The sequence below is a fragment of the Carassius carassius genome, chromosome 46, assembly GCF_963082965.1.
Source record: "Carassius carassius chromosome 46, fCarCar2.1, whole genome shotgun sequence".
Taxonomy (NCBI): Eukaryota; Metazoa; Chordata; class Actinopteri; order Cypriniformes; family Cyprinidae; genus Carassius; species Carassius carassius.
The window spans coordinates 22,950,533-23,022,621 of record NC_081800.1 but is presented as its reverse complement, the minus strand read 5'-3'; the positions used below and the strand labels follow the sequence as shown (position 1 = coordinate 23,022,621).

Sequence of the window (72,089 nt, the reverse complement as noted above, 5' to 3'; positions counted from 1 at the left end):
TAATCCTTTAACCTGTTAGTCAGCACCCCCCATTATGGGACTCACAGCTGAAAGTGCTCTAACTAACTTATAATTGTAATAGTTTCCTACTTCAGTGTGTTACAAACATAATTGTGGTGTCTTTAGAAAGAAGACCCTTTGGGCTTCACTTTATATCAACCAGATTTGATAATGCTCAAAAATATTAAAAGTTATAGACACTGAAGTGCCTATGAAGTGAATTTTTTTTACCACTCTTAAATATTTTTTTATTTGATATAAAAATACATGAAATAAGTCCTGGAGCAATCTAGAAAATTAATGGGTTGAAAGCCACATGTCTCATGAGTTTCTTTTTCAAATCTGAATAAAATATCATGAAAAATGAGACTCCTGCAAATATTTTTCTGAGACTATGTCTACACCCCCCACCCCCCCAAATATAAGAAAATATATTTCCCAATAGTATTGAAGGCTTCTACAAACTATTTAGTCAGTAAACATACCACTGCATAGTTTTTTTCAATTATAAAACACTAGACATAAACTTAGACATCATATAAATGATTTATAAGAGCACTAGAAAAATACAATAAGAATAATTTGAGTAAGAAAAATAAGAATAATAAGAAAAATAAAAAAATATTTAACATTGTTTGCCAATATAGAACATCCTGAGATTGCTAGAGATGCATATTTTACAATGAATTACGATGTAAATAAGTGCTGATGTGCTGATGGCCACTTATACAGATGGTAATTACACAAATGTGCCAAAGTAAATAATCCACTCTCTCTATTCATATAGACGCGTTCACTTTGATAGCCGTGACCATTCAGTAATAGCGAGCTGATTCGGGCTGATCTGCACTCAAACAGATGGTAATCATGCAGATACATTCACATTCAACATAAAACACACTCTCACATATATAAAAACTCTCTAAAATAAAAAGAAAGTCAGGAATTTGCGATCGCTGTAAGTTCCGCCTCCATCAGCTGACAGGTGCGTCAGAGCGCGTCACCAGCTCTGAGGAGAGAGCGCCAAATTCAAATAAACTATTTTCCGCCTATTTTTCATTCATTCTTTTTTCCGGTGGATCGCCTCATTCTGTTTGTGACACTGTACGCTGCAAAACCGTGCTGTGTTTTTACTACCAAGACGCAGTTTTCGACCGTGAGTTATTCCATAACGGACGCAAACAATTTTGTCGCTGAAGTAATGAAATGTAAACAAAGGAATTATGATCCATATTACAACGTTATTGCTTCGTTGGACTAAACGCGCTTCATGAGATGTCGTTCAGTGGACCCTTACCTTTCTAACTAAACCGGGATTTACAGCTGTGGATGTGTTTATGACTCCTTATTACGACGGATCTGGTATGTACAGCGTTTACATTTCATTTCAGCGTTTTTTTATGTGTACTGCTTACTGTTTCATTTAATCTATTCATAATCACTGGCATGTGCGTGTGGGAGAGGCTTTGAGGACGAGGGCGTTCTGGTGCAGGTTAACAGTTAATGCTATAAAATGTGACAATAAAAACAGCGATGCCATGTTACACTATTTATTTGAAGACAAATAGCTTGTTAATGCAGTGGTAAATCCAAACAGCAGCTAGAAACACAATAATGACAGGCATCTAGAAATAAAATAAAGACAAAAAGTATGTTCACAACTCAGCTGTAATTTAATATCATTACAATACAGCTGCCATTAAACTTCATTAGCTTCTTGGGGAAATTAAAAAATCATGAAAATATTAAATAACTGGCAGTATCTTGCAGCTAGAAATCTAGTTTATGAGAAAATAAAAAAAGAGCACTAGTGAATATAATGACTCTATAATGGCACTTTAATGACAATCAATACTATTGCCCAACATGACCGATTCATCACAGAAGAGCGTGATGAGTCTGAGGAGACTTTTTCATTAGTTACTCACAGCTAAAATACATTACAACACTTACCTGTTCTTAATTAAAAATCCAAGTTTCAAGCATTGTGCCATAATGTATCATATAAGTTAAAAGATATCGCAATGTGAGAATACATTATAATATGTATCGTAAGAAATTAATAAAATAACTGCGTTCTATTTTATTGTATTTTAAAATGTAATTTATTCCCGTGACGCAAAGCTGAATTTTCAACATCATTACTCCAGTCTTCAGAGTCACATGATTGCATGGTAGTGTATCACAGTTGCATTGATAAGCACAACAGTTTTCAGCATTGATAATAATAAAAAGAAATGTTTTTGAGGCAGCAAATCAGCATATTAAAATGATTTCTGAAAGATCATGTGACACTGAAGAGTGGAGTAATGATGCTGAAAATTCATCTTAGCATCACAGGATTAAAAATCATTTTAAAATATATTCAAATAGAAAAAGTTATTTTAAATTGTAAAAAATATTTTACAATATTACTGATATTCCCAATCTCATTTGCATTGTAATGACTGCAAAACTGTGTCCCCTGCTGTTCTCGAGGTAAAAACCATTGTGCACACGTGCTGTGACTGGCATAAACTGATTATAGCCATGTTTTCAAATATCTTCTTTTTCAATGTAATTAATTCTAGAGTTGACTGTTTCCATGGAGATATTCAAATGACTTGACATCAATTTTCCTAACTTTTCTTTGATGCTACATCATTAAAATCTTATGGTAACCTCTGTTACCTTTGAAATCTTACTGTGACTGTTGTTGTTTCATAAAAAAAAAAGATTTAACAGCAGGTTTATTCTTAACCAAGTTTAGTTCTCATCCCCGTGGAACTAACATGTGCATGCCATCATTTCTCACCTCAATCAAAACAAAACAAAAAAGGTTGTGACACTTTTTTTTTTTAAGTAGATAGGAAAACTTTCGTATTGGTTTAATACAGAGGTGGAAAGTAACGAATTACATTTACTCGCGTTACTGTAATTGAGTAGCTTTTTTGTGTACTAATACTTTTTAAAGTAATTTTTTAAATTTGTAATTTTACTTTTACTTAAGTATATTTTGTTTGAAGTATTGTACTTCGCTACATTTTAAAACACATTAATTACTGAGTAAAAAAAATAAAAATAAAAATAATAAATCGCTCCCTGGAAACTACGGCAGTAAATAATGAGCAGGAGGGCAAACTGGCGCTAAAATCAAAAGAAAGATGCAGACGGACAAAACAGGCGTTAGTGGTGCAGACACCGCTGAAAACGAAACCCCGTCATATTCTGAAGTTGAACTCGAAGGAAATGAAGTGAACCCCTGGCCATATGTATGCTCTATTATGCAGTGTAAGCTGTACTTGCCTAAAACCAAACTAGCAGCTTATAAAATCTCGACAAGACATCAACCCTTCGCAAGAATGTAGAGGTAAGCTAAATAATTGCATCGTTGCATTGGTGGTTAAAATGAAGCTTTGACATTTTAGCAAGAGGTTTTGCACAAATTAGCCAAAAAGACAGTGGTGAGGAGTGTGCTATTTTTGTTTTAATGATGTGCGCGCGCATTTATAGTGCGTTCTTTCACTGTGTGATTCAGTCTCCTAAAATGCATTTAGAATGATCGCAAAATTGAAGATATAGGGGCAGAAAATTCACATATTTATATAATTTCATATATTAAATCAAAATCACACAAAGAATGCCATCTTTTCCATGAATATATACATACATATATATAACAGTTCAGTAAACAAGTTAATTAAGAGACTTGCGTTTTAGACACCATATTGCCTTTTTTAGCTCTATTTCTACAACAGAAAATAATTCCAAACACAGCCACCAAAGCACAGTTTTGCGTCTCTGAGCAACGTGACAGTGTTTCGTTTCTGAATGAATCAAACGTTTAAATGATTCGGTTCAATCGCAATGACTCACTTATTAACAGTGACTTGCTGACACATACTGGCCATTTTAATTTCACATTTAAAGTAGGCTATCTTTAGATTTTTTTAAATAATTAATTTCTTATCATTTCAAATGAGTATTCAACATGTTATGTCTTGTATATCAAAACATTATTCATGCATTTGTAACTGCAGGTTAAATGCATTCTTGTCCAGCACTACACAGTGTGATACATCTAAATGCCACTTCCAATGAATATTCTGCATTTCCTCTGCATTAAAAGATGAGTTTGTTGATACTGATTTCCTTGGCAACAGCCCAAATGTATTATTATTCTAAATAACTGATTCCTTTAATTAAAAACAACTACAACCCGAATTCCGGAAAAGTTGGGACGTTTTTTAAATTTTAATAAAATGGAAACTAAAAGACTTTCAAATCACATGAGCCAATATTTTATTCACAATAGAACATAGATAACATAGCAAATGTTTAAACTGAGAAAGTTTACAATTTTATGCACAAAATGAGCTCATTTCAATTTTGATTTCTGCTACAGGTCTCAAAATAGTTGGGACGGGGCATGTTTACCATGGTGTAGCATCTCCTTTTCTTTTCAAAACAGTTTGAAGACGTCTGGGCATTGAGGCTATGAGTTGCTGGAGTTTTGCTGTTGGAATTTGGTCCCATTCTTGCCTTATATAGATTTCCAGCTGCTGAAGAGTTCGTGGTCATCTTTGACGTATTTTTCGTTTAATGATGCGCCAAATGTTCTCTATAGGTGAAAGATCTGGACTGCAGGCAGGCCAGGTTAGCACCCGGACTCTTCTACGACGAAGCCATGCTGTTGTTATAGCTGCAGTATGTGGTTTTGCATTGTCCTGCTGAAATAAACAAGGCCTTCCCTGAAATAGACGTTGTTTGGAGGGAAGCATATGTTGCTCTAAAACCTTTATATGCCTTTCAGCATTCACAGAGCCTTCCAAAACATGCAAGCTGCCCATACCGTATGCACTTATGCACCCCCATACCATCAGAGATGCTGGCTTTTGAACTGAACGCTGATAACATGCTGGAAGGTCACCCTCCTCTTTAGCCCGGAGGACACGGCGTCCGTGATTTCCAAGAAGAATGTCAAATTTGGACTCGTCTGACCATAAAACACTATTCCACTTTGAAATAGTCCATTTTAAATGAGCCTTGGCCCACAGGACACGACGGCGCTTCTGGACCATGTTCACATATGGCTTCCTTTTTGCATGATAGAGCTTTAGTTGGCATCTGCTGATGGCACGGCGGATTGTGTTTACCGACAGTGGTTTCTGAAAGTATTCCTGGGCCCATTTAGTAATGTCATTGACACAATCATGCCGATGAGTGATGCAGTGTCGTCTGAGAGCCCGAAGACCACGGGCATCCAATAAAGGTCTCCGGCCTTGTCCCTTACGCACAGAGATTTCTCCAGTTTCTCTGAATCTTTTGATGATGTTATGCACTGTAGATGATGAGATTTGCAAAGCCTTTGCAATTTGACGTTGAGGAACATTGTTTTTAAAGTTTTCCACAATTTTTTTACGTAGTCTTTCACAGATTGGAGAGCCTCTGCCCATCTTTACTTCTGAGAGACTCTGCTTCTCTAAGACAAAGCTTTTATAGCTAATCATGTTACAGACCTGATATCAATTAACTTAATTAATCACTAGATGTTCTCCCAGCTGAATCTTTTCAAAAATGCTTGCTTTTTTAGCCATTTGTTGCCCCCGTGCCAACTTTTTTGAGACCTGTAGCAGGCATTAAATTTTAAATGAGCTAATTAAGTGGATAAAAGTGTAAAATTTCTCAGTTTAAACATTTGCTATGTTATCTATGTTCTATTGTGAATAAAATATTGGCTCATGTGATTTGAAATTCCTTTATTTTTCATTTTATTAAAATTTAAAAAACGTCCCAACTTTTCCGGAATTCGGGTTGTAGTTTGAGATTAATAGACCTATCCCAGGGGTGTCAAACTCAGTTCCTGGAGGGCCGTAGCCCTGCAGAGTTTAGTTCTAACCCTGCTCCAGCACACATATCATGTAGTTTTCAAATAAACCTAAATGATTAGATTAGCTGGATCAGGTGTGTTTAATTAGGGTTATATCTAAACTGTGCAGGACTGTGGCCCTCCAGGAACTGAGTTTGACAACCTTGGCCTGTCCCATTTTTGACTCCCTCCCACTGTTAAAATGTAACTAAGTAATTTTTACTCTGAGTAAATTTTAAATGAGCTACTTTTTACTTTTACTTGAGTAGATTTTTAGACTGGTACTTTTACTTGTACTTAAGTAAAATTTCATTAATGTAATGGTACTTTTACTTGAGTAGAATATTTTTGTACTCTTTCCACCTCTGGTTTAATATAAACACAATCATCATGCAAACTTATTTTGATTCATTTTCTCATTTTAATATGCTGTTTGATGCAGTAAATTACACCAAATGAGTTTAGCCAAAATAATTTGCCTGATAAAATAGAGAAGTAAATGGCAATTTTACAGGTTATTGTTCTTATCATAAAAGCAGAGGTGGAAAAGTCAAACACTTGCAGCTTTAGGCAGAGATATGCTTCATAAAGAAGATTAGGCATTAAGATTAGACACAGTCATTTAAATGTGCTTTAAATGCTATTAATAATGCAAATGCACAATCCTTCTGTCAGACGCACAATGTGAAGAATGCATTAAATATGGCTGTATCATTCATTAGGATGCCAGAAAATTCAGTTTGAATGTTTTTCAGTGTTTTCAGCCTTAAACATACGTAAGACTTGACAAGTCATTTCAGCTATATGTATGTATATATATATATATATAAAGGCATTGTGATACAAATACATGGAAGGTGAATCGCATAAATGTAAAACTGAAAGGAATAGTTCAACCCAAAATCAAATTTTGTCATTCAAGATGTAGATGAGTTTGAGCAATTTAGCATTACATCACTTGCTCACCGGTGGATCCTCTGGAGTGAATGGGTGCCGTCAGAATGAGAGTCCAAACAGCTGATAAAAACATCTCAATAATCCACAATACACTCAAAATCCAGTGAAAAAGTCAATCTCTTGCTGTGCTCTCATATCAAAATCCATCCACATATTTGTTTAGAACTGTTTTGGCTTGTAAACGGTATTTGATCTGAACATATTTCTCTCTTGATTCAGATGAGAAGACTTTTTCAATGAAGAAAACAATATTATGGATACAGGACTCGTTTTAACCAGAAGCAATGGTTTGAATGTTAAAAAAATATCTTGATGCGTTTGTTTCTTACAAACTAAATACATTAACTGATGAACTGGAGTAGTGTGGATTATTTGAGGATTATTGAGATGTTTTTATAAGATGTTCGACTCTCATTCTGATGGCACCCATTCACTGCAGAGCATCCATTGGTGAGCAACTGATGTAATGCATAATTTCTCAAAATCTTTTCTGATGAAGAAATAAACTGCTTAACATCTTGGATGGTTTGAGGGTGAGTACATTTTCAACAAATCATTTTCATATTTGGGTGAACTACTCCTTTAAGTTCCAGCGATGAATCTCTAGAAACAACAGATGTTGTGCTTGCCAGTCATTTGCTCTAATGGGAGTTTATATTTTTTTCTGTGCAGTTTTTTTTTATCTCCTTCGCATTTGCTAGATTTGGAATGAGTTGAACGTTAACTGCATTTTTCGAAACTTTGGGAAAATGAACATCAGGGTACTGACGCATTCTAAAATGTAAACGTTTTGATATGAACAAACTTAGAGATGTACAAATGTTTACACTCAAATGAGCTACTAGCAACCCCAAGGCTCAATTTCCAGGGAATGCAAGAGCTGATAAAAATGTATACTTTAAATGCATTGTAAAAAACTTTGGATGAAAGCATCTGCTTAAATGCATAAAAATCAAAAGACTGGTGGGAATTGCTGAAGCCTTTAACCTGCAAAAGCATCGCCGCAATACAGAGACATAGTTAGATTCTCATTTATCCATACGTGATGGAGAGGTTTAGTCAGAGGGGGATCTTTTTATTTTTTGTTGATGTTACCTCTGAATCTTCTCCTTCTGAACTTGAGACATTAATTCATTATATTTGTATTATAATTAATCTGTATCAAAGTTCCACAACTACCTATTTCTACAAGACATCAATACAATAATAAGTTTTCTTGAGATATTGGTCTATTATCGCTCTGTGACTGTGGCCCTGTGTGTGGCTCCTGAAGATGAAGGATCCAATTAGCAGAAGAGCGTGCAGGAAATCTCATGATAGGAACGTTCTCAGAAGTTCACCATTTAATGTTCTTCAGGGAGATCTTCTCTTAATATTTTTCAATCTTCTTTCCCTTTCAGTGCAGGATCCAATCAATTAAGGCACTTGAAGTGTGATGGATGCACAAACCCACATCTCATAATGGGTAACAAACTGCTTGTTTTTGACATTAGAAAATTGCCTAATCTGTTACTGCATATAGAAGCACCTCATCTTTTCATAAATTATTGATTGCATCTAATAATTCATTAAACATTGTTGCTGAATAAACAGGCACCTGAGAACATAATTCAGATGTCAGCATATGCTGCCTACAGATTAAAAATTCATGAAATGTTTGACAAGCACAGTTTTCTTTCCCGAGTTGACACATTTCCCATTTAAACAGGAAGTTGGGGGCGGGACATATTGAAGGGCTTTATGAAATAGCTAAACATTAAATACAGAATTACTTCTAACACTTCTAATTGCTTCTAACTATTTTGGTCAGCTTTAACTACTACACTGGTATATTGATGTTACGAAAATATGTCACAATAAAAAAAAAAAAAATCTCCAGCCAATCAGAGGAGTGTGTGGGCAGGTCTCTCTTTCTCTGAGAGTGAAATGGATAAGTTAAGTTTATTTCTGTCACAAAATCTAATATTAAAAAGTTGCATCATGTAAATTTTCTGACTTTTCTTCTTCTTCTTCTTTTCCTGACAATTGTGAGTTTTTATCTCACGAATTCAGACTATTTTGCCAACAACTGCAAGTATATATCTTGTAATCGCAAGTTGTGAACTCATAATTATATATATATATATATATATATACACACTTAGAAAACTTTGAAGTTGCTGCTTATATAGTCAGTATTCAAGCAAGGCAGTTGGAGGATTTGAAACAGCCATAACTTTTTGCAGTATTGTCATGTTATTGACCATGTGCTGTGTACCGTCTAGTAAGCCATCAGCACATAAAGTCTAAACCTATAAACCTTCAGCACAGAGCGTTGAGTCACCTCACTGCTTGTTCTACTTGTTCTTTGGGGATCAGTTGGGTTGGATCATCTGGTGGTGTCACCACGAAATACGAACTACACTCTTTTTGTATCATTGCACACAGATTGTTTAAATTAGAAATATTAGGCTTTTTCAGGCTGATGAATTTTGGTTGCAGTACTTTTTTTAAGAGGGCATCATAGAAAAATAAAATATTTTTATTTTATTTAATTTTTTTTGGTTCATGGTTATATACTGGATGCAGCCAGTGAGAATCAAGCATAAACAGCATCTCATCAATGTAACATGATGCTGCAAAAGAAGCACATGCTCCCTTTCCAGCAAACCTGCATCAATCAATACTGCGGTTCTCTCACAAACAAGCCTGAAGCATCTCTGCAACACTTCGGTTATGAGATTTCACAATCGTTAGGGGCCGATATCTGGCTGGGAAAGGTTAACCACATTGATTTCCCTGGACCCATTAGCATCTATATCGGCCCATAATTACACTGGTTAAATTAATCAGTCGCGCTTTCTCTACAACCGAGAGAGGCTCAATTGCATGAATATAATTGAGGGGGAAAACACTGATTAAAAAAATACATATTTAATCCACTAAAAATGGTCCTAAGATGACCCTTTTCAGTAGATGATCACTGTTATTATTGAATGTGTAAAATTACTGGCAGATCATAGGACTTTAATAATTTAGATGCAGCAGTTACCTGATAGTATTTTGTCTCTGCCATTTCCTATTAAACACACAGATTTTCATATGGACATTTCTTTAAATTATCCATCAAATGAATAATATGTGATATGTATAACTCCATTAAATGTATCATGCTGTGAACATAACACTTCATTTCATTAAACACTAAGCTTTGTGAAGCTTTATGAAAATATATATTTTTTTAAGCAGTGTGAGCAGTACTTGCTTGTACAAATGTGGTTGTTTTTTGGAGTTTTGAAGGTGAAAATCATTAGTTTGAGCACTTAGAAAAGTAATAGCACACCTCATTGATATATTATCCTTATGGCAAATGGAGCTGAAATAAGATGCATGCCAAAAGTTTGCTACTTAGGGTTATGAGTTTGTTCAAATGACTAACTCTGAGTAAGAAAAAGGAAAGAAACCGAGAAAAAAAAAAACTACAAAAAAGTCAAGAAGATAAGAAAGGCTGTGAAAACACTGATCTGGCCTGGGAGCTGATATAGATTTGTGTGTCAGCAGCGTAGCAATGGAATCTGAGAATGTGCCATCAAATTATTTGCCGAGGGGGAGGCATATAAATTGGAAAGAGGAAAGGGCTGTGATTAGAGCCTTGGGGGACACACCGCGTTAGACTGGAACAGTACATGATCTATGTTCTTCAATAGAAATGACTGACTTGCACTGAGAAATTACGTTAGCCAGAGGAAGACTCTAACGTGATGCCAAAGGCTGATAAGCGGTGAGTAGAATATTATGGGAGACAGTTCCAAAAACTGCTGGATATTAAGATTTAACGCATAAAATTGCAAACCCATCTGTTATTTTTAAGGTAATGTAAAACTGTGTAATGCAACACAAACTATTGCAACACATGACAATGCAATTTACAACAACGCAATGCAAGGCAGAGCAAAATAATGTAACAATCTCAGTTTATCTTAAACTGCAAATATAGCTCAAAGGAATGCTGCAACAACACAACGTATGCAAAGCAAAGCAATGGAAGTAACAAACACAATACAATGCAGTGCAGAGCAATATAACATAATCTTGTATTATCTGAAATGATCATCTCTGTAATGTTATGTGATGTAACGCAAAGTAGTGCAACACAAAACAATGCAATGCAAAAAAAAAACATAGCGTAGTAGAATCTTGTTCTCTCTGAAATTGTTAATTTCTCTGTCATGTAACATAACATAATGTAAAGCAATGTAATTACACTCACCTAAAGGATTATAAGGAACATCTGTTCAATTTCTCATTAATGCAATTATCTAATCAACCAATCACATGGCAGTTGCTTCAATGCATTTAGGGGTGTAGTCCTGGTCAAGACAATCTCCTGAACTCCAAACTGAATGTCAGAATGGGAAAGAAAGGTGATTAAAGCAATTTTGAGCATTTCATGGTTGTTGGTGCCAGACGGGCCGGTCAGTTTCTGGGATTTTCACACACAACCATTTCTAAGGTTTACAAAGAATGGTGTGAAAAGGGAAAAACATCTGGTATGCGGCAGCCCTGTGGGCAAAAATGCCTTATTGATGCTAGAGGTCAGAGGAGAATGGGCCGACTGATTCAAGCTGATAGAAGACCAACTTTGACTGAAATAACCACTCGTTACAACCGAGGTATGCAGCAAAGCATTTGTGAAGCCACAACACGCACAGCCTTGAGGCGGATGGGCTACAACAGCAGAAGACCCCACCGGGTACCACTCATCTCCACTACAAATAGGTAAAAGAGGCTACAATTTGCACAAGCTCACCAAAATTGGACAGTTGAAGACTGGAAAAATGTTGCCTGGTCTGATGAGTCTCTATTTCTGTTGAGACATTCAGATGGTAGAGTCAGAATTTGGCGTAAAAAGAATGAGAACATGGATCCATCATGCCTTGTTACCACTATGCAGGCTGGTGGTGGTGGTGTAATGGTGTGGGGGATATTTTCTTGGCACACTGTAAGCCCCTTAGTGCCAATTGGGTATCGTTTAAATGCCACGGCCTACCATTAGCATTGTGTCTGACCATGACCATCCCTTTATGACCACCATGTACCCATCCTCTGATGGGTATTCCAGCAGGATAATGCACCATGTCACAAAGCTCGAATCATTTCAAATTGGTTTCTTGAACATGACAATGAGTTCACTGTACTAAAATGGCCTCCACAGTCACCAGATCTCAACCCAATTGAGCATCTTTGGGATGTGGTGGAACGGGAGCTTTGTGCCCTGGATGTGCATCCCACAAATCTCCATCAACTGCAAGATGCTATCCTATCAATATGGGCCAACCCCAACATTTCTAAAGAATGCTTTCAGCACCTTGTTGAATCAATGCCATGTAGAAGACGAAAGGGGTCACAAACACAGTATTAGTATGGGGTTCCTAATAATCCTTTAGGTGAGTGTATAATGTAATGCAATGTAAATTAACACAAAGCTGCTGCAACATAAAACAATAGAAAGAAACACAAATGTAAACCAAAACAGTGCTACACATAACAATATAACAAAATAATCTTGAACAATGAAACAACAATGGCAAAGCATCCAATGCAAATGATATAACTTAATATAACCTTGCTCTGAAATTATTAACACCTCTGTCATGGAATGGAATGCAAAACAATATAATTTAATAATCTTGGTTTTATTTGTTCTTTTCTTCTGAAATGTTTTAGGCGATCATTCGTTTTTAATGTTTCTACTTGTTTTAGAATGTTAAGATAAAATTCAAAAGTAACAATATGTTTCAAAATTATGAAGTGAATAAAAAACTTTTTTAAACATTTTAAAAACTGTATGTCTTGAACATTCAGAGAACATTAAGAAATAGTGTTTGCATAACTTAACGTTAGCAAAATGTTCTTTAGAATATTTTGTTTGTTGGGTAAGTTAATATAAGGAATGATAATGTAACCCAAAGCAAAGCCGCAACAAAGCAATGCAAAGCAGAGCAATGCAACATTTGAATACAGCATTCAACAAGCAGGCCAGTTTTAAATAATGTCTCGGTTACGTATGGTAACCCTCGTTCCCTGAAGGAGGGAACGGAGATGCCACGTCGGTGACCAACGAATATGGGATATCGCTTCGATAGACCAATCTACTTCGAGTGTAAACTAAACGAGCCAATGCACATTGGCATGCAATTATTGCATCCAGCTGCTGCTGATCACTGCGTGAGTATAAGAAGGCAGCAGGTGCAATGCATTCCAGTTTTTCGCTGAGGAGCCGAGCCGGAGACCCAGCAGCTCAGCGGCGGTACAGCAACCATGGCGACGGGACGTGTCTTCTCCGTTCCCTCCTTCAGGGAACGAGGGGTTACCATACGTAACCGAGACGTTCCCTTTCAGTCCGTCACTCTCGACGCCACGTCGGTGACCGACGAATATGGGATCCCTATCAAAGCGCCATGGGTGCTGCCCCTTCCAGTGCCCTGTGCAAGCCGCCTGCGCCCCTATTAGGTGTAGGCCTGGGCTCAGAACAAGTAGCTCCACTCACCTTTGTCAAAGCACTACCTCACTGGGTGAGATTGGATAACACTGGGAAAACGTACCCGGTCCGCTTGGAACCGGGACGCTGCGGAAGCCCCATCCTTCCGGAAGGAGGTCTCGGAGGCAAATACACATATAGTATCCGTTTAGGAGTATACAGAGAAATTTGACGTGATTAAAAACCCTCTTGGGAAGGCAGAAGTCTGCCGGGGAAACACGGGCTCTAAGGCTATACCATGGACTATACACATACAAGTACCGCTTAGGTCTCAATATGGAACCCACCCTTCCATGGTTCTCACGGATACATCATGAAGGCCTGGCGCCGGATGTTCCGCCGCGTCCAGCTGCTTAGGGTGATGGAGGATCTCAGGGGTCTACAGTATGGACACTCTGGAGCAGTTTAAGCAAGCCGACACTAACCGGGGCCTCTCAGTGCCACTACCCGTTTGAGGTGAGAACACAGGAGGATACCGGCTATACACGAAGGCTATAGAACCTAGTGAACGTGTTAGGGGTCGCCCAGCCCACAGCTCTACAAATATCTGTCAGTGAGGCGCCACGAGCCAGCGCCCAGGTTCACCACTTGGCCTTTGAAGGGTGTAGTGGGAACCTTGGGCACGTAGCCAGGCCGGGGCCTCAGGATTATCTGGGAGTCAGCCGGCCCGAACTCTAGGCACGAATCGTCGACCGAAAATGCATGCAGGTCCCCTACCCTCTTGATGGAGGCCAGTGCAAGCAGGAGCAGAGTTATCAATGAAAGAAACTTTAGCTCAACTGAATGCAAAGGCTCGAATGGGCCCTGCTGTAGTGATTTAAGCACTAGAGACAGGTCCCAAGAGGGTACAGGGGGGCCGGGATGGATTTAACCTCCTGGCCCCTCTCACTTCAAGGCTTAAGCACGTCTCGTAGACGGTGCTCTTGCCGAAGTGATGGTGTTCGCTACCTCTTGGGGTAGGTCACCTAGAACCTCCGCGTCCCGTCCAGGGACCAGACATGGAGTTTCCAAAGGTATGGACGCGGGTGCCAAATGGTGCCCCATCTCTCTAGAGTCAGTAGATCCTTTGTCAGAGGAATTGGCCAAGGAGGGGCTGTCGCAAGGAGCACTAGGTCGGGGAACCAGGTCCGCGTGGGCCAATACGGCGCTACTAGCAAGACTTGCTCCTCGTCCTCCCGGACTTTGCACAGTGTCTGTGCGAGAAGGCTCACTGGGGGAAACGCATACCTGCGTAGGTCCCGCGGCCAGCTGTGTGCCAGTACGTCCGTGCCGAGAGTTCCCTCGGTCAGGGAGTAGAACAACTGGCAGTGAGAGGTCTCTGGAGAAGCAAACAGGTCTACCTGAGCGGCTCTGAACCGCCTCCAAATCAGCTGGCCCGTCAGGGGATGGAGTCGCCATTCTCCCAGGAGCATTGCTCGAGACAGCTCGTCGGCTGTACGACTGAGCAGGCCTGGAATGTGAACGGCACGAAGTGTCCTCAGAACCTTCTGACTCCAAAGGAGGAGGTGGCGGGCGAGTTGCGACATGCGACGAGAGCGCAGACCACCTTGTCGGTTGATGTACGCAACAGTCGCAGTGTTGTCCTTTCGGACCAGCACATGCTTGCCTCGTAAGAGACCTTTGAGACGGTTCAAGGCAAGGTGCGCTGCTAACAACTCTAGGCAATTGATGTGCCAATGCAGCTGCTGGCCTGTCCAAACCCCTGAGACTGCATGCCCGTTGTACGTGGCCCCCCAGCCCGTGGTGGAGGCATCCGTGTAAACCACAGCATGCCTGGAGATCTGCTCAAGGGGCACCCCTGCCCAGAGAAATGCAAGATCTGACCACGGAGTGAGGGTTTGGCGACAGGCCCGTAACTTTGGTAACTTGGACCCGGTGAGTGCCGCGCTTCCACGCCCACCTCGGGACTCGGCCATAAAGCCAGTGCTGGAGCGGTCTCATTTGTAATAGGCCGAGCTGAGGATTGAAAAGTGCCGTCGCGGCCACCATATGCCCCAGGAGCCTCTGAAAGAGTTTCAGTGGGACTGCTGTCCTGCTCTTGAACATATTCAAGCAGGCTAGCACTGACCGCGCACGTTCCTCTGTGAGGCGTGCTGTCTGTTCGACTGAATCCAACTCCATACCGAGAAAAGAGATCCTCTGCTACGGCGAGAGTTTGCTCTTTTCCCAGCTGACCTGAAGGCCCAACAGGCTCAGGTGCCGGAGCACCACCTCCCTGTGCTCGCACAACTGATCTCGAAACTGTGCTAGTATCAGCCAATCGTCTAAGTAGTTGAGAATGCGAACACCCTGCTCTCTGAGAGGAACGAGAGCTGCCTCCGTGACAGCCCGAAGGGCAGGACCTTGTACTGATATACCGCTTGTACGGTTTTTAAGCGCCTGGTCAACGCTACCCAGCCCATCTCGCTGGCTTTTGTGAACCATCAGCCTCGGCTATGCGATTCAGATCGCCCGGCATCCCCCCAAGCTCTGCGGTGACCAATCATCCTGCCACGAGGTTTCAGGACGCGGTGGGGGATTCCACTCGAGCCCTACCCTCTAGGCGGCCCAGGAAAGCATAGCTGCCACTTCGGGATCCGACTCAGGCTTTGCCACCGTCCCAGAGGGCGGTAGCACAGCCGAATCGTCATCCGACAGCTCTCCCTCTGATGCTGAGAGCGACAATCAGGTTGACAATCTGGTACGCTCCTTGAAGAGGGCCCAGCGCGTTCCGTGGGTTGCTCCACTGGATCGGAGGTGCAAGAGGAGTGGTGGTCCCCAGAGGGTTGGTTCCCTGCGGGGTTTGCCACCACTGTGACCCTCAAACCACCCATGCTACTGCCGGAAGTGGTTCTCGTCTGTCGGCTGCCAGAACAAGCCCCAGATCGCGGCAACGGGACTCCGCCCACCCATTGTCAGGTAACGACCGCACCCAGAAACGCACGGTTGAAACGGCATCCTTATAAGGATGATCCGTCGTCTTTACAAAGATGCACCCATGAAGCTCTTTTAGAGAAATTAGCTGAGGCGCACAGGGGAATTGGCTGCTTGCAACAAAACAGGGGTAGTGCAGCCTGAAGTGTGCAATCCACTCGACACAGGAATGACCGCCGCTGAAGCGCCGTCTCGCCAACACACAAAGCTTCCGAGAGCGTGCTGAACTCGTAGTTCACAGCAGACACAGTTGAGCAGAGTGATACTAATGCTCGGCTCCGAAGCGAAAAGCTGGAATGCATTGCACCTGCTGCCTTCTTATACTCACGCAGTGATCAGCGGCAGCTGGATGCAATAATTGCATGCCAATGTGCATTGGCTCGTTTAGTTTACACTCGAAGTAGATTGGTCTATCGAAGCGATATCCCATATTCATCGGTCACTGACGTGGCGTCGAGAGTGACCGACTGAAAGGGAACTGCATTTCCATCTAAAAAAGTTGCCAAATAATTAACTTTACTTGTCTGAAGGCATCTGAAACATACCACCTGTTTCCCTCAGTTACTAAAACTGAGAAACTAAACCCAGCACTTGAAAGTATCTATGACCGTAGAAGCACATTGATATTTAATGAAGCAATCATTGAGGAAGCATATGAATGGCTGTCTGTTGCTAAAAAAAAACTTTGTTACACATTCTGTTGCAACCATTGCTTGGTTTACTAGACTTGTGAGGACATTTTGTCCTGACATCGGTGGCAAAACCTGACCCACGAATGAACAAACAGATTTGACTCTGAAAGCCATCAGCTCTTACTCAACTGCTGTGGTCAAATCATTCTGCTCACGTTTTCAATCACAATCAATGTGGTCATCACAAAAACAGCCTTGGACAGAACAGATTGGCTGTTGATTATCTTTTGTTAAGTGTGGCACCTGCTTGCATTGGTCTACTCACTTATAGGTGTCTTGATTAGTTTGTTTCCTCATTGCAATGCCGGAGTAGATTTGAAGAGGAACATCTTGCTCTCATTCCACTCATAGTGAGATACAGTGAAAAAAGGTTTAATTAAGTTGCACAATATGGCTGAATAAAATTATGAATATGGACATCAAACCAAATGAAAAGAAGTTAACCAAAACCTATGGCATCATCTCCGAGGGCTGTTTCAATGCTGAGTCTGACTTTAAATCCATCTTTACTTTCTACAGAGAGAAAGAGAGTTAATTTATTCACAGAAATCATTGCTTGCTGTTGTTGTGTAGATCTGGGACTTCCTGTTCTTTGTGGGCTGATAAGACTTTTGCTGAGTGTGTCCTTTACCATCCTAGTAAAAAGATTCTCGTTAGGGAATTGATGTCACTTTATTTCTCAGTGATTTCTCAAGATACTGAACAGAATGAGAGAAGGTAAGATGCCAAACAAGAAACTGAACCTGTCTCTTTTTGGTCAGACAATAAAGTGGCAGAATCCAGTTTAGAATGTTTAGATGCTTTAACAATGATTTTGTCTTTCAAGCTTCAAGAGGTAGTCACCTGAAATGGTCTTCCAACAGTCTTGAAGGAGTTCCCTGAGAGATGCTTAGCACTTGTTGGCTCTTTTGCCTTCAGTCTGCGGTCCAGCTCACCCCTGAACCATCTCGATTGGGTTCAGGTCCGGTGACTGTGGAGGCCAGGTCATCTGGCGCAGCACCCCATCACTCTCCTTCTTGGTCAAATAGCCCTTGATGCCTTCAGTGTGACTTTACAATTTTCATAGTCATGAAAATAAAGAAAACTCTTTGAATTCAATAAGTGTGTCCAAACTTTTGGTCTGTACTGTATATATACAGTATATATGGAATACAATAGTAAGGATGAAATTATTTTCCAATAAAGTAATGATAAACTGATTTTTAAAATGATAATTGGGAGATTTGTGCTCATAATTGTCATAAAAAATATTTTTTTTCATATTTTCTGTATTTTCTTATTCATTTTAGTAATTTTAAAATGAAATATGACCTAGAATCTGTCCTGAAAGTCAAATGCTTTGTGAAATCCTAATTTTATTAACTGAAGTGAAAGAGAAAGAACATTAATACCTGCAAATGCCCAATTCTAGCTGATTTTGATCAAATGCCCAATTCTAGCTCTAGTTTGATTTCACAAACCCTGCAACCAACCCTGAATGCCTCTCCAAACAACCGTTCACACCATTAACAGCTCCTGCAACCCACCCTGAACACCTCTCCAATCAAGCGCTCTCACCATTCACAACTCCTGCAACCAACCCTGAATGCCTCTCCACACAACCGTTCACACCATTAACAGCTCCTGCAACCCATCCTGATCACCTCTCCAATCAACCGCTCTCACCATTCACAACTCCTGCAACCAACCCTGAATGCCTCTCCAAACAACTGTTCACACCACTCACAACTCCTGCAACCAACCCTGAATGCCTCTCCACACAACCGTTCACACCATTAACAGCTCCTGCAACCCACCCTGAACACCTCTCCAATCAAGCGCTCTCACCATTCACAACTCCTGCAACCAACCCTGAATGCCTCTCCAAACAACTGTTCACACCACTCACAACTCCTGCAACCCACCCTGAACACCTCTCCAATCAAGCGCTCTCACCATTCACACCTCCTGCATCCCCCCTCTCCCCCACACCTGCAATACAGATCAGCGAGGATGCGGTGCGCCAGGTCTTCCGGAAGCAGAAAAGGAAAAAAGCACCAGGCCCAGATTGCGTTACACCAGCCTGTCTGAAATCCTGTGCTGACCAGCTGGCCCCCATCTTCACAAAGATCTTCAACAGATCGCTGGAGCTGTGCGAAGTCCCTTCATGCTTAAAACGCTCCACCATCATCCCCATCCCCAAGAAACCCAAAATTACAGGACTAAATGACTACAGGCCTGTGGCTTTAACATCCATAGTCATGAAGTCATTTGAAAAACTGGTGCTGGCCCACCTGAAGGACATCACTGGACCCTTGCTGGATCCTCTTCAGTTTGCCTACAGAGCAAACAGGTCTGTGGACGATGCAGTAAACATTGGACTGCATTATGTTCTGCAACACCTAGACAGACCGGGGACCTATGTGAGGATCCTGTTTGTGGACTTCAGCTCGGCTTTTAACACGATCATGCCAAACCTCCTCATGCCCAAACTAACTCAGCTCTCCGTGCCCACCTCCGTCTGTCAGTGGATCAACAGCTTCCTGACAGACAGGCAGCAGCTAGTGAGGCTGGGAAAATACACATCCAGCACCCGTACAATCAGCACCGGAGCTCCCCAGGGCTGCGTTCTCTCCCCACTGCTCTTCTCCCTGTACACTAACGATTGCACATCTAAGGACCCCTCTGTCAAGCTCCTGAAGTTTGCAGATGACACCACACTCATCGGCCTCATTCAGGACGGTGACGAGTCTGCTTACAGGCAGGAGGTTAAAGAGCTGGCTGTCTGGTGCACTCTCAACAACCTGGAGCTTAACACGCTCAAAACAGTGGAGATGATCGTGGACTTCAGGAGAAACCCCCCTGCACTCCCCGCACTCACCATCATGAACAGCACTGTGACTGCAGTGGAGTCATTCAGGTTCCTGGGCACCACTATCTCTCAGGACCTGAAGTGGGACATTCACATTGACTCCATTGTGAAAAAGGCCCAGCAGAGGTTGTACTTCCTTCGCCAGCTGAGGAAGTTTAACCTGCCACAGGATCTGCTGAAACAGTTCTACTCCACCATCATCGAATCCATCCTCTGCACTTCAGTAACTGTCTGGTTCAGCTCAGCTTCTAAATCTGACCTCAGAAGACTACAGAGGGTAGTCCGGACTGCTGAGCGAATCATCGGTTCAACTCTCCCATCTATTCAAGAACTGTACTTATCCAGAGTGAGCAAAAGGGCTGTTAAAATCACTCTGGACTCCTCACATCCAGCACACTCCCTCTTTGAACTGTTGCCATCTGGTCGACGCTACAGAGCACTGAGCACCAGAACGACCAGACACAGGAACAGTTTCTTCCCTCAGGCAATCCATCTTATGAACAGCTGATACACACTGAACACACTGAACACACTACACTTTATATTTATATACACATACACTTAATTTATCTAACACACATACTTAGTATACACTTACATTTTGCACATAATATACATGTACATACATAACTGCATTTTTGTAATATACCTGCCTACAATTGTCAATTTGTATATTGTCATTCCTTATCTACTTATTTGTATTTTTATATTCTTTTATTATGTGTTTTATGTTCTGTCGCTGTCATTCTGTTGTACTGCGGAGCTTCTGTCACGAAAACAAATTCCTCGTATGTGTAAACATACCTGGCAATAAAGCTCATTCTGATTCTGATTCTGATTCTGATTGAACATATTTTCTAGCATATTCATCCATCCAAATGTAAATTTAAAAAGGAGAGCTGTTTGCCTGGCTGCCTTTAATTGTTTCTGCTGTGAAATGATTAAGTGAAATGGTGTGGGAGTCTGTAAACAGCTCTCTAGTTTGTGCTCAGGTCTATGAATGTAAATGTGTCCCAGATACCAACATATTGTCGGCCCAGATGCGGCCTACATCTGGCACATGTGGAATGATGATCTGGCACACATGAAGCGTGGAATGTTGGCACTTGGGTGGACTGCTCTTGTTTACCAGATCTGGGCCAAAAGCAGGCCATAGCAATGCCACACGTCAGCCAAGAGCAAAGAAATAAACCACACTGGACCTTATCTGAGCCACAAGATCTTAATATATTATCCTCTCAGCTTGTCTAAGCTTATGAAGAAGCAAAATGAGAAAAAGATAACAGAAAAAAGAGATGAACAAAACACAACAACAACTGACTGCAGCCACAGCCTTAGATGAATTCAGCTGAAGATAAAATGCATTAAATCTCTGAGAATCTCAGCAGAGGAGGATTAAACAAGAATTAACAGGGGTTATAAATCTAATGTTCGTTTCATTTGATGTCACCATAATGGTGATTGGTGTTTCCATTAGATGGGTTCTTAACTCTCTTATTATAAATCATTTGTCTTCTTTGGCTGCTATGACAGTGTGTTTGACACATTTGCAGTACATGGCAGTTTGCTGTTGATGGTTTCACAATTATTGTGTAATGGCATAATTCGCTGAAGTCATTTGAATCCTGAAGCTGTATAATTTAATGCTTTCACATTACAAGCCATGTGTTACTGCAGTTTAAAGATATAAAGATAAGTGATCAGCACTGACACACACAGATATCAGCAATCAGCATATGAATTTCATCAGATCAATTCTGCACATCACAAAAAGCTACTACCAGACACAACAACAACAACAACAACAACAAAAAACTGCCAAAATGAACCAAAGTTAGAATTAAAGAAAGATAATAGGACAATTCAACTGCATAATTCATGCTGTGATGCATTCCGGGATGTTTTGTACTATAGTACCCAGCATTTATTGCAACTTTACACTTTTTATTGTCACCATTGAGATTCATGTGTTGATTTATGATGACTTGGTGTGTTAGTGGAGTTTAACTTTTTGTGTTCTTTTTTAAAATCTTTAACTGGTTATGCAATACCGCTGATCTTATGCAGCAGTTTTATACAGCAAATTTATTATTGGCACAACACAATCATTAGAATCAAATTACATTAGTAAATCAGGTATTAGATTATGAAGATGAACCATCTACATAGCTGACTATCATCAACTGATCTCGTTTTTTCTTTATTTGCTACTGCAAATTTCTTTGATAAACACACCATCACAACAGCCAGTGAAGACGAACCAAATGTAATAAGAGTTATGAGTCAAATACATTGAACACTAATCACCATTATGGTGACTTCAATTGAAAAACGTTACATTTAAACACCTGTTAATTCTCAATAAGAAATTCTGTAGACCTCTAACAGAAATAAAGTCAGTCCGTTAGCAATAAGTGAAGCTGGAAATGCTGTTTGTGGAGTTGTTTAATCCTCCTCTGCTGAGATGTTCAGAGATTTAATGTCTTTTATTTTCAGTTGATTTCAAGTAAGGCTGTGGCTGAAGTCACTGATATTGTGCTTCTGTTCATCTCTTTTTTTTCTGTTCTCTTCTTTCCTTCACTGATTCTACTTGTTAATGGGCTTATTAAGGCTGAGATTACTCCATATTTAATATGCACAGATTTTGTGACTCAAATAATGTCCAGTTGTGTTTAATTTCTTTGCTCTAGGCTGACATGTGGCATTGCTATGGCCTGCTTTTGGCCCAGATCTGGCAAACAGGAGCAGTCTGCCCAAGTGCCATCATTCCACGCTTCATGTCGGCCAGATCATCATTCCACATGTGCCAGATGTGGGCTGCATATGGGCCGACAATATATAAAATTAATTAATAACAGATGTGGCTGCGCTGACCTGCTCTGTTTTTATTTTTTTGCTTTTGTAATAATACCTGTCATCCAGTCTCAATATGTAAACACAGCAAACACCAGGTGTTTACAGCTGTACAATGTGTGATATCAATATGAACCTGAACGTCATTTTGACTTATGGCTTTACTCTGTTATTTAAAGTTGTATTTTTTATTATTAATGGTGTGTTTCTGAATATTTTGTTGGTAAGATCACTTCAAAGTGTTGGCATACTCATGTAGGTGGGTCAGACATGGGTTGTTTCTGAAAAGTACAAGGGAAATCAGTTCTCAGATGAAGGATGTGCTTCCTGTGAACTCCTGATGATTGAAGCAAACCGCTTCTTCTGCATCTTCCCTTTGATTGAGATGAAAGCTTTTCCTGCAAGACCAGAAAAAGTCAAAAACAATGAAGTTTGATGGTTAACCATCTTCTGACACTGCAAGATGAGGAAACATTCAGTGTGGTTAATTTGTTACCTAATACCAGTCATGGCCTATTGATTAGAATTGTACTTGTATCTCAATGGTAGCAGGTTTGAGTCTCAGGTCTGGCAGGAATTGTTGGTGGGTGAAGTGAATAACCAAAGCCCTCTTCCACCCTCAACACCATGACTGAGGGTGAGACCCTTGAGCAAGGCACCGGACCCATAACTGCTCCCTGGGCACCGCAGCAAAAAATAAAAATAAAAAATGGCTGCCCACTGCTCTGGGTGTGTGTTCACGGTGTGTGTGTTTGATCCCTACTCACTGCTGTGTGTGTGCACTTGCAGATTGTTCTGTTGAAGTTTCTATTCACCAAAGAATCCTGAAAAAGTGCATCAATTGTTTTCAACATTGATAATAATAAGAAATGTTTCTTGAGCAGCAAATCAGCATATCAGAATGATTTCTGAAGGATCATGTGACACTGAGGACTCAAATAATGCTGAAAATTCAGCTTCGATCACAGGAATAAATTACATTTTATAAATTGTTTACAATAGAAAACTATTTGAATTTTAATAAGATTACACTTTTTTAAAACTCATTTGTGTGTGTGTGTGTGTGTGTGTGCATAATATTTCCACACACACAAGTAAAAATATTAAATATTTTAATATGAGATAAAAGCAAATATTATAACTTGCTGTAAGAACACTGAAAAAAAAATGCCTAATCAGTATTTTGTCATGTTTTCCAGTAAACATAAACATCCTTATGAAAAGATAAATGTATTTGAGAAGCAAAATATTATCAGATATTAAGTTTTCAGAGAATATATCCTAAATGATGTGTTTCTTATCCCTTGGCAATTTTCTGTGCATAAACTTCACTAAATTATGTTTAATTTGTGTCTTTCATGAAGTTTAATAAGATATTTTGCAGTTCATATTAAAAAAAAAAAGTTACCAAATGGGATGCATATAGGATTTTAGTGCTGTTTCAAGCACTTTTTCCACATCAGTAAATTCCACACAGGATGTTAAGTCATATGCGACTCTCACTTTAGAAGAATGACACTGTTGTCTGTCACATATAAATGTCAAAAAAATGTCACGCTTTGCTACCTGAGTGAACTGATGTTCACATGAGACAGACAACACCCCAGAACTACAGTAGCTTCATCAACTCCTTATTTAGGCCTACTGTATAGTGGGAGAGATCAATCTTCCTGAAGGTTTTATCACTGTAACATGAAGTAGACAGGATGCATTAACTCAAGCCAAGTCCAACATGACCTGAGGTAGAGAGAGATATATGAGTTACTAGAAATAAAAATGTGGCTGATCGGCCGGTAATTGCAGATTCAGTTCTTGTGGTGTTATCTGTGATGTGTCACAGACAGTGTTGGGGTAGTTACTCAAAAAATTTAATTAGTTACTAGTTACTTCTGTAAATTGTAATGAGATTATTAGTTACTGCATTTGAAAAGTAACTTCACTACTTTACTTCATTACTTTACTTTTTTAAGGGCCCTATAAAATCTGTTTTATTTTTTCTCAACTCCTTTTTAATGGTTACATTTAACTGTATTCATCAAAAAGCATGTCTTATTAATTTAATTCATAACACTTATACATTTTCACAGCAATTTATTAAAAGTTTACATGTAAACAAAAATTACATGTAAACAAAAATTACATGTTTAGGGCCCTATGAAAAGTTTAATTTTTTCTTCACCATATGTTTTATTTTTTTAGTATGTGTAATTATTTAAATGCATAAAAACAACTTAATTTATTAAATTTTCTTAAAATAGCCTTATGAAAAATTCCCCCCCCCTCAGAAATTCTGTTGTGTAGGCTATTTAAATTTTTCTGGTTATCAAATGAAGGCATAAAACATTCATTTAGATTTTCTTTTAAATATAAATTGCATTTCTTTTTTCTTCTTCTGAGAAATATATTTTCAATCTGAGTATGAACAACAAACACAAACTATGCAGCATATAGTAAAAACAATTGCACAAATTATCTTCAACAATACAGTGCAAAAACAGTGCAAATGATTCACAAACTACATACAAAATGAGTGAGAAATATTCAGAGTGCAACGGAAAAAAAATAGTGCAACTACCTTTATGAACTGTATAATTATATAATGATTTACATAGTATATAATATAAATGATCGATCCGTTGGCTGTAATCTGTGTCAGAATCACTGATCTATAGAGCTCGGGCGTAGACATTATGGAATGGTGCATTGTGGGTAACGGCGGCCATTTTAGAGGCAACCCAAAGCCGGTTTGTAATAAGATAATAGCCGGTCTCCAGAAAAAGTTATAGAACGTGACAAAAAAAAGTTGCCTATACCTTTACGGACAAACTTAATAATGAAGCCAAACAACGCTACTTAAAAAAAAAAGAGGTTGTTGGCGGAATCGATCCCTATGAACACATGAAAGTTTACCAAGCCTCAGTTTCCATGATAATTTCTCCTACCGGGTCTGTGGAGTGAGCGCTTACACCTCCGATCAATTAAAAAATGTAAAGTCAATGGAGGCTCACCTGCAGTTCACAAATGGATCTGCAAATTAAACGTGGAGAAAACAATCGTTCTCACTAAGGAAATGTTAAAATTAACCAAGCATCAGTGGTGACACACACACACACACACACACACAAACTTCTCAGATTCTGCGAGCTATGAAGCTTGTCTATGCGGGTTTGTTACACTTCAGGAGTAATTACTCACCTATCATACGTGCAAAAATCCACTGTTTTCATCCGGTAGTTCTGTAATCTGGTATAATATTGACAAACATTCACCTCAGACACAACCCACCGTTTACCAAAACAAGACGCTTAACTTCCTATTTTGAAGTTCGTTCCAGTTTTTTTATTTCTTTTTTTTTGAACAAGTTGTTCAAATTTGTAAATACAGTCAGCACAAAAATATCAAAAAGCAAATTAAGTTCAGGATTGGGTCAAAATAAATTTTTTAAACAAAAAATACAGACACTAAACTGACTCCCTTACTGGCCAAAAACTAGAGAAAACGTAATGTGTGTGTGTGTGTGTGTGTGTGTGTGTGTGTGTGTGTGTGTGTGTGTGTGTGTGTGTGTGTGTGTGTGTGAGAGAGAGAGACACCATACACAACATGTCTCATCATAACTATGTATTATAATATTATCGAAGGTGATGGTTTTCCTCCGTACAGCGGCGACCCAAGCCATCTGACGCCTCTTGGTGATTTCAGACACCTTGTTTTTTTTCCAAGTAGGAAAATGTTGAAAACTAATATTATTCACGAGGCGTTTGCCCTGTCGATCATGAGACCGATTACAGCAGTTCACAAGACAGCAATACTGAACCATTTTCCCAAAAATAATCAAAATTAATGACCAAATGACCAACATTACCTAAAGCGTACTATACAGTACATCTACTTCTGTACCGCGATTCCCACAATGCATTGCAACGTGACGCAACGATCCCGACCTCTATATATATGACTGATCGCTCATCGCGTTCTAAACTGCCAACAGACAGTGAAGCCACCGGAAGTGTTCGATCCGCCATCTTACTAATCCCTACCAGCAGAGAGCACCATTGAGTTACATTCAAACCACTGTCCTAAACTAACTCTATTTGAAGCAAATCTGTCAAATGGGATTCGTTTTTATGTTATGTAAATTCATCTTTACTTCAGATGTTATCTGCAGTGTTTACGATCTTTTGGGGCAGTATAAGCGATATATTCAAATAATTTAGGTGGGTGTGTCTGCTGCGCACTGACGACACATGTAACTGATCCAACACAAAATATAGCCTATTTCTTTATGAACATATTTTTTTCAGGAATTGTTAAACATGAACGTATTGGTATCAGAAATGGATTTGAATATATTACAATGGATAATAAAATTATGTTGTTAATATTGCTCTATAAATGAAAAGCTTAACTTACTATCTGGGAAATAGAGCTTTATGTCTTTAAATCTGTACTGTATAGTCAGTTATTTCTCTGAATAAATTCAGATTTCAGAATGAGCAGTTTGTAGTTTGTTATGTTGAGGTTGTGTCCTGATGTTTATCATGTTCATGATGTTCACTACTATAATGAACGTAGCTTTTTAATAAGTAGGGGAAATTCGCGACCTTTAAAAAATAACCGTTTACATGCCTAGGGTGTTTGCATTGTAATAATGTACAGAAATACTTCAGATTTATAAACGCTGACTTGTTAGGTTATGTTTTCTAATTAAAATCATACAATTTCCTATTAATTCAATAGAACGTTTACGCACACTAGGGATTACCAATATGGCGGCGCGGCGGCTTCACTTTCATGACGTCATGAGCAATCCAGTTTATCAGTGGTCAGAATCGATTTTACCCAAGACATAAATTCCAGTGCTTTATCAGATATGTACCACTGTTTGTAACATTTTGTAACATTTTGGTTGCACTTTATTTAACAGTACGTGTACTTACATGTACTTACAATGTATTTATCTAAGAAAGTTATGGTAATACAGGGTAACTACATGGGTTAGGGTTAGGTTTAGGGGTAGGTTCAGGGTCTCTAGTTGTTACATAGTTATTTTAATTATAATAAGTACATAGTATGTACACGAGGAACAGGACTGTAAAATAAATGTAAATGTAAATTCCAAGTCTTTCAATTTTGAATATAAAATGTTTATATACATATTTATAATAAATGTAAAATTTTAAATACAAACATTGACGTTTTGAAATCTTCAACATACATTTTAAATAATATTTTAATACAGTATATGTAATCATTAATACATGTAATAATTTAAATACAAATGCAAAGGTAACATCTTTAAATGTTTATATTGCATATAAATGTACAAGTCTAAATAAAACTGAATCTGTAAAAACTTTTAAGGAAAGTGTAATGCAATTTTTAGATTTAAATGGATGGCACACTATATAAATGTAAACATTTAGGCTACATTTAAAATCTAAATATATACGCTGAATCTATTAATTGACATCTTTATTAGAAAACTAAAATACCAATGTGAATATTTAATCAAAATGCAAATTTTACCTCTAAATATTTAGTCTGGTGTGTGCAGTGAGAGTTTGTGTGGGCTTGTGGCGCCTCTCTGCGGTCGGATGTGGTCCTGAGCGAGAACCTTGATCGTGTGTGTGTGTGTGTGTGTGTGTGTGAGAGAGAGAGAGAGAGAGAGAGAGAGAATGAATGTGAGTGAGTGAGTGAGTGAGTGAGTGTGTGTGTGTGTGTGTGTGTGTGTGTGTGTGTGTGTGTGTGTGTGTGTGTGTGTGAGAGAGAGAGAGAATGAATGTGAGTGAGTGAGTGAGTGAGTGTGTGTGTGTGTGTGTGTGTGTGTGTGTGTGTGCGCGCGCGCTCCTGTACTAGAGCACCGCAGAGCAGACGCTCCTCCCTCCGCCACAGGCTGGGCCACTGCGAGGCCGTACATCTGGTCACCCGGCGTCTGCGGCTCACGCTCAGGGATGGATCAGGGATCCGCCGCTGGCACCGCAGGGACCTTCATTTCCCTGAGCGAAAGCGAGCAGAGATGTTACTCCGGGCTGTACGCGCTCTGTCAGCCCGACAGTAGCGGCAAACTGGCGGCGGGGAAAGTGGCGGAGCTTTTCCGGGCATCGCAGCTGCCGGCCGAGACGCTGCACCAGGTGAGTTTACGCGGAACCCTCAAACAGCGTGTCGAGGACGCCCTGGGGGGCTTCTCGAGGATCAGATATCTGCTGTGTCTGGATGTACAGCATGTGACTGTGTGTTCTGGAGAGAGTAAAGTTGAGGGACCTGCGGGCGTTTGTGGTACAGTGATGGTATCAGATGGTAAAACTATAAGTTATCTGATATGTAAAAAAAAATTGACCTATGAATGAGGGCCATGTTTATATACCATTGCATTGACATAGTTCTTAAAGATTTCCACAGTATAGCCATGGTACCATGTCCAGAAACACATGACAGTACTATGGTACTTTTTTGTCCTTGAAAGTGTACTATGTAGCTTATACTGTAACTGTACTCTATATAATAAAGTATTTAAACCAAACATGAAGTACAAGATTCAGTGTATGCTATGTGTGTGTATATATATATATATATATATATATATATATATATATTACTAGTACGATAAATCATAGTATTTCTCAAACAATAACAAGTCAGAAAATAAGCATCTATAAGCAAATAATATATCAGCTGTAACTCAGTTATGTTAGTGATTTGTTTTGAGTAACATATGAAGCATCATAAGATAGGATTTTCTGCTGATATTTGCATTACCAGGTATTTTTTTTTTTTTATAATTGTAAACTCTAGGATGTGTCATGTGTCATTTGACATATCATGAGTCAAGTGAAAGGTGTTTACCGTGTTCAGTTGGTCAGGCTTTGTAGGTGGTGTTCAAATACTCAACTCCACAGTTGTGTGTGTTGTCACTGAGTGTGAATAGCTGTGTGAGTGTGTAAATCTGATGACAGGAAGGGTGCTGCCTCATTCACACACAGATAACACTGGGCTGGACTGGCTCACACAACTGGTTGTTATAGGTGGGAACTAAAATAATACCTCTTTTTACTTCAGTAATGCATGAAAAAGTTTGCATGTTGCTCTGGTTTACAGAATATGGCTAAAAAAGCAGCAAGAAGTTTACATTAACCATATTAGTTTTACTTTGGTCTATTAATATTGGTGTAGTATTCAGCTAGCCTGCACATTTACATGTGCAACAGGGGTTTCTTTTTCTTCATAAAACACTTTGAATTACAGAGCATGTTTTTATTTTTTTTATTTTTTTGCTACTTTATCTTAAAGATTTGTACGTACTGTATATAGCTACTTTGCATGTGCTTTGCCTTGTACTTTGCTCATTTTGCATTTCGCTTTGGGTGTTTAGGATTAGTAGTAGCCTATCTGTCCTACTTACCTCACTGTGACTGACTGGGTCACGTTTCTGAACACCCAGCTGACGTTGTTGATGTGTTAAATTGGACAGTCATGTGTTAAGATATAATATATAAATCTGACACCAGAAGATTTTGCAGCTTAGTTTCAATAAATAGTCTTTTCAGGCTGGGGAAGCTCTTAAACTATTTTCATAGTCAATACTCGTTATTAAAAAAATTAAATAAATGAATGAATAAAATAATAAATACAATTTACTCAATGTAATACACTACCATTGCTTGGGGCCAACCCTTTATTTTTTTAAGAAATTAATATGTTTATTCAGCATGGATGCATAATTTGATATAAATTGACAGTAAAGACGTTTATAACATTAACATTTTTTTTTTATTTTCACATAAATGCTGTTCATTTGAGCTTTCGATTCATCAAAGAATCCAGAAAACAAATGTAACACGGTTTCCACAAAAATATTCAACAGCACAACTGTTTTCAACTTTGATAATAATCAGAAAAGTTTCTTAAGCAGTAAATCAGTATATTAGAATGATTTCTGAAGGATTGTGTGACACTGAAGATTGGGGTAATGATGCTGAAAAATCTGCTTTGAAATCACAGAAATAAATTAGATTTTAAAATATTTTTAAATAGATAACAGTAATTAAAATCTTATAGACACCACACTTTTTAACAGTACTGTATGATCTCATAACATACAGAAGATGATTTTTAAGATCATTGCTTTCTGGCTCATATTTCGTCGTCTTTCAGGCACAAGTAATCTAATGTAAACAAAATCAAACACAGGCGATTAGATGAAGTGTGTCTCAGCAGGCTTTGGCGTGGAGCGCTGCTGCAGTGTGCTCTGAGAATCATCTCATTGTGTTCCTGCACAGACAGGAAGTCCAGCATGTCCTTCTGCCCTGTTTCCTGTCTGCTTGCCCTGGCTTGGCAACCCATACTGACTTAACCCCTAAAAATCTACAGCAGAACACACACCCACACGCACAAACATATCTGAGAAGGCCACATTATCAGGAAGCATCACACACAGCCCTGCCGCTTTTCTTTGAATGAATTTCATAGTCATTAGAGTGGTTTTTGGATGTAATTTTTCTCTTTACCTGTTTGATGTTATTCTGCTATTTTGTAAAATACTCCATTAAAAGACAACACAAAGTCAGGTTGGGACCTTTTTTATTGTTTCCTTTGTTTCTGGTCTTATTTTGCAAGATGCATTAGTTCATGTTATTTTGTAGAAGACCAGTTTGATGAAAGATTATGAAAACACTTCTAAAATGTGTTTTCTATTTCCCTTTAAAATGGGATGAATTTAGAAGTGCAACATCTTAGAAAGCAGGTTTACTGTTTTTAAAGTGTCCTATATAGCACAGGCCAGTAAAAAAAAAAAAAATGAAATTGAGCACGTGACCTATAGTCTACTCATACAAAAACATAGGTCACATGCTAAATGTCATTTTCCTCCTTTTGTTTTGTAAAAATGGCAGTTTTTTTACATATGAAAGCACAATAAAAACAATATGAAGTAGTTTGTATTATGGCTTGACATATACTCTTTGAATAAATTATATTGGAATCCTAGATTTTATATTTCTGAAAAATATATATTAGGTTGTGAATGATTGTTCATGAGCAAAGCAGCTCATGACAGTGTTGTTTTAATATAGTCTATATACTATTATAGTTTTTGTCTATATCATTATTTAAATTTATTTTTAGTTTAGTTTATTCTGTTTTATTTATTTTAGTGCTTAAAGTCAGGTAGGGCTACCTGATTATGATGAAATTGTAATTGCGATCATTAATTATGATTATCAAAATTTACATTGAATAATGTTTATACCATTATTTGATGCAACTGCATGTCTTATTTTTATATGAAAATAAACAAGCTAAAAACACTCTTAACTGAAAAACCTTTAGTGCTTCTATAGTATTAAGCCTCAAATGTCAACTATACATTGGGTTGGTTTCTTTAAATTATAAAAAAGTAAAAATATGAATGGTATTAAAATGTTATACTAAAAATAAAATTAAAATAATGGGGAAAACCCTTAAGATATAAAAAATGCATCTTAAGCACGCAGAATAACATTAGTGAACTTTGAATGATTAACTGCCACTTTGAACGATTATGTAATTGTGGCATCCATAATGGCAATCGCGATTAGAAATTCGATGAATTGTGCAGCCCTAAAGTCAGGGTTATTATAGTAGCTAAAACTGAAACTAAAATTAAAACCATAAAAAAAAAATTCCTCGCTTGAAATAAAATAAAATAAAATTTAATTGAAAACAGCATAAACATTTATTCAAAATATTCTCATCTCATTGATACTAAAATAACACTGCTTCAAGTTAAATTAAGTGAAAATGTGACATAAAAAATGTTTTATTTGTTTTTATTTTTTAATTTTTTATATATTTTATTTAACTTAACTCTTTCCCCGTTAGGGGAAGAGACAATGCTTTCCCGCCATTGACAGAATTTTCCGGCTTTCCCTGTGTTTTCAGTGTTACAGTATATGGCTGTAGGTGCTATTACGCATCTTATGAAATAAAGAAAAAAATCTCTGGTTTAAAACACAGTGAAAAAGAAGCAGTCTGTTTTTATGTTTTTAATTTGAGTTTTTTTGTAAACAATAACAACCCTGTCTCATGGTGGACAAAAGATCATTATACATGGCCTCTGTGTCTCGATCATCTCCAGGGTCTCCTCAGACCCTCATTTAAAGTCAATGGTGAGGTAATTTAAGCAATACACGGCTAAAAGGAGAGATAAATGTGTGTCCAAAGGAGAATAAACAAGTCATTGTGTGTCTGGAGGTCTGTCAGCATGCTCTGGACTGCTCTCATCCTCTCTGACCCTGCTGTGAGCGAGTGCTGAGCTCTGAGTGATCTTCAGCTGTATGAAGATGACAGTCCCTGGCTCATTGTCAAAGGAAGGGGTTGATGTGTTGCTTTTCATGAATGACAATCAAAGTTCTTCAGTCTTTTGATTATGTGGAGTGACAGTTTTGTTTCAACCACAGCTAGATATTTATGTTTTCTGAAGAATGCAAAACTCGGCAACATGATGCAGGGCGTTTCTGTGTGGGTGTTTCTTTTTTGTTACTATAGGGCATTGCTAAAATTTTCTGAATGTTTTTTAGCATATTGCTGTGTGGTTGCTAGGGTGTTCTTGATGGTTTCCAGGGGATTTTAAATAAAATTTTAGTACTTAAAAAGCATTATTAACTCTTTCCCCGCCAGCATTTTTGAAAAATGTTGCCAGCCACCGCCAGCGCTTTTGAAGATTTCCACTAAAATTGGATGGAATAACATGACAATGGCGGGGAAAGAGTTAATTGAAATCATTAAACCTACAAATAAATGTACAAATGAATTACAATTTATTAGAAGTTACAAATGACATTTAAAGGGCTCTGGAAATGTTTAATACATTTTTTCAATTTTTTGTTTTACCAAATTCAGTTTTTTCCTTTTTTTTTTTTACTGGGAAAAATAAATAAATTATTTGTTAATAAATAATTAATAATAATTTATTTATTTATTTTGAGCAGCTCTGGAGATGAAGTTCATGTTCATGTCCGCACAGAGTATTAATCAACAAAACATGCATACCTCCACTGATATAGAATGGTAATATTTGGTCTATTGGATATATAAAAATAAAGTATGACTAAATGCTACTTCAAGTGTCTGCTGTTCTGTAATACAATTCAGTCTCCATTACCGATATGAACTGCATTTGCTGCGCCATACACAGTTTCGACCCCAGAAAGTTTAAATTAAAATACAATTACTTAAACAGAACAAGATGACGTTTAAACAAGGACTGTTTCCTGGGAGAGTAGCCTTCAAATAAATTTTCTATAAAAGGGGCAATTCCAACTTTACAAGGACAGTCTAGTGCGCCTGGCACACAGTCTGTAAGTACGTTTTCATATGTAAAGGATTAGCCACTGATGATTCAAACGCAATTTTTAAGCAGTGTAGAGTAGCACTTGTTGTTTGTTTTTGCTCCAATCACAAATGCAGACACGGTTTTATGTTTACGCAGCACGATACGCAACCCAACACTTAAAAAGAAAGTATAAGTCATTATAATCAGTAATTATGTCTATAATGGGTTTACTGTTTTTGTCTTGTCGCTCCAGGACATAACATGACACTATGGTAAGGGGCGTAACATTTCCATCAAACACTTGAGGTATTCGGCCAATCACAACTCACTGGATAGCTGGTAAATCAGGCCACACCACGCTTTTAAGAACAGTGAGCTTTTTAAAAATCGACGCGTTTCAGAAAGGAGAAACTGTAATGTACATTATATGGAAAATAATGTGTTTTTGAACCTTAAACCACAAAAACACATATCATTACATCAAATACAGAAAATAATGTTCTTTTTAGAAATGTCATATGACCCCTTTAAAACAATGGTCTAAAACATTTAACCACAATTTAGTTTCATGCTAACAGCAGAATAAGTCTGTTGTGGGATTTTCAGCACTTTTAATTCAGTCCGTTTGTCTGTTGGAAGACAGTGTTGGCATGTTAACTGCTTGACAAAGAGACGGTTTATTTTTCTTATAGTAATAAGTGTTATAAAATGCATTTGTTTCTCACCAGGAAACGTTTTGTGACAGTGGGTGTCATTGTAAGTAATGTTGTTTAATGGCTTGTAAACAGCTGCGATGTGCTTTCTTCCTGAGATGTACTTCATTTTAGCACAGCATCTGGAATCCCCATAATGCAAACACGCACAAAGTTTCTTCCTCAAATGCAGCCATCCGTTTTCGGACCGGACCAACCTGTTCAACAACTGCTGTACATAATAATAATAATACATTTTATTTATATTGCACTTTTCTTATACACAAAGCACTACAACAAGTACAGAACAAAAGTAAATACATAAAAAATAATAATAATAAAATAAGAATGCAACGAGGTATAATACAACACATGCAGCAACCAAAGTCACTGTCATCTGGTGGATCAAATGGTGCTTCCCACAATCCCCTGGGGCATCTGTTTATCTTTGAATGTTCCATGGTATCAAAATGCTCAAGTAAATTTCTTGTGAGCTTCTATATTTGTAAGTTAGTTTATTAAAATTACATTTTGAATAGCAGTTGTAATTATATTGCAATTATTATTGTTAAATTCAAATTCAACTCAAATTCAGGGATTGATTTGGGATTTAAAAGTGATTTGTTTCAGTTCAGTTCTGAATGGTTCACACCATGGCTGCTGTTGCAGGAATTACACACTGGAGCTTTATTTAACAGGCTAACATAATAAACACCTTTTTGCAGCAGAAATAATAATTTTATGGGGAGTGTCATGTGAAGTGATCTCTGTTGCCATGGGCTTAAAAACTGTTTTGGCACCTGCACGTTTGTGTTGTGATGCTGTGAAATCCCTTCTCAGCCCCAGATGGAGGAAACAGACGGTACATGAGCTGAGTTTGATCCGGTTGAACAGGAATGGATTTAATGCTGCTTCCTGTCCACACAGATTTATGTAATCAATGGTTGGGTGATACAGCAGCTGAATTTTTGATCATTTTTTATAATAAATTACAATGACATAATACAAATATATTATAAAAGTAGTGATTTATAATGTTTTATTAATTAAATTTAATAATGATAATTATTATTACGTAGTGCTTCTACAGAAGCTCAAGGTTAATTTGCAATTGAATTATGATCAGCTGATTATAAATCAGCATCATTGTGAATTTACATAGACATGCTTTAAGTTTTCGTATTTCATAATTTTCTTAATCCTATAATTTTTTATTATTTAGTAATTTGGTGTAGTGTTGGATCAAAGACAAAACACTTCAGTATCATTATGGATATCATTCTAGATATAATTTTCTTAATATCTAAAGAAATATTTATTCTCAGGTACATTCCTCATCTAAAAGATGCTTTTAGTGGATTTTTATGGAAGCCCATTTCTGCCACAGAATAAACCGTAAAACTGATACAATTCTGACTTTTTTCCCCCTCCCAATTCTTGCAGTTTTCTTTCCAGAACGGAATGGAAAGTTATAAAAAAGTTAATAAATAAAATAAAATTGTAATTGCAATTAAATTGTTATTATTAATGTTATTTTTTTTAAATATTTAGATTTCAGCATATAGTTTGAATCTTTCGCTAAGACAAAACCCTGCAGAAATGAATCTTAATTTCACATTTGTAATTGTATCTTTATTTCATTTGTATATGAGAGGAACTGCAATCAGCTGGCCTCCTGTATCCCAGCATCCCATAAACTGTCATGAGGAGGGTTCGGTGGGGAGGTTTCTAACTGATTTTAGCATCCTCCTCCAACATGCACATGTATAGAGTAAGATTATCTGTGCTCTGTGTGGATCAGGAGAATGCAGGTCACGCTTAAGTAATGCTGAAGGTCAGATGATTAAACTGATTTTAAGCCGCCACACACACACACACTCTCTCGAACTCGAGAAGAGTTGTTGGGTCACCCTTAGAGTGTGTGAAGCTCTTGTCAAAAGCTCGTTATTTCCATCAGTCACAGTAACAGCTGACTTCAGCGGCTAGAAGCACAGAGCTGCTCTTCATCAGAGCATTTGCATGAAGTATTGAAACTGTTGTTCTACACACATGATAAAACTTAACAATAACATCCAGTTCCTGCTTTCTCCACCAAAATGAAGATTCCTTAGAATATTTTTCAAAACTAATTAATGTAGTCCTTTAGCTCAGTATGAAAGCGAGGGTTTAAACACATCCCAGAATCCCTTGCAGCTTGTCCACGTACAGTATACAATGGGATAAGGTTTGCTTATTACCAAAGCTTTCATTTGTTCATAAATACATAGGGGTCCTACAATAATATAAGTAATATTTAATCTAAGTTTGCTGTGCTTATCCATATAGCATTATCTTATTTACTAATTTTATAGTTTGTGTGTGTGTGTGTGTGTGTGTGTGTGTGTGTGTGTGTGTGTGTGTGTGTGTGTGTGTATGTATATATATATATATATATATATATATATATATATATATATATATATGTATACATATACAGTACAGACCAAAAGTTTGGACACACCTTCTCATTCAAAGAGTTTTCTTTATTTTCATGACTATGAAAATTGTAGATTCACACTGAAGGCATCAAAACTATGAATTAACACATGTAGAATTATATATGGAATTATATACATAACAAAAAAGTGTGAAACAACTGAAAATATGTCATATTCTAGGTTCTTCAAAGTAGCCACCTTTTGCTTTGATTACTGCTTTGCACACTCTTGGCATTCTCTTGAGGAGCTTCAAGAGGTAGTCACCTGAAATGGTCTTCCAACAGTCTTGAAGGAGTTCCCAGAGAGATGCTTAGCACTTGTTGGCCCTTTTGCCTTCTGTCTGCGGTCCAGCTCACCCCTAAACCATCTCGATTGGGTTCAGGTCCGGTGACTGTGGAGGCCAGGTCATCTGGCGCAGCACCCCATCACTCTCCTTCTTGGTCAAATAGCCCTTGATGCCTTCAGTGTGACTCTACAATTTTCATAGTCATGAAAATAAAGAAAACTCTTTGAATGAGAAGGTGTGTCCAAACTTTTGGTCTGTATATATATATATATATATATATATATATATATATATATATATATAATAGTATTTTTCATTTTATATTATTTCAAAATTAAAATCTAAACACATTTAAATCTATGCATTTTTACATTTTTTTTTATTAAATGTTATACATATGTATTGTATACACATGTGTGTGTGTGTGTGTGTGTGTGTGTGTGTATTAGATTAGATACACTGCAGTATCTGCAAAATGTTCGTTATTTTACTATTAATAATTTTGGAATACAGAAAAGTATATGCAAATATTACATATGTACACACTTGCATACAAACATATATGTGTGTGTGTGTGTGTGTGTGTGTGTGTGTGTGTGTTTTTAAGAATTTCAGGAAATAATATAAAATGATTAAATAAATCTATCAATTGAACAATTTATTTTTGAATTAAAACTTTAATTAAACAGGATGGCATTCTGGAGAACTTGCTGATGACCATATATAATTACTAGATGTGAAATGATGTCAATATATTATTGTCATGATGTTCATATAATATTTCATAATTTCTCTGGAAATATGCTCACTTCATGTTTGCAGGGAGGTCAAAATGTCCCAGCCTTTAGAAATGAGTATGACTGTGTACTGGAGACAAATGTCCATCTGAAGCCTGATCTGCTGGACCTCTGCATTTGATTCGGTGAGAGTTTTGCAGCAGGCTTTTTGTTTGAGTCATATTTGGCTGAAGTTCACCTTGAGTAATGAACCATCAGCACTGCAGAGATCGGAGGAGAACGCGATCAATGGTGGAAAAGGAACGCTGAGTCAGAGTTTGAAAAGTTCTTCAGATAATGTTTGGAAAGGCAGAGGGAACACCGTAGGTGAGATTAGAGTTTCAAGAACAAGCATGACTTTACTTGTATTTTTTTCTTCTTTTCTATTAGCTGTATGTGCTCAGTAGTGCTGCTTCTGAAGAGTCTTGAAGTGCAACTTTTATTTGAAGAGAAGTTCATAGTTATTCAGAAACAAGTCTGGCTTGAGCAGCACAACAGGCTGTTTTTCTCTTTTGTTATATTTAACAGCACACCGCACAATGTGCTGCTATTTAAAGCGCACAGATCTTTTCCTGTGTGTGAGAAGTCATTTACAATGAATCGTAGAGCTCAACTCTATTGATTATGTCTGTATGGAAGGATGGATTTCAGTTGTGTGGAGTGATACAACAATGACTCTGGTGCTACTGTGTTCTTTTTCCCAGGAGGAATTTGTAGGTTATGTCTCATAGAACTTTAGGAAAGCGATGATTTAAACTTCGGTTCAGAGTTTGTATTTTAGTATTGAAATTCATAGGAATGTCTGCTGACATCATCGAGCCCTTTTATTTTGCAACGTTTCAACATCCAATCAATTTCAAATGCATAAACTCCTGTCCTACATTTAGCATTTTAGTATCTTGTTTCATTCAGAAACACACTGCTGCTAATACTTTAAAAAAGTTTTTGTTCTGTAAGATTTTTGATATTTTGAAAGAAGTCTCTTATGCTCAACAAAGCTGCATTTTTATTTGATTAGAAAATAGAGCAATATTGTGAAATATCATTACAATGCCGTTTTCTGTTGTAATATATTTCAAAATATAATTTTATTCCTGTGATCAGAGCTGAATTTACAGCATCATTCCTCCAGTCTTCAGTGTCACATGAATCTTCAGAAATCATTCTAATATGATAATTTGCTGCTCAAGAAACATGTCTGATTATTATTAATGTTGAAAACAGTTGTGCTGCTTGATATATTTGTGGAAACTGGGATACATTTCAGGATTCTTTGTTGGATAGAAAGTTTATAAGAACAGCATTTATTTGAAATAAAAAAAAAACTGTTTGTATAATGTTATGAATTAATTTACTGTCACTGTTGATCAATTTAATGCATCCATGCTGAATAAAAATATTAATAAAAACAATACTGCCCCCAAACTTTTAATTGGTAGTTTGCCATATTATGGAAAAATAAATGGTATTTTATATCGTTTTGAAGTGTTTGGATTTCTCATTTAGGTTCTCAGTGATGTCTTTTCAGGATGGATGACGTCTTAAACCATCTTATGGCAGTTTCACTGGTCTGAGCCTGTTGTGGCTGGTAGGGCTGCATGATGTGTCGTTTAAGCATCGATATCACGATGTACCAATCCACGATAGTCACATCGCAGGATGTGAGATGTAGGCTGTCGTAGTTGATCCGTTATTCATTAACCGTATGGACGAGCTGGTCCCCGGCCCTTGACGAATGTGATTCGCGGATTAATTGCACAGCTTAACCATCATAGAGTGAAAGTTTATCATTTGCATGTGATTTTAGGTCCTGTCAGTTTAACAGAGCACATATAAGAACGAGCAGAGAGAGGGAGAGGTAGAGGGAGAGAGAGCTCAACTTCACCGTCTTCAAACAACACGAGCGCTGTCTTGCTCTCTCTCCCTCGCGCATATAAATCAAAATCAATTGACATGATGGTGTTGAAAAAAAATAAAAAAATTAATTATCCAGTGATGAAATGTTTTCTGTGTTGTCAAATCTTGTTCGATATCCTAAACTGCAGAGATAATTACACAACGCGTGCCTTACACGTCTGATTCGCGAACTAATGATTCCTTTGAACCGATTCAATTTAATGAATGGTTTAAACAACTGACCTGTCCAACACTGAACTCATCGCAGAAAAATTAAATATCGCAATGTCATTTTTTCCCAATATCGTGCAGCCCTAGTGGCTGGTCTGTTAAATGCTTTTAGAGCAGTACTGGGCACTTTTTTCAGGAGGCAAAACCGGAAGGCCATATTAAACCAGCTAAGACCAGCATGTGTTTTCATCAGAGGTAGATCATTTTAACATCTGCGTCTGTCCAAAGTGTGTTCCATTGTTAATCTGAAGGTCTGTGTTTGTGGTTAAACACTTCCTGCAGGACGTGTGGTTTCTTATCTGTCATTGCAATACGAGTTTTCATTTGCAGAAGCACAGATGAATGTGAATTTCAGCCTGTTCAGACTGCGGTTTATCTTCAGCCGGCTCCATTGTAGGGCCAATAATGAGGATTTAGCTATTGTCTTTTCTTTTTCCCACGTAAGCATTTTCAGCTATTAAGCAATGATTTCAACTTGCTTTTGAAATATTGTAGCTTAATTGACTTAGCTATACATTCTGTGACTTTAAAGTCTCCATTAATAAATCTCTCTCTCTTTTTCTCTTCATAACAGGTAACAGAAGTGTGTGGTGCTAAGCGGCTTGGCTATTTCATCTGTGGACAGTTTTATGTGGCTCTGAAGCTGATAGCTGCGGCGCAGGCGGGTTTGCCAGTACGGCTGGAGAGCATCGCAGGTGGTAAGTCCTCAGCCTTTTTCGTGAACAGAGGGAGAACCAAACGGGATCAGGGATTTGGCCTAGCATGCTTGGATTTACGCTAACGCTAACAGAGAGAGCACCACACGCTGAGCTAAATCTCACTGAGACTGAGTCTGTGTGAACTAAACCACAGGACAGTTTCCTCAAAGATCAGGGTTTTTTAAAAGACCGATACAGAGGTTTTTGCAATTAAAAGTATCCATAACCAATCGTTATTTATTATTTCTTAAAAAATAGAGATACAATAAAAACAAAATATACATTATTGTTATTATTAATGTTAATATTATTGTTCTTGTTGTTTTTTTTATTATTGCATTAATAATTGATATTTTGTCTTACTATTTATAAAAGTAATTATTTATAAATTGCATATCCTTATTATTATTTATAATTTATTATTATTAGTTATTAATTCTGCTAAAGAAAAATGCATTATGAGTATTTTATGATTGTGATGATTGTTATTATTATTTATTTAATTTTGAATACAGTTTTTTAATTAAGTCTATAATATTTATTATATTTATTAATGCATAACCGATTATTCATTATTTCTGCTTAATTATTAATGTTACTTTCTTTATTGTATTGTTTTAATTAAATTATGTGTTTAATGATTGTTCGGGTAAACAATTAAAATTAAAATTTGTATTATTCATAAAAATACTATTTATATAATTTCTTGTTTTTCAACCTATATGATCACAGGTTTATTTGAATGTTTCATTTAAAATGCTACACAAGTAATTATGCATAATATGCATTTGTTAAATAAGCAAATAATTTGTATTTGTGAGCACCATTGTTTCCTGTTGAACACCTTAATAACTCCACAGCAGTTTTTGCTTGTGCAAGCACCACTAGTTTCAAGTTCCAGTAATATTATGCAAAACTGTTGGGCCTGAGTTCAGAAAAGAATTCAAATATTAACTCAGCAGAGCAAAACATTTCTTAAATGTATTTACTTAAACACGGCGATGTTAAGCACTAGGCTGATCCAGAGCTCAGCACAGCTCAGGCCACCCTGGCGGGCTCAAATGTGGCGATTGGGGCCTGGATTAGTCTTTAATCCTGGTACAGACTGTTAAACCCATAAATAACTTTACCTGGACCTTTTACTGCGGAAACACAAGGAGAAAGACAGTCTGTCTGTAAACAGGAAAGACAGAAGTATACCTTTGACAGATGATTGGCTGGGTAATGTTTACATTTTAAAGAAGATTTTTCTTGCTAAACCAGCCAATAAGGGAGTTGGGCTTCTGTTTGCTGTTTTAATCAGTCCCTCCAGTTTTTTTGCAATTCAGTCATCACAAAACAATGCAAAATATTCTTCTCCTGTTTTTTTTCAATCCTGTATAATTCGCCGTTTAACCCACAAATTAGTCTCATTTTATATATATATATGTATATATACAGTCGTGGCCAAAAGTTTTGAGAATTACATAAATATTGGAAATTGGAAAAGTTGCTGCTTAAGTTTTTATAATAGCAATTTGCATATACTCCAGAATATAATTAGTTATGAAGTTATGAAGAGTGATCAGATGAATTGCATAGTCCTTCTTTGCCATGAAAATTAACTTAATCCTAAAAAAACCTTTCCACTGCATTTCATTGCTGTCATTAAAGGACCTGCTGAGATCATTTCAGCAATCGTCTTGTTAACTCAGGAGATAATGTTGACGAGCACAAGGCTGGAGATCATTATGTCAGGCTGATTGGGTTAGAATGGCAGACTTGACATGTTAAAAGGAGGGTGATGCTTGAAATCATTGTTCCTCCAGTGTTAACCATGGTGACCTGCAAAGAAATGCGTGCAGCCATCATTGCTTGCATTAAAATGGCTTCACAGGCAAGGATATTGTGGCTACTAAGATTGCACCTAAATAATCAATTTATAGGATCATCAAGAACTTCAAGGAAAGAGGTTCAATTCTTGTAAAGAAGGCTTCAGGGCGTCCAAGAAAGTCCAGCAAGTGCCAGGATCGTCTCCTAAAGAGGATTCAGCTGCGGGATCGGAGTGCCACCAGTGCAGAGCTTGCTCAGGAATGGCAGCAGGCAGGTGTGAGCGCATCTGCACGCACAGTGAGGCCAAGACTTTTGGAAGATGGCCTGGTGTCAAGAAGGGCAGCAAAGAAGCCACAAAGATGTGCGGGGTTGCTTCTCATCCAAGGGAGTGGGCTCACTCACAATTCTGCCCAAAAACACAGCCATGAATAAAGAATGGTACCAAAACACCCTCCAACAGCAACTTCTTCCAACAATCCAACAACAGTTTGGTGAAGAACAATGCATTTTCCAGCACGATGGAGCACCGTGCCATAAGGCAAAAGTGATAACTAAGTGGCTCGGGGACCAGAATGTTGAAATTTTGGGTCCATGGCCCAGAAACTCCCCAGATCTTAATCCCATTGAGAACTTGTGGTCAATCCTCAAGAGGCGGGTGGACAAACAAAAACCCACTAATTCTGACAAACTCCAAGAAGTGATTATGAAAGAATGGGTTTCTATCAGTCAGGATTTGGCCCAGACGTTGATTGAGAGCATGCCCAGTCGAATTGCAGAGGTCCTGAAAAAGAAGGGCCAACACTGCAAATACTGACTCTTTGCATAAATGTCATGTAATTGTCAATAAAAGCCTTTGAAACGTATGAAGTGCTTGTAATTATATTTCAGTACATCACAGAAACAACTGAAACAAAGATCTAAAAGCAGTTTAGCAGCAAACTTTTTGAAAACTAATATTTATGTAATTCTCAAAACTTTTGGCCACGACTGTGTATATATATATATATATATATATATATATATAAAATACATAAATGAGGAAAGTAACTTGCAGAATGTGAATAATGTCAAAAACAATTACCAGGACTTACTAACATATATATATATATTTTTTTTTTCATTAGGAAAATTGTAATAAAGAGTTTTATCATACAGGGACTTCATACAGTTTTATCATACTTTTTTAATTTCATGTATGAGTGTTGTACATCTAGTAGGAGTGTAACGATTCACTCAACTCACAATGCAATACGATTCACTATACTGATTAATAAATGAATTTATGAATGAAAACGTGTCCTGTTATTTCTCAGACAAAATGCTGCACAATTCTTTGTAAAATTGTAATTTCAAAACAACCTTACAAAACCCCCACCCCCACACACACACACAACTAAAAAGCTTTAGTTTATATAAACTAAAGCTTTGCCAAAATAACTTAAAAATAACTTATTATCGAAACTTTTATTTATATATTTTTACATTTTTACTTACTTTTTATTAATGATTATTCATTATTAATTAATACCTTGTTTAACACGTATGTGTGAGAATTTGATAAGACAGAAAAATAAACAAGCTTTCTGTTTGTTTTTTGGCTGTTGTGTATGACCGTTGTACATCTTGTTTTAAAGTTCTGTCATAATTTGGTAAGACGTAAAATTACACAAGTGAAATGAATGCAAGAAAATACACATTATATATAATAAATTATATACTGTTTAATCCACTGTGTACAGAAAATAGTATGAGTAGTAAGCTGTTATGAACACACTGACATGTATCCTTCTCTACAGAACTTCCCTTTCCTGTGTTTGTCGGGATAATGAACGAGCTTGAGATGGGTTATCCCAATCAACCCTTGACCAATGAGAGCCAGTCTCACATCCTGGGCTTGGTGACAGGCTCCGCCCCTCGTCCCCCTGCAGACAGACCTGTACTCAGACACCCTGACACCAGTATGGACAAGCAGGTCGGTTTATCGAAGATGACATGCAGCAGAAGCTTGATGCTTTTCCTCTAATTAATGACTGTGTTTCACACTTGTGTGTGACAGGAGGCGTGGTCTCCACCACAGTCACCTGGCATCTCCCCACCCCGTTCACCATCAGCCTATCGCTGCTATTCATATGGTGCACAGAGAAACGGAACAGACACACTATTGGGTGAGAGTCTCTGTCAGTCATTCTGCATTCAGGAATGAACCGAAACATGAAAATGTAAATAAATGTATATATATATATATATATATATATTATTATTATTATATAAAAGCATAATTTTTTCAGTTAAATGCATCCTTTCTGAATAATTAAAAGTTTTAATAATACTGAGCTTTTGAATGGGCATGAAAATTATGTTTTCCATAAAAAATATGAAGTAGCACAACTGTTTTCAACATTATAATAAGAAATGTTTCCTGCACAACAAATCAGCATATTAGAACGATTTCTGGAGGATCATGTGACACTGAAGACTGGAGGAATGATGCTGAAAATTCAGCTTCGATCACAGGAATAAATTACATTTAAAAATAGATTCAAATAGAAAACAGTTGTTTTAAATGTATTAATATTTCAGAATATTACTGTTGTTTTATTATATTTTTAATCAAATAAATGCAGCCTTGGTGAGCAGAATAGACTTCTTTCAAAAACGTTAAGCATCAAGGACCAGGAGGTTTTTTTCAGTAATTCCTATGGGAATGTGAAAGTAGATATTTCCAGATTCCCACACACAGTGATGCTGTTATTAGATAACACAAGCACATGTCACACTGCTGTGTTTCTCACATTATGAGTGTAGACGTCGCTCGGTACCCTTATGCTGTCAGACAGCTGTGTGTATGTGTGTGTCCGTCTGTGTGTGTGAGAGAGTGTTCAGCCTTGAGCTGCTGCTTGCCCTCAGAAAGCAGTTGGCTAATTGCTGCTCTCCTGTGGCGTATCGATATCGCGCTCGTCTAATCACACACCTGTTGACTCACAAGACAACACAACACATTCACATTCAACAGACATCAGTTCTGATGAAACACACACACACACTCGTGCTTTCCTGAGAAAATGCCTTAAGCCGGGATATTTTACCACGTTTTATGTAATAATTTATGCTAGTGTGCTTCATTTATTGCTGGTTGTCCCTCTTGGCACATCGCACCTAAAATGTCAAAGATGTTGATGTGTGAAGCAATTATGCACTTCAACTTATTTTATTATGTACTTGTCAGAAAGCAGAAATACTGCTTGTACATGTCGTCAAAAATGACAAGGCTGGCTGATAAAATGAAGTATAAATTAATTAAAAATGCTACATATTTGTAATGGATGCAAGGTTATAAATTCATGTGCAAATACATAAAGCAGACTGCTATGAGGATGGTATTTTCACATGTACGCCCCCTCCAGTATAGTAGGAGGTAGTGCGTGAAGACAAACTCAATAAAGAATAACTATACATTTTACCTGTATAGAAATAGGTAAATCTATCTATTTGTCCATATCATGTGTTCAAATATACAAATATTTAATCATCCCAACTAATGAGTAAATGATTGTGAATAGCCAGATAGATTTTCCCAGTGAGGGAGGAATACTGTGAGGGTATACTGTGGTGTAATTCAGCATTAAGAAAGAGCTTTTATCTCATTGTTAACTCCGACTGTGAACAGAGAAACACCAGCATTATGGAATGCAGCTCAACTTTCTTCATTAGTCAGCAGGGACCATTAATATTTCATTTAAAATTCACACATAACAGAAATGACGCTCAGGCCTTCAGATGTAAAGAACGCTCAAGAGATCAAAACCAAGTCAGGCCTGTTTTATTCTTACAGATTGCAGTCGTATCAAAGATCATGGCCATCACTGGCCTCATCCTGAATAATTGATGCTTGAAGCTGAAAACTTTCACTTTTGTTCAGTTTTAGTCGAGTCTGAAAGTGTCTTTTATCTCACATGCATCTGCTGAAAGCGTTTACAGTGCTCTGAAATGTTTAGATGCCAAAAACAGTGATCACAGTAAGGAAAAGCTATCTACTGTAAAGTCATTTTGTCTGTCTTCATCTTGAAATGTTCAGTCTCTCTTGTTGTTGTTCACAGCATATGAGGCTAAAGTGCCAGGTCTTCCCGGCGTTCCTCAGGAAAACTCCTCTCCCAGTCATTATTCTCTCAGACTGCAGCCGGAGCAGCCTGTCGCCACACACGTGGAGGTTCCCTCACACCTCCTCTTTTTGCATCTGATTGGACGATCAAATAGAATAGTCTTAAATGAGGAAACATATTAAGGCTCTAAATCAGGATTTTGGTCATGACACTGCTTTTTAAAAGTGTATTTGTTTGCTAGAATATCGGTCATTTCAAGTCAGGGCACATGCACACCAGGGCCCGTATTTGTATTGATGTGCTTACAAATAATATTAAGACAAATCACATCCAAATTGATTACAGACATGAGCTTAAGATATCAGTACAATATAAAGGGAAGAGAAAATGATTTTAAAGAATGCAACACACGACACCCTAGCTTATAAACTTTGTCAAACATTTCAGAATTTCACAATGTTTGATGATCACATGACTGACACGTTAATAGTAATATACTGAATAAACAATATGAATTATATTGTGTTCGCCAGCTACACTAGACTGTAGTAGGTACTATATATATATAGGTGTATAAGCCTACGAAAGGCATAACCTATAGTTTAATAGTAAGATATGCTAAGAAATAAAATGAAAATAAAGATATTTTCATTAACATTAGCATTATTGATGGCATGTTTTATAGATGCTATTTCAGAAATGTTAAGCTTTACTTATAATCAATTATATACTGCAATGCAAAGGCCACACATGTCTTTTAAAAAGAATAGTCCTACTTTGGTTCCTTTTATATAAAAAGCTATTTTTCCATTATTGACTGATCAACAAGAGCCTGCTGCTTCCTTGACATCAATGAAAGGCATACATAATTATTATATTAAAATATTTTCATTTTTAGGCTTTTCAGGTCTCCTCAAACTGAAGTTTTTCTCTTTCAGGTTGCGTCTGTGGAGCGGCTGGTGGAGCGCGTGGAGGTCGATTACTCGGACGACCCCTGGAGGATCACAGAGGAGCAGCGTGAATACTATACCAACCAGTTCAGGAGTCTCCAGCCTGACCTGAGCGCTCTCATCATGGGTAAGAGAGATCTGCACCACAAACACATCTGAGATCATCTCATACTGTTGGATTTATGGCTTTATGTGGGCATGTTTTGAAGTTTGCTTTGTTTTTTTTTGTTTTTTCAGGAACTGTTGCAAAAAACTTCTTCACCAAGTCGAAACTTCCGATTCCAGAGCTGTCTCATATATGGTGAACATAAAGCCTCAGTTCCTCTTAAACATGCAGTGAAGGGTCTCTTTGCATTACAACAGTCTTTTTTGATCTTCAGGGAGCTGAGCGATGTTGACAAGGATGGCGCTCTCACTTTCCCGGAGTTCTGCACTGCCTTCCATCTGATCGTGGCCCGGAAAAATGGTTACCCTCTTCCTGAAACGCTCCCTGCCACGTTGAGACCGGGCTTTGTGGAAGCAGGTTTGCTTACAGCGCCACCATCTGAGGTATGAGATCTAAAACTCACAAAATGCCTACAGTATTTGCACCTGAAGTATTTAATGACGTCCAGTGGTTCTTATTCAGTATCATGTTTTGCAGTTATGAGAAATTTCAGAGCATTTAACTGAGCTCCAATTGCAATTGTTTTAAAATGACAAATTATGATGACAATATGATGCCTAGAGCCAATAAGCTCATAAAAGAGCTTAATTTTACATTTAGGCCAAGATCACAATGTTTTGTACATTTTCATTCTGTTCTTTTCTTCTCTCTTTCTTTTGATTGGCATGTTGATCATCTGCACACAGTATTGCCAGAGCATCAAAACAAATACACACACACACACACACAAAACACAAACACACACACACACACACACATATATATATATATATATATATATATATATATATATATGTATATATATATATACACACACACACACACATATCTACACACATACATATAGTCATCAGTTTTATTGTATATATCTATATATATTTATTTTATTTCATTTTTATATAATTTTGAGTTGCCAATGACTTTTCTATTTATTTATTTTTTTCAGTTTAAGTTAAATTTATATTTATGTTATTTAATTTCAGCTGTCAATTAACCGCTTTTTCCGTTAAAACGATGTTTACTAAAATGTATTAGTTAACAATAACATCACTGGTTGATTTTTATTTTTATTAATTCATTCACAAACATTTAGCTGTGGCTTCATCATTGATAGTCCCTGTAATGGTTGTAAAAATGTATCAGTTTTGTTAATTTACCTCCATATAGAAAAAAACTAGTACAAAACAACATGCATAAATTAATAATTAAATGTATGTATATATATATATATATATATATATATATATATATATATATATATGCATACATTATTAATTAAATGTATGTATATATATATATATATATATATATATACACACACACACACACACACACACACAGAGTAAAGAAAGAGCATGTTTCTCTGAGCATGTTTATTTGGCTGAAGGCAGAGGGTGCTAATGAGTTTCCAATGAGATCTCAATGAGCCAAAAATCCAGCTAGTCCTGCCCTTATCTCTGAGTAAACCTCATTTTATGGTTGCTTTTCATTTTCCCAAACAGATTATAGGTTCTGTTGACCTGCAGATGACCTCTAGACAAGGTGTGACCGCTAAGCAGGAAGTGAGAGATGAAAGCAGGAAACGGGGTATGACTTCGGAGCCAGACGTCAAAAAACATAAACATGATTAAAGGAAAAAAATATATCTAATGTTTTTTATACAGAGGCCAAAAAAGTTAAAATGTCTAAATAATGTCGAAATACTTTAAAATAGACTTGCTTTGATATTTTAGAATTTAATGCAATGATAATTTTTTTCTCTCCAGTTTTTTCAGTTTCTTAAGTGTGCAGATATTTTTGAGGCCACTCTTCCACACTTAAGAGGGAAAACCTGTTAACTTACTGATTTTCTTATGTAAATTGTGTGTTTTTATTGCTGTGTCAGCAGAATTCAGCCCAAAGAGAATTCCAGAGCCACATGAAAAGCTAATACAGCATTTCAGCACTTTAAAGCCAGGTGAGTCACTGTCCGCAGGCGCAGCGGGCGACGCACACGCCCCTGACCCACACCAAATCAACCAAAGCCTCTAATTTACCTATGCTTTACCGTCTGTGTTCAGGCAATAATGAAAATACTGTGGTCTTTAACTCATCCTCATTTTGTTCAACCTGTATGACGTTTCTTTTGTGAAACACAAAGGGAGATGTTCATCAGAATGTTCCAGGTGCTCTTTTCAATATAATGCAAGCAAATGGATCCTGTCTAACTCAAAAAATTATGCATAAAAGCTACATAAAGGTAGCATAAGACATATGCACTAGATTCCAGATCTTCTCATGCCATCAGGTACGTTTGTGTCAAAAACTAAATCTTCCAAACCTCTGAAGCACAAGATCACATATTTTCTAATTTAACACATGAAGATAGGCTGCACCAGGTTTGAAATCAGTGAAAAACTCCACTTGTGTAATGATCCAGAACACGACATGGGATCCATAATGCAGGCTTTATTGTAAAGACTCGTAGTCGTACAGGCAATGGTCGGAACCAGCAATATCAACAGCATGGGAAGAACAGAGAATCAAAATCCAGTAACAAGCAAGGGGTCGGTAGGCAGGCAGCAAAGGTACGTAGAAGATAAAAGACAGAATCGGTAACAGGAAATCAAACACGGGTAATAACGCTCAGAAAATCAAGTCACAAACTGTCAAATCAAATCTGTCACAAACTGTGACAGACACAGCAAATCAAGACTTCGCGTCAAACTACTGTGAAAGTCCAGCTTATATGCACAGTCTTGATGATTGGCACCTGTGCAGGTGATCAGAGTCCAAGGACGGGGCTTATGGGAAATTTAGTGTTGTCAGTGTAAGTGAGTGAATGGATGCGTGTGTGTCAGTATTCAGGTGAGGGTGCCCTCTGCTGGCCATCAGAGGGAATCACGGGGTTCGTCTCCGTGACAGAGCCCCCCCCCTGCGAGCGACTCCTGGCGCGAGGAGGCCCACGACGTCGGGGTCTACCACGGGGTCGAGGGGCCGGTTTTCCAGGGTGTAAACCGATGAGATTGGGATCTAGGATGTCCTCAGAGTTTACCCATGAGCGTTCCTCTGGACCGTACCCCTCCCAGTCGACCAGATACTGTAGAATTCTGCCCCGACGTCTGGAATCGAGTAATTCCTGGACTTGGTACGCCTCCTCGCCCTCTATGGTGATGGGTTGAGGGGCCTGTGCACGGGACCTCCCCTCTCCCTCGTCTCTGGGACCAGCAGCGGGCTTGAGCAGGGATACATGAAAGGTAGGAGAAATACGATATGTGTTAGGAAGTGCTAACCGGAATGAAACTGGAGTTATTTGTCTAGTGATTTGGAATGGACCCACGTACCTTGGACTCAACTTGCGGCACGGGAGCCGGAGACGGAGATCCCGTGTTGAAAGCCATACCCACTGGCCAGGCTGATAATCATGACCTGGGCGCCTTCTGCGGTCCGCTTGCTCCTTTTGCCTCCTAACAGCGTGTTGCAGGTGAACATGAGCCCGATTCCAAACCTCCTCACTGCGTGCCATCCAGTCGTTTACTGCTGGGACGTCCGTTGGTTCTCCTGACCAGGGGAACATTGGTGGTTGGAAGCCCAGTACACATTTAAAGGGAGTTAGACTGGTAGATGGTTTGATAAGGGAGTTCTGTGCGTATTCTGCCCATAGTAAGTATCGAGCCCAATCGTCCTGATTCTGGTTGCAATAAGCTCTGAGGAAACGGTTTAGCTCTTGGTTGAGCCTCTCTACCTGTCCGTTCGCTTGAGGGTGATACCCAGAGGTGAGGCTGACATTAATGTTCAGGGCTTTGAAGAAGGCTGACCATAATTGAGAAGTGAATTGAGGTCCTCGGTCTGACACAATGTCCTCGGGTAAACCATACAATCGGAAGACCCAGTTGCACAGGTGTTCTGCCATCTGGAGAGCGGTAGGTAGTTTGGGTAATGGAATGAATCTGCAAGCCTTGGAGAACCGATCTATGATGGTGAGTATATGTGGTATAGCCCTGTGAACTGGGAAGATCGGTAATAAAGTCAATGGCAATGTGAGACCAGGGTCGTTGAGGAATGGGTGGTGGTTGCAGGAGACCGGCATTAAATTGTTGAGATGCTTTGTTAATATTACAGTTATTGCATTGCTGTATGTAAGTAGCTGTGTCCTTGTGCAGTGATTCCCACCAGAAGCGGTTCTCCAGTTGATTGATGGTGGCAGTGATACCTGGGTGACCGGATGATGGATGGCAGTGAACTTGGCTGATGACCTGGTCACGAAGATTTTCAGGAACGAAGATTCTATCGGCTGGACAGGCTACTGGGTTCTCGTTCTGCTCCCTGTATTGTTGGAGCAGAGTCATGATATCCCATTGAATGGGAGCAACCACCACATGGAGCGGTAAGATGGGTTCTGTAGCAGGTTGAATGTTCTCCTCCTCGAACTGACGTGACAGGGCATCTGCCTTAGTGTTCTTGGAGCCGGTTTGGTAATTTACAGAGAAGTCGAATCTTGTGAAGAACAGAGACCATCTAGCTTGACGGGGATTCAGGCGTTTGGCGGTGCGTAAGTACTCCAGGTTCTTGTGATCCGTTAGTACAGTGAACGAATGTGTGGCTCCCTCTAGCCAGTGCCTCCACTCCTCAAAAGCTGCCTTCATGGCAAGAAGTTCCCGATCCCCAACACTGTAGTTGCGCTCTGCCGAGTTGAGTTTCCTAGAATAGAAGGCACATGGATGAAGTTTAGCAGCAGGATCTGGGCGTTGTGACAGGATAGCTCCAATGCCTGTGTTGGATACGTCCACCTCGACAATGAAGGGCAATGAGGGGTCAGGGTGACAGAGGATGGGCGCGTTACTAAATTGTTGTTTCAGGGTTTGGAAAGCTTTGTGAGTGGAATCTGACCATTGGAGTCGATGAGTTCCCTTCTTGACCAGTGAGGTGAGCGGGGCGACAACAGTGCTGAAGTTCCTAATGAATCTTCTATAAAAGTTTGCGAATCCCAGAAATCGTTGCAGTTCCTTGAGGGTTGTGGGTTCAGGCCAGTTGAGCACGGCGTTGACCTTCTTCTCGTCCATGGTTACTCCTCCTGGACTGATGATGTACCCTAGAAAGTGGTAGAAGTTGTATGGATTTCGCATTTCTCAGCCTTGGCGTACAACTGGTATTGAATGAGGCGTTGGAGAACTGCTCGGACATGTTGTATGTGTTCAGGAAGGTTGTTAGAGAAGATCAGGATATCATCGATGTATACGATCACAGATATGTTCAGCATGTCTCTGTAAACCTCGTTAATAAATGATTGAAATACAGATGTACTATTAGCCAGTCCGAACGGCATCACAAGATACTCATAGTGTCCAGTGGTAGTGGAGAAGGCAGTCTTCCATTCATCTCCCTCCCTGATGCGAATGAGATTATAGGCGCACCTCAGGTCCAGTTTGGTGTAGTATTGGGCGGTGCGAAGTTGTTCGAGGGCTGAAGGAATCAACGGAAGCGGGTATCGGAATTTTACCGTCATTTCATTTAGTCCACGATAATCGATGCAGGGACGGAGGCCACCATCCTTCTTTTTTACGAAGAAGAACCCGGATGAAGCAGGGGATGTGGATGGTCTGATGAACCCTTTCTGGAGCTCCTCCTTGATGTAATCCTTCATGGCGTCTGACTCTGGTTGAGACAGTGGGAAGATGCGACCCTTTGGAGGAGAATGCCTTGGTAGAAGATCGATGGCACAGTCATACTTGCGATGAGGAGGTAAGGTGTTGGCTTGTTTCTTACTGAAGGCCTCCAGAAGATCTGCATATTCCTCTGGCAGATCGGAAATGGACTCTTGAATGGAGGTAAGTGACACGGAACAGACAGGAATAGGTTTGACCAGGGAAAGACAATTCTGTTGACAGTAATTGCTCCACTTCACCACTTGACCCTCTCTCCATGAGAGCTGGGGGTTATGCAGACGTAGCCAGGGTAATCCAAGAATCAAGGGTGTGTGAGAGGTGGGAAGGATGTAGAATTGGATTCTCTCCTTGTGCAGTAAGCCAGCCGCCATTATGACTTTGCGGGAGAGGTGAGTGATGGATCCTGAACCCAGTGGACGACCATCTATTGTCTCCACTGAGAGAGAGGTAGAGCATGGAATGAGTTGAATGTTACACCTCTGAGCAAACTCTTCAGAAAGGAAATTGCCTGCAGCCACGGAATTGAGTAAGGCAGAGGTGATAAGTTGTCTGTTGTTAATCCAAAACTCAACGGGAATGCTTACACTCTGGGTATCACACATGGAAGTGAGAGGAGTACTCACCGAGCGTTGGGAGAAGGTAGAGGTACGAGTGGAGCAGTGGTTGCGTTGATGGCCAGGCAGTCCACAATACATGCATAACCTATTGGACATACGTCGATCTCTTTCCTCCGTAGATAAGTGGTAAGTATTGACCTGCATGGGTTCAGTAGATTCCTGAGAGGGCAAGGGTGCTGAATGCTCAGTGCTACGGGAGTTGGGGCGCCGGGCACGTTGCAGATTATTAATGGATATGGTCAGTTCGATGAAGCTGTTGAGATCTCTGCCCTCGTCTCTGCATGCTAGTTCCGTTTGCAGATCATAATTGAGCCCCTTGCGGAAGAGTACTTTTAATGTGTCGCTCACCCAGTTAGTTTGTGCAGCCAGAGTGCGAAATCGTAGAGCATAATCCGCCGCCATCATTCTGCCTTATGACAACTCCAATAAGCGATCTCCAGCTCCTTTTCCCTCCTTAGGATGATCGAAAACTGCCCGGAACTGTTGTAGGAAAGCCTGAAAGGAGGTAAATGCAGATCCATCGGAACCCCACACGGCCGTAATCCATTCTAGTGATTTCTCAGTCAATAATGAACAAACAAAGGCGATCTTCCCAGTATCCGTAGTATACAGTGAGGGCTGCTGTTCCACAAACAGAGAGCATTGTAATAGAAATCCCTTACACTTGCTGGCGTCACCGTTGTATTTATCCGGGAAAGCAAGACAGGGAGTGGCCTGAGATGGCGTTCCTGCCGTGTGGCCAATGGCGGATGCCTTCGGCGTTGGTGTGGCGACGGTTGCTGTGTGGAGACTCTGCACGGCCTTGACGAGTTCCTCTGTGATCGCTGTCAGTCGATTTAGCTGAAACTGATTGGCCGCAATCTGACTGGCTTGGGCCGCCATGGTGGTGTAAAGACCTTCAAAAGCCGCTGGATCTTGATGTGGCGAAGTCTACTGTAATGATCCAGAACACGACATGGGATCCATAATGCAGGCTTTATTGTAAAGACTCGTTGTCGTACAGGCAATGGTCGGAACCAGCAATATCAACAGCGTGGGAAGAACAGAGAATCAAAATCCAGTAACAAGCAAGGGGTCGGTAGGCAGGCAGCAAAGGTACGTAGAAGATAACAGACAGAATCGGTAACAGGAAATCAAACACGGGAAATAACGCTCAGAAATGACAGACACAGCAAATCAAGACTTCTAACTACGCGTCTAACTACTGTGAAAGTCCAGCTTATATGCACAGTCTTGATGATTGGCACCTGTGCAGGTGATCAGAGTCCAAGGACGGGGCTTATGGGAAATGTAGTGTTGTCAGTGTAAGTGAGTGAATGGATGCGTGTGTGTCAGTATTCAGGTGAGGCCTCTGCTGGCCATCAGAGGGAATCACGGGGTTTGTCTCCGTGACAACTTGCTTTGGTATTTTATTATCCAGTGCAAGTTTCTTCAATGTCTCCGGTGTACAAATATTTTGGGGGCCACAGCAGAATTCAGCCTGATAGAGAATTCTAGACCTGCAGGAATACAACAATACAAACAAACAAATAAATAAATAAGATTTAAAATTATTACATGTGTTATTTTAGTGTTATGTATATACTATATTAGTATTTATTAATATTTTAAATTCCCTTTTTTTTAGTTCTAGTTTTATTTAATTTTTTTGTTTGTTTTAGATTTAAGCTTTTTAATATTTCTTTTGAGCATTAATTTATTTTACTTAAGTTTTAATTTTAATAATTTTAGTACTTCAACTTATTGCTTCCTTAAAGGAATAGTTCACCCAAAAATTTTAATTACTGAAAATGTACTCTCCCTCAGTCCATGAAAGATGTAGATGAGTTTGTTTCTTCATGGGAACAAATTTGGAGAAATGCATTACATCACTTGCTCACCAGTGTATCCTCATAGTGAATGGGTGCCATCAGAATGAGAGCCCAAACAGCTGTTAAAAAAACAGCTGCATGTTTGTTAGAAAAAAATCCATTATTAAGGTGTTTTAACTTTTAAATAGCAAAATATGACTCCATGTTCCATAATTATGCTTCCTCCAGTCAAAAACATAAATTCCATGCAAATACCATCTGAAAACAGGGACAGCTGAATAGCTTGTCATCTTCCTTATTTATAAGTCTGCTTCTTCCTTATTTATAAGTCTGCTAAATGAACGAATGCTAATTTGAGAACTACGGATGGTAATTTTGGTCTGTTTCTCCACCTGACATATCATACGACTACCGAAGGCTTTCAACAAAGTTTATTAGTCTACTTTTTGTGTGCTTGATCCCAATGTATGGAAAAGGGCAGCATGAACAATCTGCAAAACATCTACTTTTGTGTCATTTGTGCTTGCCGCAACACAAGTAAATAATGACAGAATTTATCCTTTAAGTGACCAATGGTGAGATGGTTCATGATTAAAAACGGACCAATCACTGTTCTGTCTTGGCAAATCAGCTCTTGTGGTCTTCAGATCAGGTTGAAGTCATTTTAAGTGAGTAGTACCGTATTTTTCGGACTATAAGTCGCACATAAGTATAAGTCGCATCAGACCAAAAATACTGAGCAGCATAGAGCGCCCTCTCGCGGCTGTAGACGGTGATGTTGTCTCTTGGTTCATGTCAAATTAATTTGGATTAATAAGTCGCACCTGACTATAAGTCGCAGGACCAGCCAAACTATGAAAAAAGTGTGACTTTTAGTCCTGAAAATACGATATATCACTCTAGAAGAGGCCTGTTTGTTATCATCTCTCATGATGGGTGTGATTTTATGAAGTAAACCTCCTCAGCGCCTCTGGGTGTGGACCCAAAGCCTGTTATATCAACAGCGCTGACCTTTTGTTTTTAATATTTCATGCAGTCTGCTCTGATCCAATAACAGCTCATATTTATTAAAGTGCCCAGATCCCTTGGGCGTTCACAAATAATCCTGGACTTTATTACTTCAATTTGAATGCCGTGTTGCTTCCAATATGGTTCTTATGAAATGCTTTTTTTCCCCAGTGTTGGTAGAAAAGAGAATCAAAGTTGACATTGAGTCTTTGTCAATGCCCCAGTGCATGATGGGATAGGAGACAGGCCCGTTTGAGGAGTTAACTGCAGCTGTAGGTGTTCGAGGCCTGTTTCAGATGGTATTGTTGGATAGTTTCGATGCTCTCGAGTGTGTTTGATGTTTTAGTGTTACGATTCAGTTTCTGCTGAGAAGTGAAATCTTTTGGCTAGAGAGAGCAGTTCAGTTTAGGACCGGCTTAAAACTTCTCTAGATGACGGGTAAATAAAAGAACAATTTGTAAATTTTTTTCGGGTGTTCTTGGTGAAGTCTGATGCTTTTGTTTGGCTTTTAAATGAAATTAGTAATTTTTCTCTTTAGGATTCAGTTTTCTTGCAGAAATTACTGTGTAACTGAGTTCTTTATGTAAAATTGTATTACAGATTCACCACAAGAACTTGATACAAACATGAAGTCAAGAACACGGCCCAGGTAAAATCTTTTAAACTCTCACTACTGCTACATTACCATTCAAATGTTTTTTGACTCTGATGTTGTAGAAAAAGAAAAAAAAAGAGATTCATACATTTATTCATTAAAAAATCCTCATGGTTTCCATAAAAATAGCTGACAACTGTTTTCAAGATTGATATTATTATTATTATTATTATTATTATTATTAATATATATATATTTTTTTTGAAAAGCAAACCAGTTTATTATAATGATTTCTGAAGGATCGTGTGACACTGAAGACTGGAGTAATGATGCTGAAAATTCAGCTTTGATCACAGAAATAAATGTAATTTTAAAATATATTCAAATAGAAAACAACTATTTTAAACTATTATAATATTTCACAATTTTACATTTTGTTCTGTATTTTTGGTGAAATAAATTTAGCCTTGATGAGCATAATATCTTAATCTTTAAAAAAAAGTAACAATTATTTATTATTATGTATTTATTTTATTTTACTTAACAGAAAATCTTTTTGCGGATTTTACCGTGGTAGTACCAATGAGTTCTTTAAAATACTTAAAGTACCATGTAAATATTATGGTACTGTAGATGGCATTCATTCCATGCTACTGTGGTATTACACCTGGACCTGACACCTGTATACCCATGATAACACTACATTATGTATTTCTTCATGTACAGTGTCAAAGAGGTCTGTATGCGTGTTTTACCCCTCAGGTCATACTCCAGCACCTCCATAGATGATGCCATGAAGAAGGTGGAGGAGCCTCCCACTCCTCCTCCTCGACCCCAGAAGACTCACTCCCGCGCCTCCTCTCTCGACCTCAACAAGCTCTTCCAACAGAGCGCCCAAGGTCCACACTCATCTCAGCAGTCTTTGGGTATTAAACCGTATACACGTACAGACTTTCATATACTGAGAATACAAGGCACAGACATTTCGATATATATTACATTTATTGCATTCATGTTAACTGAAGTAAATATTTGACTGGTGTTTTGATGCGATATTGGTGTGTTCTGAAGTGACAGTGATATTTTTTGTTTTTACTACAGCAGTGTCTGTGATTTCTTTATCAATTATCTGTACTTGTAATATTTTAGTAAATAAGCTGTGCAAAATAATTGCTGATTATTGCAGTACATGGTGGATGTGAAATAATTTATAGTTGTGCTGATCATATGTAATCAAATTCAGTAGTAGTAGTAGTTTTAGAGTGGCGAGGACGTTTTTCTGAATAGCTTTTCCTCTCTCAGGTGCTAAAAGTGGCTGGTTGCCTCCTCCTCCAGCTCTCCCTCCACGACCACCAGCTACACAGGTGAACCGCTCAGCATCTCCTCATTTAAAGTATTTCCTGTCCAGTTTAAGCTGTCATCTGTGTGGTTTCTAGCTTGCTCTTAGCTCTTCCAGCTTCCATGTTCCAAAACCCAACTTGACCTTAAGCGGGTTTGTAACTGGTCAAAGATGATCTATATCTTTTTTGTACATTAATATAGAATTTAATTGATATGCAGTTTTTGTCAGCTGTTTTACTGTGGTTTCAAACGTGGTTCATCCAATTAGATGATTAGTCTGTTTCATGCAGTGGTTATTTTTTATTTATTCATTCGTACCATTCTGTAACTGTATTGTGTAATAACTTGTGTTATAATTCAATGTTTCAGATCTTCAGCTTCCTCCCTGGCTCAGAGAAGAGTTCCCAGAAGGCCGTTCAGCAGCCAAACTTTGCAGATTTTAGCAAGTTTAGGGTGGAGGTGAGTAGATGTTAGGGTTTGATCCTACGTACAAATATGGCATAACTAGTGCTACTAAAACACATACAATTTAATAACTCCAGATGTGGGATCTCTAAACTGACATTTGATTAACATGAACCGAATGTAACTTCTGATTTAAATTAATTTTGATTATAATTATTATTTTTTTAAACAGTAAATTTAACTTTATAATAAATGGATTGTATACAGTAAGAATGAGGTGAGAGAATTGTGATTGTTTTAAATTAATTTTGCATTAATAACATTTTTAAATCTCATTTTAAAATAAGAATTTTAAGAATAAGTAATTATTTTCATTTATATTTTTTATTTAAATTAATAGTAATTTTGTACTTAAATACTTTGTACTTTGTAAATCAGAGGTTGTATGAAAATTATAAGAATTATTAAAACTATTTTCAAATTACTTGTATTTTTAAAATAGTGTGCTGTGAGGATAAAGAGTTTATAATTTTATTGTTATTATTATTATTATTATATAACTTATTTAACTGGTCATATAATATATAGCTCTATCAACGTTATGAAGTTAAGAAAGTTTTTATGATTTTTAGGTTATTTGTTCCATTAAAACGAATATATATATATATATATTATATATACATATTATATGCAGGGTCTCAGTCATGAGTTTGCAATTAATAATGTCCAAAAATATTTAACTATACAAATATTTTAAAAATATTATTTATATATATATATATATACATATATTTCTTCTATCTTTGAAGTCAAATCTGCCTGTTTAATAAAGTTAGATTCATTGAAATTCTGCACACACACACACTCTTACTGCTGTCTGTCATCGCTTCTCTCTCTCTGTTATTAATTATGTATCCCCGTTTGAATAGTCTGAACTTCCTCTTTTTGGCATGTGTGAACATGTCTTCACCACTTCAGCCGTGTTACTGTCCATGATTTGTGTGTTCTTGTTTCTGTGGCTGCAGGCTGGGAAGAGACGGCAGTTTCCCACAGTTTAATAAAAGTATAAAGCCACAGGAGCCCAATGAAAACACACACACACACACAGCAGCGTTACACAAGTTCATACGCTCACCGCTGTGAGCCGTTCTTACCTCAGCTTATGTTACACACACACTGTTTTGACAGCACACGCACCTGCAAATATAAGATAATACTTACATAAGATATGAAGATATGACTGTAGACTCTATATGAAGGGTTTCTGGTCTGATCAAATACTCATAACTCAGCTGAAGTCCTCAAAAGCATTTAACCGTCTCCTACCACGAGCCTTCCTTCATCTTTATGGCCTTTTTACCCCTTCATGCTTTTAACTTTTGGCTTCTGTAATGTGATGAGAGCGAATGTGATCGCTGCGTGAAATTCATTTGTCATAGTTGTGTGAGTAATGTGTTTATGAGGTCATTGTTGGACAGAGAAACACAGTGTTTTAATCAGGCACGAACTGACAAGTGAGTTTATAAACCCAGCAATCTGCCTTTCTAGACTGCATTTTGAAGGCACATACCTTCCACTAATCTCTACAAAATCTCTAATAATAATGGCCAGTAATTGATTTGGCGCTGATATATATATATTATTTTATTATTATTATTATTAAATAACCTTTGTTTTATTCAAAAAAATATATAAATAATTGTAATACAGTTTCTAGTCATATGGATGAGAAGAAAGGAGACCAGGGTCGGCTTTCTGAGGCTTGTGGGTATTTTATTAATTAAACAAAGAAAACAATCGCGCGACATGCGCATGTACTTCAAACTACTTTTCTATTTCACAATACTGCAGCCTTCGTCTCTTTTGTCGTCTGTTTTAGGAACCAAAACTATCGTGCTCGCCCAGTTGCTGTGGGACTCCTCAATTACTCCCATCCCCAGCATTGCCTCTAATTCCTTCTGAACCCTTTTTTGTTTGTGTTCAGGTAATCTGTATAATAATCTTTTAGAATAATCTAAAAATGTATTTACTTTTGAAAGTCGAGATCATTTTATCTCTATTTGTTATTTTATTTTATTGCAGTTATTAAAATAAATCTAAGATTGTGAGATAATAATAGTAAAATTATTATTTCCATTTATTACATTATAATAGCAATATAGTATTTATATCATATTGAATAAAAAGTCATATAAATATAAAATGAAAATAAATTAAAAATAAATTAAAATAAACAAAAAAAGTGCTTTGCTGAGACAGGTGAGAGATGGAAACATAGTCTCAGAAAACACACACACACACACACACACACACACACATATATATATATATATATATATATATATATATATAGTTTATTTATAAATATTGATTATATATATATATTGATTATTTATAAAAGAACATAAAGACCAGTACATAAAGATGCAGGCCTTTCTTTTAAGCACTTTGCAGTCCTCTCTTCATTAGATGAGTAAATAGAATTAATTCTGCATGCTAATTCCTCTGTATTTTTTGACAAAAAAATTCACAGCTCAGTACATTACACAAACAACATGTGGCGCTGTTGTAGATGACTAAACAGCTTTAACTGACCAGTTTAGAATATTTGACCCTATGCATCTAATCAAATTTCATTTTATCCTATTTTTCTCTTACAGATCATATGCTAGAAAGGTTTTCGGCTCGGTTAAGTTTTTTCAAGATTTTGTACTGTTTGAAGGAACATTTGTTTTTAATACTTCTTTTCTGTACAATAGTCCTTCTGAGTTTTTATAGGCGGGGATGGGCACCGTTACCTTCACGCGGATGTATTACGCTCATAACTCTTGCATGTTTTCCTGATTGTACGGCTGGCTGGGTTAAATAACTTGTTGCATGGCACAGCAAATCAAACCACTTTATGACTTTTCAGGCAAATGTATAGCCTTGCAATCGGCCTGTTTCTGCTATTACTTTTCATTGTGCTATAAAGAACAGATTCTCTGTGCCACAGCGACCACAGTCCTGGATGTTACAGTATGTGCTTTTTAAGTTAAACAATGCATTGCTTTTTTATGAAGTGATTGAATGTTTACACAACACTCATAGAGTGATATAGCATGTAAATATGGCCGTTCCAGTCACACAGGGTTAAATGAACAGCAGTCGCATTTGTGTGAAATGAAGTGTAAATTGGATGTTGTAAGTCAGAGAGTCTTTACTGAGAGGGTCAAGATTGATGGTATGATCCGCCCTCAGTGATCCATGAACACACGGCGCATCATAGAGGGAGAGCTGTGTAATTCACTTTAAAGAGCCAAGGAAGAATTTAATGCGGCCTTCACTTCTAAATCTCTTTTTCTTTGCCCATTTCCTCTGTGTGAGAGACTTAGACTGCTCATTATTTTACAGCAGGAGAGCAGCGTGAGAGGAGGTCTGAGCACAGAGGACCTGACACCTCCCAAATCGGTAAGAGTTGACCCCGTCCCATTAACAAGCACCAAACACTTCTTCTGAGCCCCTTTAAAAGGAGCCCATATCTCACAGATGCTCAAACCCCTCATCAGCATGAGCATATTTTGCTCATCTTCAGTGTATTGGCATGTTTGATGCGTTTCTCTCAAAATCTATATTTAATATTTAAATCTCTTCCCAGGATTCTACAGTGTTACACCAAGGCCACGCCCCTCAGAAGCCAGTGCGAAGAAAGCTCCACCCTGAAAGCCAGAGTGCCACGCCCCCCTTGGCCACGCCCTACTCTGCTGCAACATTGACCAAATCTACCCAGAGGTCCATATATTTTTATACATTTTTTTAATGGCCATGTTTACAATAAGATATTATAGCAGGAACATTCCTTATAATTTTTTTTAAAAAGGTGAGCAGTAGGGCTGTGAATCTTTGGCAAGGCAGCGATTCGATTCGATTACGATTCATAGGTTTTCGATTCGATTCAATAACGATTTTTGCAAATTTAGAACGATTCGATTCGATTCACAATTAAATTCAATTCGATTCGATTATAACGATTCGATTCTTCATTCTTTAAGTGCATTCACGGGATTATTTAAATGCTTCTACTAAATTCTTTAAATGCTTAGTCAGGGGGCAAATTACAGTAGCATTTATGGTTAGAGAACCATAGGTTAGAGAAAAGAAAAAAAAACCTTTTGTCCATTGTTAAATGATAGTTTAATGATGCGACATGGCATACGTAAAAATGTATGTAAGCCAAGTTTTTAAAAAAGGGCTTAAAGAGTATTATGTTTAAGCTAACATTTTGTCACACCAGGGGCATAGCCATAATTTCAGAAGTGACAGAAATGTCAAATACAATCATTATATAATAATATTAATAATAATAATTATTATTATTATTATTATTTTTTTTTTTTTTACAAGGAATTATCTTCTTTTTTAATTACTTTTAATTAGCTGTAATAAATCAAATACACTGCTGGACAATAATCAATCATTTGTAATATATATTTTTTTCCTAATGGCAATTTTATGATTGTTTTATATACTAGGCTACATTTAATTAGCAATTATTTAAATTTTCTGCACAGAATAAGGTAGAAAATATACTTTATAGTTTCTGTACTGTAATAAATGTCAATTAGCACTGCATCATTCATAAATTGTTTGTGGGTTTCATCAGTTCATTCTGCTTTTATTCAGTTTAGCTGCAGATAGCCTGGCACGTCTATGAGAGCGAGATCGCTTCTCTTTCAGTGTGAAAACGTCTTCATCTCTATTTAACTTTTCCTCTCCATCAGCGAATGATTCTGAGAGAACACGTGCCAGATGTCTGTTTGCTAATTAGTGATGCACCGAAATGAAAATTCTGCACCGAAACCGAAAATTTAGGATGCCGAAAACCGAAACTGAAGCCGAAAATGGCTTCTTTTAAAAACGTATATATATATATTGCTTGGATTTAATGGATCTGAATTGAAAAATCACAATATAATAATCAAACTTTTATTAACAGTTACATAACAAAACATAAAATATTTTTTACAATAAATATAAATAATAATTATTCTTCAAGTTTTATGTTCCATCAAATAAAAGTTTTTTAAAAATTGTGCAAAAAAAATCCACAATTTTGGAGATTTTTGCAGAACAAATGTTACATATTGCAACTTTGGTGTCCTCTCGTATAGGGCTGTCACTTTTGTGAAAAAAAAATCCTGTTCGATTTTTGAGACATAGGCAAAGTGTTCATTGAATCGTTAGTAAATTGCCTATATTTGGCGTTGATCCGTTTTTCAACACCAAATATAGGCAAATCCACCGACAACTAAACAGGCATTAGGGCGAACGTAAAGAGGGCGCTTGAGACGCCCACAAGTCAGCAATGTGGACTGCCATAACATCAATGAAAAACATTACTGAAGGCTACATTGATATTATGCACTAATAGGCTCTGTGTGTGTGTGTGTGTGTGTGTGTGTGTGTGTGTGTGTGTGTGTGTGTGTGTGTGTGTGTGTGTGTGTGTCAGAACCTGCAGTTGCTGTGTGACGCGTGTTCGCTGCGAGCGTATAGTGACGAGCTGGACGCGCTCCGAGAGAAGGCCGTTAAAATCGATTCCCTGTTTTCGTTTTCGAAACTTGTGTTGGTTGGTCCGATCGATTGTGCAGCTTTTGTGACAAGCTTTTTTTGATTGTGACAGCCCTTTGACATGCTTAATCTTTGATAGGCAGACGCGTGATAACAGCTCGACCGTGAGTGAAACCTAAGCGCTTGTGCACGGATGGGAGGGGCGGGTGACATTCATTTTCGGTTTACGTTTTCGGTTGTTTTTTTTTATTTCGGCCCGAAACCGATAATGCCATTTCGGCCGAAAATTTTCGGCGGCCGAAATTTCGGTGCACCCCTATTGCTAATGAAACAAACGCTACTTTCATGCATCTGATTATCAGATAAATCTCGCGCTCTTATTTCAAGGTCGTTGTTAATGCTGTGGTTAATTTTAAAAGTTTCATTCGTATATTCGGTTCATCCGCGTTGTTTAAAAACATTTATCATTCAATGGAACTGTGCGTATGATTCAGACACTTACATTTCTGCTCCGTCCATGCAATAAATACAGCTGTCGATGGCTCCGGTAACTCCGTCGGTAAGATGCAGAGCCATTGACAAACTACAGAAAAGTAAAACTACTTCACGTTAGCATTACTGGCCACGAGTCCTATAGATCACACGTCAGCTGCGTCAGAGACGAACGGAGCGCGAGCGCAATCCTGTGACAGTCTCAGGCGGTAAACAGTGGAGCGCGTGAAGGACAGATAAGAGGCACGATTCACGAACACTCTTCAAGGTCTCCATTAATTCGTGCGTGTAGTAATTTAACGTGTATACATTTTGAAAGCATTGAATCGCTATAGAAATCGCGATTCATTTGATTCTTAGCATTTTGAATCGATTACTGTCCAAGATCGGCGATTCACGATTCAAAAATCATGTTTCAAGATCGATGCATATGAATCGACAGGGTTTGTAATCGATGCATCGAGAAAACGAGTGAATCGTTACACCCCTAGTGAGCAGATTAAAAAAATGCAATAATTATAATAATTTTAAATGTATTAATTATATAATATTAAATAGACAAGAATGGCAGTGTTTATAGTAACTTTTTACAAAAACATAAATAAGTAATCTTTAACATATGTAAGTCTATTTTTTATTTAATTCCATAAGAAAAAATACAATGATGAAAATAATAAAACATTTTATTTTTATATTAAATATAAATCCTAAAATGCATATATCAATAAACATCCCTCTCACACGACACATCAGGGAGCAAACAGCATGTATCAGTGATTTATAAATGCTAAGCAAGTGGGGTCATGAATTGAACACCATTGAAAGCTTTTCTACACATAGACACGGGAGATGATTATCTGCTGTTGTGCTCCAGGCCTCCACCCAAGCAGAAGAGAGAGATCCAGATGGCCATACGGAAGAACCGAGAAACCAACGCAGTCCTGACACGTCTCAACAGTGAACTACAGCAACAGCTAAAGGTGCACCAACCGTACACTTACACTTACACAGGGTTCCCACGCGTCCTGGAAAACCTGGAAATCCTGGAATATTAATGACCAATTTTCCAGTCCTGGAAAACACATGGAAAATGAGAGAAAACATAGATTGTCCTGGAAAAAATCTTGTTGTCCTGGAAAATTATTATTTTTAAATGTTCTTGATCATTACGAATTTGCCGACAACTGGTTGAAACAATTAACGTAACAGAAAGTGCTCTGTTCAGGGATGCTGAGTTTTGACCATAGACAGTAAAAGAAAGGTTTTGACACATGAGCTCGCGCTGTTTAAGCTCCCTGTGACGTATGACGCTGTCTCGTGTTGCCGGTTTTCAGGTGCTAGAAATTAAGTGCTCGAATGTTTGCAGCAAATGTTTACTGGTATGGATGTAATATTTAATTACATGTTAATATTATTGTAAAGTAATTATTTTGATACGCATGTGCAAGGGGTCTGCACGGCGAATTACAGCATGCGTGACTGCATTTGTCTGAGAAAAGGTTATCGATTTGTTAAGTCTATTTTATTTAGAATCGTTGGAACTTCTTGCATCCCCATAACAAATCAGACCCAAATTTCCCAAACCTGTTTTATGAACGATATAGGAAGTGAAAATGAAACGCTGACGCGATGCACAGCGATAATTGCATGTTCATAGTGCAGCACAGACTTGTGAACATGAGGCGGAGGCCAGTAGTATATAATAGTACTTATATAAACGTATATATAAAGGCACGTTTGCTATTGTACTATTGTCTGTTTGCTCTGTTTCACCAACCTAGTAGTTCCAAACAGACGTTTCTCTTAGCAACAAACAGTACAGCGACGTTTCTTTGCCGACTGAATCTTTGAGAAACGATTCATGACCCATTCATGAAGACCGCCATTTTCTTCATTCCTAAATAAGCGTTTTGAATGAATCGTTTGATAGAGTGACTCCAATGATTCACTCATTAAGACTGTTATTTGCTGCCATCTGCTGGTCGTAATAGTTAAATTTTTAAAGCATCTTACCTTTCCTCTTTCTATTCTAAATTGTATTTATTTTAAAACATTACATTTGTTGCGTTATTTATACAATTGTGATATACTGTTCTTTGATATTTTATTAAAACACTAGATTATAACTAGTGGTTTTTTTATTAAATAAGGAACATTAATTAACACAAGGAAGGAACATCCTGTTAACAGCTCTAAAACAAAGCTTGGAAAAGTTGCAAGAGTGTTTGAGCCAACTCAAACAGTAAAAAAAAAATCACAAGGTTACTGTGGAGCTTAATGCAGTAAATATTTTGGACAGACATTTATTTGTTGTTTAGTCTGTTTGGGACAGATGCTTTTTGCAAACTATTTTTTTTATAATGCCTTTTATTTCTTTGGAGACTGCAGTTGGGGGAAGAGGGAAGGGGAAGCTTAACAAGAAGGGCCTAGGCAGTCGTTATAATGTGTTCATTAAAATAAAGTGTAGAGTTTACCTTCAGAAGCTGTGTGTGTGTGTGTGTGTGTGTGTGTGTGTGTGTGTGTGTGTGTGTGTGTGTGTGCGTGCGTGCGTGCGTGCGTGCGTGCGCGTGTGTGTGTGAGAGAGAGAGAGAGAGAGAGAGAGAGAGAGAGAGAGAGACCGAGACCAAATGGTCCCCACAAGGATAGTATAACCTGAGATCTTTTACATTATGGGGACCAGCCAGCAGTCCCCATGGGGGAAATGGATCAATAAACATACTAAATGTTTTTTTTTAAAATGTCAAAAGTTTTCTGTGATAGTGTAGGGGGATAGAATATACAGTTTTTACAGTATAGAAACCATTATGTCTAAGGAGATTCTCTAGCAGGATAGTGAACCAGACGTGTGTGTGTGTGTGTGTGTGTGTGTGTGTGTGTGTGTGTGTGTGGTGCATTTCTGATTTTATAGTTGGGTTATAGCCATAAATTTTATGCTTTTTTTAAGAGAGGAGAGAGGAATATATTACTTTAGGCTGTGAATATGTGATCCTTATATTTTATTCCCATCATCATGAAATTTGAAATGTCCTGGAAAAGTCCTGGAAAATGATCTCTGAAAAAGAGTGGGAACCCTGACTTACAGTTCACTCAAAAAACATTCTGTCATCATTTTCTCGTTGAGAAACCCGTATCAAAGAAAGTGATATGGGTTTGACATGAGAATGCATAAATGATTTAACAGATTTTATTTTGAGATATTATTTGAGATATTTCTAATGAGCACCAGAATGTTCTTGGAAATGTATTTTGCCACCAATAATGAGAGCAGAAAGAGAGAATGAAAGAAAGTGAGGGAAAGGACAAACAAAAGACGCTAGACTGCTGCTCATAAACACCCAAGTGCAGAGCAGGTTGCACTGCATGCTGGGAACTGTTAACCTGCGGACCACTGCACGCTACGCTACAACTCTCACATTACGAAGTGCTTGTTTTCTAGACTTACTCCTAGTTTTGAGAACATTCTTGCTTTATAAAAAATTTTTTCAATATAAATCTATTTTTTACATTTATTTATTCAGCATACAGTAAATAATTAAATGAAAATATAAATATGCATATAAAAATTGATTAATATAAAATAACTTTTATTATTTAATGTAGCAAAGTTTGGACATTATTTTAACATAACTGACAAAATATAGTTATTTTATTTCAGTTGTGTTGTGAAAATAAAATATATAGTACAACAAAAATATAGAATTTCTGTGAATGCTTGAAGGTGTAGATGGATTTGATTAGAGAGATTTTTTTTTTTTATAAAAATGTAAACACAAAAATTGTTGTTTTAAATGTTCATGTGAATTTAGGCCTCAGAACATAATGTACAGTATGAAAAATGCATATTGATGTTGAGATTTGCTAAGTATTACATGTAAAAATTGTATTAAATTGTGTTTTAAATATGAACTTTAAGTGAGTATTACATGATGGCCGATATAAATGTTAAAACAGGAGAAATGAGCATGTGCAATAAAATATCCAATATTGCCTATAACTTCCAGAGTGGCAATGCATGAAGTCTGGTGAGATTGAGCATTGACCCCGTGTATAGAGGGTCAGATACACTGATACAACAACAATCTGACATATATTTCAAAAAGCAGTCAGACGAGTGTAGATATTTGAGAAGATGTTCCTGGTGGGTGTCCGATGACTGTGACTGTGATGTGTGTCTGGATTGTTCTAGAAGATACGTGATACATAAGACGTTAATGACAAATGAAGACAGCTAGCAGTAAACGTTCCAGAGACATCTGTGAGTGTCAGAACGGCAGCTTTGATCCTTTCTGTTTGATGTCATTTGACGGGCGTGACCTCAGTAGCCTTCCGACAAGTGTCTGTTTGCTCAAAACATTTGTCAAATGGGGATCAACTTATTAGTGTTAAATCCAGCATCACTATTACTATTGCTTATTTTTTTTATGTTAGCAACTACTCAAAACACCCTGGCAGCCACATAGCAACAGACCAAACCCACAAGGAATACCTTAATAACCACATAGCAACAGATTGAACCCAATACGAATATCATAGCAAAGGTATAGCTACACCCTAGCAACAGCATTGCAACAGTCTGAACTGACTCAGAATACCCTAGCAACTGCAAATCAACAACCTAAACCCACTCAGAAGGCTTTAGCATTTGCAGGGCAACACACTAAACCTACTCAGAACACCCTTTCAACCCTAAAGTAACATACTAAATCCACTCAGAACACCTTAAAAACTGCACAGTAACTGTAAATTTACTCAGAACACTCTAAGAAACAAACTAAAACCAGCCCCAAAAAATGTTGCAACACTCTAAATCCTTTTAGGGCCGTCTAGCAACACATCAACACCTTGTCATGGTGACATGGTGCACACAACACTCAAAGCATGTTATTATCAAGTTCTTTCTTTCAGAAGAGATTGAGGAGATGTGGATTTGGATGTATCTGGATCAGATCACTTAACGTTTTTGGCTTCATGTTTTTTTTATTGTGAAAGAGTGGAGGAAATCACGGAGGCCTGAAGGAAATCGTGAAAAGAAATTGTTTAATTTAATAGAGTCAGCTTAGCTTATCTCAGATAATCACAGCTGTGTTTCTTTCTCTTCTTCCTCTGTTTCTTCATAAGGTTGTACATCAGGAGCGAGTCACTCTGGAATCCCAGCTGGAGTTGCTGCGGCCCGTGGCGTCAATCTGACCAACACACGCTCGCTTTCCCTCACTTTCCATCATTCTAGTGTCTAATACTGTGAGCTGTAACTCAGTCACATGACAGGATACGCACTTTAAGTGACCAAACATTTGGGACGCCACAAACACTGTGTCAGAAGCACAGGAAGGGGATTTACCTCCACGGGAGAACGTGTAGAATTCTAGGAAGTTTGTTTGGTCAGAAAAACTATTTTTGTTTTGTTGGTTTCGGAGTTTGTGTTTGTGTGTTCCTGCCTGTTTTAGAATCATGCTAACACAGCTAACCGCTAGATACACATGTCAATAAAAAGCAAAAGCTTCATTATTTCCCTTCATTCCAGGAAACTGGAAATTGGTTTATGGTTTATGCAATGGATCCAGTTCTATAACTGCACAAACACATCGACTAATGATTGAAACTACTTTTTTGTGTTTTAGCTACCATAATTTAGTAAACCTGAATTTGTTTGAGGCTGATCATGTTCTACCAAGAATAAGCTTATGAGGGTCAATATCCTGAAAAAGTCAAGACACATTTCACCCCAAAAACAGACGAAAAAAAACAAGATTTATATATATATATATATATATATATATATATATTCACATACACACGCACACACACACACACATATATAGGCTATATACATACCAGTGATGCGCGGGTCAATGTATTAATAACCCGCACCCGACTGACGTTTTCAACTAACCCGCCCGCAACTCCGACTGCACAAAAAAATTTAATAAAATATTGTACACGACCCGCTTCCTGACCCGCATTTTTAAAAAGCAGTATATGCTCATCGTAGCGTCATTGGGCCATAGGAACGTAGGCAAAACTAACTAGGCAAAAATAAAAAACCAACAAAACTTAATATATTATAATTTTGTCAAGAATTATACAAAATCGTCAGTAAGCTCATAATTTGTACTAAAATAGTCTAGTCTGGCTATGTCTATTTGTATGTTTCTGCAAGGTCAGCAGACATTGAGGCTCGGGTTTGTTCCGATCCGAGCTCGTGAGCGGAGAGCGCATTTCTGAATATCCCGATCCGCTCGCTCATTCCGTGGGGTCTCGCTCAACCCAGAACGGCCTGCTGGTTCAAAAATATGCAAGGAGTCATTTTATTGTTTAGTAATAAACTGGTGTTTTCTGTGTCGCTGCACAGATGAAGTTGGCAATGCAGATTCGCCTTGAACGTCAGAGAGAAATTCACATTTCATATGGATTACATAATCAGAGAGTAGCCCGTTTATTTTGGTTTGAATATTTTCGTTTACAAGAAGACATTTCAAGCTTTCTGTAATATATAGCCTATATTTCTCAAATCTGAGGCACACGCTGAGTTTAGTTCACATGCAATGCAAGTGATCCTGCCGGCGCCTTATTACATTGTATAGTCTAGCTGACTACGTCTTGTA

The 72,089-nt window shown here is 38.0% G+C and overlaps 1 protein-coding gene across 2 annotated transcripts; it reads left to right on the top strand.

Moving 5' to 3' along the window:
* The first annotated feature begins 28,416 nt into the window (after positions 1-28,416).
* Positions 28,417-71,193, top strand: LOC132129472 (ralBP1-associated Eps domain-containing protein 2-like). 2 transcript variants are annotated; one of them, XM_059541090.1, is made up of 18 exons: positions 28,417-28,765; positions 40,875-40,998; positions 44,607-44,782; positions 44,867-44,975; positions 46,908-47,017; positions 47,849-47,987; positions 48,098-48,161; positions 48,241-48,409; positions 49,529-49,613; positions 49,915-49,983; positions 57,708-57,756; positions 58,465-58,601; positions 59,005-59,066; positions 59,413-59,502; positions 62,845-62,898; positions 63,086-63,219; positions 66,362-66,467; positions 70,606-71,193. In XM_059541090.1, the coding sequence occupies exons 1-18, from the start codon at positions 28,586-28,588 to the stop codon at positions 70,672-70,674; spliced, it is 1,926 nt and encodes a 641-aa protein (XP_059397073.1). In that variant the 5' UTR covers positions 28,417-28,585; the 3' UTR covers positions 70,675-71,193. The 2 variants fall into 2 exon arrangements, with proteins under 2 accessions (XP_059397073.1, XP_059397072.1); XM_059541089.1 differs by having other exon boundaries at positions 28,418-28,765; positions 62,842-62,898.
* The last annotated feature ends 896 nt before the right edge of the window (positions 71,194-72,089 follow it).

What these genes read in the sequence shown, in the direction of transcription:
- LOC132129472 (XM_059541089.1), top strand. Translation starts at nt 28,586, where the DNA reads ATGGATCAGGGATCCGCCGCTGGCACCGCAGGGACCTTCATTTCCCTG. An exon ending in AGATGAAAGCAGGAAACGGG is followed by an intron (nt 49,614 to 49,914) that starts GTATGACTTCGG and finishes CTGTGTCAGCAG; the next exon opens with AATTCAGCCCAAAGAGAATT. An exon ending in CTTCCAACAGAGCGCCCAAG is followed by an intron (nt 58,602 to 59,004) that starts GTCCACACTCAT and finishes TTCCTCTCTCAG; the next exon opens with GTGCTAAAAGTGGCTGGTTG.